Source organism: Mixophyes fleayi, chromosome 4 (genome assembly GCF_038048845.1).
Source record: "Mixophyes fleayi isolate aMixFle1 chromosome 4, aMixFle1.hap1, whole genome shotgun sequence".
NCBI lineage: Eukaryota > Metazoa > Chordata > Amphibia > Anura > Limnodynastidae > Mixophyes > Mixophyes fleayi.
This window is the reverse complement of record NC_134405.1, coordinates 39840057-39902521: the sequence shown is the minus strand read 5'-3', so window position 1 is coordinate 39902521 and position 62465 is coordinate 39840057. Positions and strand designations below refer to the sequence as shown.

At 41.8% G+C, this 62465-nt stretch overlaps 2 protein-coding genes across 12 annotated transcripts; one reads left to right on the top strand and one right to left on the bottom strand.

Moving 5' to 3' along the window:
• Positions 1–7670: 7670 nt before the first annotated feature.
• On the top strand, positions 7671–47633 carry DNASE2 (deoxyribonuclease 2, lysosomal). 8 transcript variants are annotated; one of them, XM_075206662.1, is made up of 10 exons: positions 7671–7766; positions 10908–10991; positions 14111–14174; positions 14613–14676; positions 34004–34095; positions 37689–37860; positions 41013–41085; positions 43244–43405; positions 43497–43694; positions 46352–47633. In XM_075206662.1, exons 5-10 carry the CDS (start codon positions 34004–34006, stop codon positions 46687–46689), a joined length of 1035 nt encoding a protein of 344 aa, XP_075062763.1. In that variant the 5' UTR covers positions 7671–7766; positions 10908–10991; positions 14111–14174; positions 14613–14676; the 3' UTR covers positions 46690–47633. The 8 variants fall into 8 exon arrangements, with proteins under 8 accessions (XP_075062763.1, XP_075062764.1, XP_075062760.1 ...); XM_075206663.1 differs by having other exon boundaries at positions 34001–34095; XM_075206659.1 differs by lacking the exon at positions 14111–14174.
• On the bottom strand, positions 12049–29779 carry TSPAN16 (tetraspanin 16). Of its 4 annotated transcripts, none has more exons than XM_075206668.1 (8): positions 29692–29779; positions 28907–29025; positions 27020–27217; positions 21937–22011; positions 19745–19852; positions 19060–19212; positions 18325–18408; positions 12049–12464 (listed from the first exon to the last, which is right to left on the bottom strand). In XM_075206668.1, the coding sequence occupies exons 2-8, from the start codon at positions 28994–28996 to the stop codon at positions 12330–12332; spliced, it is 843 nt and encodes a 280-aa protein (XP_075062769.1). In that variant the 5' UTR covers positions 28997–29025; positions 29692–29779; the 3' UTR covers positions 12049–12329. The 4 variants fall into 4 exon arrangements, with proteins under 4 accessions (XP_075062769.1, XP_075062772.1, XP_075062770.1 ...); XM_075206671.1 differs by having other exon boundaries at positions 12049–12439; XM_075206669.1 differs by having other exon boundaries at positions 29707–29779.
• Positions 47634–62465: the final 14832 nt, after the last annotated feature.

Below are 62465 nucleotides of genomic sequence, written 5' to 3'. Positions count from 1 at the left end.
TTGCATAAAAACAAGTTACAGTAATCTGGGCCCCTTGGTGCCCACTGAGCCCTAGGCGGTAAGTATATCATAAGATATAAGGTGTAAATTAGGGAAAGCCATATGCTAGAGGAACCTTTTAGGCCAATACAAAATGTAGAAAAAATGAACTTCAAAGAACATGCCTTCATATTTCATATATTGGGATATCAGTGTGCCACTCTGTACTTAGGGGCAGAAACTGCACAAGGGTTGTGAAGTTTAGATACCAAATATACAGGAAAACCACAGTAGTTACATATCTTTCTGAATGATATTTGATATTGTTGTAATTCCATCTTGATACTTGATATGTAAATGTGGAGGAGGTTTCAGCAATGGCCTCAGCTTCAGGCCATTGCTGTGGGGACAGAGTATACTAAAATCACAGCGTTTGCAGATTATATTTTATTACACATCTCAAACCCAGATTCCTGCCTGAGTCCATTAATAGAGAAATTTGGGGAAATTGGATCAGTCTCTGGATTTGAGGTGAACTTTTAGAAATCAACGGCTATTTTTCTAGGTAGAGGCCAATCGAAAACTCCATGGGCTCAAACTCTTAGATTGGAGTGGGCTGATAATTCAATACTGTATTTGGGGGTCCGACTCCCGAGAAACATGGCCACTCTCTATAATCTCAATATTGGATGGTTGGGAAAGACTTAGGGCTAGATTTACTAAGCTGCAGGTTTGAAAAAGTGGGGATGTTGCCTATAGCAACCAATCAGATTCTAGCTTTCATTTATTTAGTACCTTTTACAAAATGACAGCTAGAATCTGATTAGTTGCTATAGGCAACATCCCCACTTTTTCAAACCCTGATTGGGCAATTTTGGGCATACTGCCACCTGATACACGGACTTCGGCAGGAGGGAGAAGGTTGCTCATGGCAATATTGGCTGTGGCTAGAAAATCGGTCCTCCCTATGTGGATTCAGAATTCCCCTTCAACATTGGACTTATTTAAGGAGAAGATGTATTTTCTCTTAAGGATGGATTGGCTGGAGTCGTCTCTCCAGAAAGGTAAATTAACTCGTAAATTCTTTGAAACCTGGGAAAATTATATTAATACCCTACCCACTCTGCTGCGAATACAGCTACATGATTGTTTCCACCAAACGCTCTGGTTTGAAACTAGAATATTTCTTCAAGACCTCCCAATCCTTGCATAGGGCAGGAGATTTGATTTGTCCTTTTCCTATGATCTCCCCGCACTTTGATGTCTCTTTAATGTTTCTTTGGTAATAGTTAATTCTGGGTTGGAGGAGTTGGGGTCTCTGGTTTGCTCTTCCCTATGGAAGATGTTTTTATTGTTATTATCACTAACATTACTCTTATGACGAATACAATAAGATTGATTAATCAAGGCTGCTTCTCTGTAACTATATCCACCGAACAAGTAACAATGTGAATATTCTTGTATGCTAAATGTACTTGTGATTGACTCTTAATGTGTACAAATATTACTGTATTTAATATATCTGGACTTCTTCAATAAAATATGTTTTAAAAAAAAAAATGTGGAGGAGGTTATGACTGGTTTATTGAAGGGGGAATTATGTCTCTGGGATATGTCTACGAAAAGATATGGAAGGTCAAAACGTTTTCGCTATTTTTGGACAAACTATAAGTGACAACCAGGGGCCATTTCCTCCCCCACAGTAGCATACACTGCCCCTCTTTATGCCCACCCAGGTAAGCTTGCTTAAAAATCCTGGGTGGGTGAGAGTAGATTGTCAGCTCTTGGGGTCTCAATCTAATTGAAGGACTATCCATTTCATTCTGCATTGCCCGTCATACTGACTACTATATGTAAGTTTAATTGTCTGTAATTTCATCCCATTTGTTTTTACAAATGTATTGCATTTGTTTTTTGCATGTCATTTATTATGTTCTTTTTTATTTCTATCCAAATTTCCATTTAAATTATGTGTGTGTTTGACTAACAAGCAGCTACGTTTGTGTAACAGAGCTTGATGCGTTAACCCTTTGAATGCCGGTGTTTGCGTTGCTAACCTGTGTGTAACAAGGAGCATAGTTTGTGCCAGTTTATTGGGGTCCTTTTGCCCTTATTCCATAGGTGATGGCAGATTATAGGTATGTACGGGTGTGAGAGCACTGTTTGTGGGCAATTCACCAAATCTATAACCTGCGTGACAGGTGGGTGAAAGATTGAGTGCTGGAGTCGTGAGTAACCCCATAGAGGAAACACTGGGAGTACACACACTCCCACATTACCTCTATTACTAGGGCAGGCGCGGGCTGGGAGGTACCAGCCAGGGGGGTGCGCAGGCGGCCGCATCGCGTGTCACGTGATGCTGCCGCCTGTTCGCTGACGCGGCCGCATCGGATGCGGCCGCCAGTAACATAAGAAAAATTATTACATCCACAGTGGGGGACGGGGGGAGGCGGCCGGCCCGAACAGCCACTAGACTGAGCGGCCCGGGTGCCCGCTGCCCCTCTGCCCCCCGATCCAGCCCGCCCCTGTACTAGGGTACACAGATTCCCACATTAGCTGTGGGGAAAGCATAATAATGTAACCCCTGTTAGGCATACACTGAGTCCTCCATTACTTCTATTACTAGGACACTCTAAATCCTCCTTTGACCTCTATTACTTGGCTATAGTCACCATTCACAATGTTATTGGGGTACACTCAGTCCTCTATTTACCTCTTCTGGTAGGGTACAATAATACCTCTGTTACTAAGGTATACGTAGTCCCCCATTTTCCTGTATTACTAGAGTAACACCGCTTCTGCACACTCACAGGGAAGGGCTGGTGATAAACATGGAACTTTAGGTGTGTGTGTGTGTGTGTGTGTGTTTGTGTGGTCTCACTAACAGTATGCAATATTACTAACTGCTGGTATGGAGGTACACTTTGCTGGTGGTAATCCGGATGACTTGTAGAGTTGACGAAATATTATCTGTGACACTTTTAGTGGTGGATGAAACTTTGAACAGTCTCAGTCTAGGAACAGATAATATCTGATAATAATTTGAACAAAGTCTGTAAGAACAGGGCATTCAAATATGGATAACATGGTACTGAGGACATGTGTATTGTCTTGTGCCAAGCAGGTGTAAAGTGAATGAAAACCAAGAGTAACTTATCTTTCGCCAACAAGATAGTTCAACCAATGGAGATGATGACAGCTTTCCTCCTTGTCATCTTGATTGATGTCCCTCTCCACTCACTGTGACTGTCAGTTGTCAATTCCTGCCATGCACATCCCTAAGTGGCTATACAATAATTTCATTTAATTTCTCTGACTTGATTCTTAGTTGACTTGATTCTTAGTTCATCCGAAGTTTAATGACTATTGTACCATATGGCTTAGTTGGTTAGAATTTCAAGAGTCAGGAAGATATGCTGCCTTATCTAAGTAGTCCTCCTCCCATTATTCCATTGAATATTATCTAGCTTTCACCTATGACTGGATCTTTGCTCTTAGGTCCCTTCCCCTCCCTCTCCCTCCTTTCCCTCTCCTTCTTTTCCTTCCACTCTGTTTTATAATCCCTTTTATTTTCTCTCAACTCTTTTATGTAATACTAATGTTTAACATACAAGGGCATTTACCCATGCAAATGTGTGACTGTGTAATTTCGATAGTTGCAATAAAACTCTACTACTGGCAATATCTAACGTGGTTTCGACTTCCATGTACTTTGGTAAGTGTCATCTCATGTGATTGCCCTTCGTCTTTACGATTGTATTCTCTGAAACTGTATTCAATAAAAAGATATTGTATAAAAAATAAATAAATTAGGCATTAGAGGTGAGGACCTGACAAAGGTATTATTGAGAAAGGAAAGGTTAACGAAACAGTATCTACTAGGGCGGCGGTTCCCAAAGTGTGCGCCGCGGCTCCCAGGGGTGCCGCGGCGCTGTCACTGGGGTGCCGCGAGCCAGACATAAAAAAAAGAGAAGACAGAAACTTACCAATCAGCGCGGCGCCGGGACCCTGCAGCCTCCTCTCTCCCGCAGCAGCTTGTCACTGACGTCTATATTCAGTGACAGCTGCGGGAGAGAGGAGGCTGCTGGGTCCCAGCGCTGCGCTGATTGGCAAGTTTCTGTCTTCTCTTTTTTTTATGTCTGGCGTGGGGCAGAGTGAAAAGGATGGTGGCACCAGAGGGGGACAATGTGGCAGCGGAGGGGGACAGTGTGGAAGTGGAGGGGGACAGTGGACAGCGGAGGGGGACAGTGTGGCAGCGGAGGGGGACAGTGGACAGCGGAGGGGGACAGGGTGACAGTGGAGGGGGACAGGGTGACAGGTGGCAGCGGAGGGGGACAGTGTGGAAGCGGAGGGGGACAGTGTGGAAGCAGAGGGGGACAGTGTGGAAGCGGAGGGGGACAGGGTGGTCGCGGAGGGGGACAGTGTGGAAGCAGAGGGGGACAGTGTGGAAGCGGAGGGGGACAGGGTGGAAGCGGAGGGGGACAGTGTGGAAGCGGAGGGGGATAGGGTGACAGCGGAGGGGGACAGTGTGGCAGCGGAGGGGGACAGTGTGGAAGCGGAGGGGGACAGGTGGCAGCAGAGGGGGACAGTGTGGCAGCGGAGGGGGCCAGTGTGGAAGCGGAGGGGGACAAGTGGCAGCGGAGGGGGACAGTGTGGAAGCGGAGGGGGACAGTGTGGAAGCGGAGGGGGACAGTGTGGCAGCGGAGGGGGACAGTGTGGCAGCGGAGGGGGACAGGGTGACAGGTGGCAGCAGAGGGGGACAGTGTGGCAGCGGAGGGGGACAGTGTGGAAGCGGAGGGGGACAGTGTGGAAGCGGAGGGGGACAGGGTGACAGCGGAGGGGGACAGTGTGGAAGCGGAGGGGGACAGGGTGACAGTGGGGGGGGACATGTGGCAGCAGAGGGGGACAGTGTGGCAGCGGAGGGGGACAGTGTGGAAGCGGAGGGGGACAGGGTGACAGCGGAGGGGGACAGGTGGCAGCGGAGGGGGACAGTGTGGCAGCGGAGGGGGACAGTGTGGAAGCGGAGGGGGACAGTGTGGAAGCGGAGGGGGACAGGGTGACAGCGGAGGGGGACAGTGTGGAAGCGGAGGGGGACAGGTGGCAGCAGAGGGGGACAGTGTGGAAGCGGAGGGGGACAGGTGGCAGCGGAGGGGGACAGGTGGCAGCGGAGGGGGACAGTGTGGCAGCAGAGGGGGACAGTGTGGCAGCAGAGGGGGACAGGTGGCAGCAGAGGGGGACAGTGTGACAGCAGAGGGGGACAGCAGGCAGCAGAGGCGGACAGTGTGACAGTGGAGAAGGACAGCGGGCAGCAGAGGGGGACAGCGAGCAGCGGAGGGGGACAGTGTGACAGCGGAGGGGGACAGTGTGACAGCGGAGGGGGACAGCAGGCAGCAGAGGGGGGCAGCGTGACAGAGGGCTGCAGATGGGGCAGCGTGACAGAGGGCTGCAGAGGGGGCAGCGTGCCTGGGGGTAGAGGAGGGGGACAGCGTGGCAGAGGGCAGAGGAGGGGACAGCGTGACAGACGGCAGAGGAGGGGACAGTGTGACAGGGCAGAGGAGGAGGACAGCGTGACAGAGGGCAGAGGGGGCAGCGTGAGAGAGGGCAGAGGAGGGGGGACAGCGTGACAGAGGGGGCAGAGTGCCTGGATGCAGAGGGGGCAGAGTGCCTGGATACAGAGGGGGCAGAGTGCCTGGATGCAGAGGGGGCAGTGTCCCTGGATGCAGAGGGGGCAGTGTCTCTGGATGCAGAGGGGCATTTTTGTATACAACTAAATAAGTATTTTTGCCGTGACCTAAATACTTATTACAATTTTTTGACCCTACTACTTCTAAAACAGGACTGCTCAGTAATTATTTTGGAGGGGTGCCTTGAAAAAATTTGGAGACTCTAAGGGTGCCGTGAACTGCAAAAGTTTGGGAACCACTGTACTAGGGGATTAAATAAAAACAATATTTATGCTGCTTTCATTGCTACACAGGATTGAAACTTTCCATGCACTAGCGTCAGGATAAACTATTACTTAGATATTTATCATTAGAATTTGTCTCCCATTTCTTAATTCACTTACACTTTTAAATTACATTTTACAATGTATATGTTATATTATTATGATACAGCATAAATATATACCATCACTACTTAATATTTTTCTTTTATATTTTACACACCCTTGTTATGATTACATTTTATTTTTTTAATGTATTATTTTTTTAATTAAATATTCAATCTAAACACTAATAACGCACCTTTTGTACATGTATCTAGTTGTCTTATACATATAATGATATACCTTTTTAATACTGTTTCTGTTTTCAAATGATTTGATTTGATTAAAATAAATTATTTCACACATCACATCACATTTATATAAAAATATTTTAGTTATTACTTTATTTCAGAAACTGACATCTAATATATCTATATGAATCCCTCTATCAAAATCCTTAAACCAATCTCTCTCCCTCAGGCTCAGCTAAGTCTGCTTTTTTAATTATAATATATAAATAAAGAAGACATTTTAGTAATTCAATATATCATAGTCCAATTACAACAAATATTAATTAAAATAATCAATATATTTTAGACAACGCTTTTTTCTTTTATGTTTTTGCATTTACTTTTTACACGGGTAGCTCAACATCAAAAAGTAATCCCAAAATATAGTGATATCAGATAGTAATGCCATGTGACACATCTCCCGATTTCAGCGGAACAGTCCTGATGTGCGGACCTGGAAAGTGTGAGGATTGTGGGTAAGAGGGAGGGGTTTCAGTGGTTTGCTTGGCATGTTTTTTTTCACCGTGGGCATGGTTTGCATGGATTGAGGGTAGGGCTATTTGTCTCGATTTTGTCTGGTCAAATGTTGGGAGATAGGAAATACGCATACTTTATGAAAGTCGTTCTAGGGTCCATAAGCAAAAGATATTTTTTTTCTTTTTAGGAAATTTTTTATTTTCCTAACCAAGGCTGTACACAGTGTTAATGCTGTACACAGCAATCAGGTGGCCGAGAACTGATAGTAATGGCTGCTGGCCACATCAGTGGAACATCAGTGGAACCTTGCTTCCAGCCACTAACAGACACTGGTATCAGAGAGAACCTGTCTTTTGTGCATCGAGTCTTAAGTGTCCCTCTTTGGCTATCAGAAATGTTGGGTGGTATATACTGGAGGGTCTGCTAAGAACTATTTGGTCAGCCGATGACATGGAGTAAGTGAGATTATGTCCATTAGCCCTGATATGTACAGAAATGCCCTGATTATCTGGGTCAGGTACAGATATCATCTTACATATACCATCTTGTGGGATGAACCAATATTCAGCCTATCAATTCACTAGGAACCTGTGACATCACAAACTTCCTCAAGCTTCAGTGATGCTACCCGTTGCTTTTGAATTGATAAGCTGAATTCTCACCTTGTGTGGGTGTCAGTCCACTTTTATTATTCTTCTATGTATGGCAAAAGAAGAGGTACACGTTGTTGAGCAGAAACTTTTTCCTCTCTCTTATGTATGTGTAGCAAAAAAAAATATTTGTAAAGATTATTATTGCAGTACCGTGTTAGCCAGTATGTGAGACAGATTCTAGTAATTTTGTGTGTCCTCTGATTTTGCTGTGAGTAAATCCTCTTGTACGCTGACTGACGTAGTGCAGTGTAAGGTGCTTTATTGTGCAGACAATTAGAGAGGAGGAGGCAGTCCCACGCCCACTGCAAACGATCCAGTCTGCTTGTGACTGTTCCAGGAAGTAGGAACTCTTTTGTCCAGCTGCTCTGAGGCGAATGCAAGGTAAATAGGCTATAGATGTTACTGTGTGTTCTTGTCCAGAAGGTAAAACCCACTTTACTAACATAACACTAACACATTCACTACCAGCATTGTGACTCTGTGACAACAAATATGGAAAAATGGAAGTGCAAATTTGTGAAACCTGTCCGGATTTGAGCATACTTGCAAACAGTTTTTAAAGGTTTTAAAGAAACGTCCCTATTTTCTAATATTGACCAACAACACAATCCTCTTGTTTTGCTTCTTAAATGCAATTATCATCATGTATTCGTATTCTCTGAAGGAGAGCATTTGAAATGCAAAAAACAAACAAATGATAATCAGAATCGGTAAGCATGACCTGATGGAGAGTGTTGTGGTTCAGCTTAGATAGTATCATGTGTGATATACTTAGATTCACCTGAATAGTAGGGATTCTCAGGCTCGGTTTCCCGAGATCCGAACATACCCGAACGTAGCAGATCCGAGTACCGAGTCGAGCCGGCTCGGTACCTTTGTGCTTTTTCGGATTTGAAAACGAGGCAAAACGTCATCATGACATCGTCGGATCTCGCGATTTTTGGATTCCTTTTTAAGATCCAACATAACGGTGGATGGGAGGGAGAGCGGACCCCCATTTTTCTTTTCTGCCACTGCTATGTGCCAATGTGTCCTAGATGTGCTAGGAACTGCCGTGTGTTTGTGTCATTGCTCTGTCGCTTACCATCCAGCCAGGGCGCAGCAGTATTTGTCCGAAAGTGTATGAAAATAATATTGTGACCTGGGAGGTGGTCAAAATTGACTGCAAATGACTTGAAATTAGTGTTATTGAGGTTAATAATAATGTAGGAACAAAAAAAATTATGTGATTTTAGCATATTTTATGTTTTTTTCTAAAAAATCCAAAACCAAAACACACGAGAGCAGTTTTTGCCAAAAACAAAACCAAAACACGGAGCTAATCCAGAACCAAAACCAGTTCACGGGGGTCAGTGAGCATCTCTACTGAATAGGGTCCCTGTACAGGGTCCCTAGTTAATGGCATTGTGGTATGTACTCTGGCTAAAGATGTGTGGCAACAAACAGGTATTTGAATTGGTGTGGCTTTATATAGTGTGTAGTGACCACGTACAGCTACAAAATAATTGCTGTCTACCCTACAACAGTATCCAGTGCAGTGGCGCACTACAACAGTATCCAGTGCAGGGGCGCACTACAACAGTATCCAGTGCAGGGGCGCACTACAACAGTATCCAGTGCAGTGGCGCACTACAACAGTATCCAGTGCAGGGGCGCACTACAACAGTATCCAGTGCAGTGGCGCACTACAACAGTATCCAGTGCAGTGGCGCACTACAACAGTATCCAGTGCAGGGGCGCACTACAACAGTATCCAGTGCAGGGGCGCACGCAGGGAGGGGGTCTGGTTCTCCAGAAACCCCTCCCCTCCACGAAGAACGAGGGCTAAACAGTGCCCCTACAAAGCGGCTCTGTACTGTACAGCAGCCGCGGGACTGTCAAAAAAGCATCCGCGGCGGTGCTGTATTTTAGTACAATACAGCACCGCCGCAGACACTTCTGTGACAGCGCCGTGGCTGCTGTACTATACAGTGCCGCCAAAATGGAATTTTTTTTCGGGGGGGAAACCCACCTTTAAAAATCCAGCGTGCGCACCTGCAGTGGTACACAGTAACAGAATACAATTAACAAGTGAAGAATCTGTCTTTTGTATTTACTGCCAAAAGGAACAGGAATTAAAAGGTTCTGAACGGTACACGTTCATAAGTTGATTACTTTTCCCACAAAAGTAGTACCCAGTAATGTACTGTCCACATGGAATGCTATGTATGGTGTGAACTTACATTTTCTGATAAACTAGCAACAGATAAAAATAAATGAGAACATACCTTTGGTTTAAACGTTTCCATATTCCGCTCTTTCTAATCGTACCGCACCGCCGGAAGCTGCACAGAGATACCAGTCACCAATGGCTGCTTTACTATTGGAGGCTGATCATACTTCTGCCATACAACACCCGCACACACACACTCTCCCCACCCTGAGCTATAATTGTTATTCTGCCACCTTATGTATTAACTGTAAGCCCATCTTTACCTTTTGTGTAATGTCATTGTATGTAACTTTTTTATATCACAATCACTGAATGTACAGTGCTGTGTAATATGTCTATGCTTTATAAATAAAGTGTAAAAATAATAATGCTATGAAATCCATAATATTATGAAGACAAGGCTCCAAAATTCTTAACCATGAGACCATAATTTATGTATACAGCCCATGCTACACTCTTCCACATTCACTTTTTCCACATTTTCTAATTTTCTTAATGAGAAAAACGAGCACTTCCTTTGTTCTTATGTATACTTTAGCTGATCAAGGGAGTTATGGGCTTCACATAGAGATTTAATTTTCAGGGGTATCTTACATATGTAGAGTAAGCAAATAAAAGGAGGTCTTCTAGCAGAACTGCGGGAATCCTATGCTGTGAGAAGCCGCCGTTTGTGAAATGCGTGATGTTCTGCACTTGATGCAAAGAAAACAAAAATGTGCACAGGGGTACGGCTTCAGTCTCTCATCTAAATAGGAAGGGCCCCTTTATCCCACACCTCCAGGAGCTAAAAGGCTCCTTAGGGGAGCAAGGCTCTTCAGATCTCCTTCGCCACAAGTTTAGGGAGGTCCATTTTGTGCCCTGGGTTCTGCCGGAGCTTCCCCCAGGGCACAAAATCTTCTGTCCCCACCACTCAGGACATCAAGGGCATTTTCTCTTGTTAACATATATATTCTTTAAATAACCCATAATACTTTCCATTTTATTAATGTGGGGCCCTCCAATCAGCAGCTGGATTTCACTTACAGCTGCTGCTTCATGCTCCCCCTGCTGGAGAGCTACCAGAAGTGCTGCAGAGATCCCAGCTGTATATAAGAATCGCTCCATTGCTCAATACAACAAACAGTGTGTGTGGGGGGGGGGGGGAGGAGGGGGGGCTCTATCAAAACAATATCATGGAGAAGGAAAGGTAGTAAAAACATCTATAAATAAAAGAGTAAAATTCCCTTTAAATAGGACTTGTCACCTTCCTATTAATGCAGTGATACATTAGAATATTTTTGTATTCATAATAAGTTTTCTTTTTTACACAGAGTTTCCAGTGATCACAGACATCTACAGAAGAACGTGCTGCTCACCATACAACAGTGCCCTGTGGTGCACATGACAATTAGCAGGTGGGAGGACTGGAGACCCTGTAACAACGTCATTTGCAATCTCTACATAACAAGCAGGATCTCTCTTCTCTCAGAGCAGGACAGTTAGGTGCCTGATCCTCTTTTTTCCATTCAGCTCTAACATATGACAGATTTCAGGGCAAACTGGGACCCTCACTTTCATATACTGTTATTAGTAACAGTGAACAACAATTATCCGAATAAATACATTTCTTAGGATGTTATTAATGTCTACTGTACATAAAATACATTTTACAGTTGCTCCTGATGGCATACTCCTGTCCTAGCATACATACAGAGCTGACATCATTAGTAAGTGGCACTTAGACTAGACCTGTAGCTGGAGCAAGAGATACGGCTGACAAACAAGTACCTGAGAGATGCCCAGAGATTGGGCTTGAGATTGTCACACCCATAATGTACATTGACTACGGCCAAACTCACCATTTACGCCATTTGATGAATGAGGTCCATTATGTACCCATGTGCATCTATACAGGATAATTGGTGCCAAAAGACTACTTACCTGGGGCTTGGCATTCAGGCTTTCCTCTAATGACTTCCATGCAGCCACTACTGCTTTTTGCTGTCAGTGTGATTTCAGTGCACAAGGTGAGCAGGGTGGTCGTAGGAAGTCATCAGTGATTTGCTGGACGGCCTGAACGCTGAACCCCAGGTAAGTAATCTTTTGGGACTGGGTGTTACTTAGGATAGTCCACCCAAAACTAATCATTCAGTTTTGAGTGAAATTATCCTTTAAGCGGCTGACATTAATATTGTTGATTTGAGAATAGTGTCATGTGCGCCCTCTGGTGTTGAAAGGATGCAGTTAAAATAAACGATGTATCAAGCATAGCAGCATAATGTGCTACAGTAGTGTAGTAAGTAAATATTCCGTCCTACATTTGCAGGGATAATTTTGTTTCTATAACAACATTGCTTCTTCCTCTCATAATAGTCAGGCGCCCATTTCATTCATATCATAATTACTGCCGCTGCAGCGACCTATTGTATTCTGTACACAGTGAAATGACATTGCCGAGAGAACAGCTCAATGTGAGAGAAGACAATATTCAAAGCTATATTTATTTTAGTCTGTCTAACACTAAAATAATAAAACAAGCCATTACATTATGCTCTCCTCCTGAATTGGGATACAGTATCATTACACATGCTGTAGCAACACAAATAGGAAACATGTCCGTGGTAACAATGCAAACAAAAAATTTAACAAAGATAATTAAAAAAATAATATATTTGAAACTTTTACTAAAACTGTTTATCAGCTGGACGGCCACAAGTAAGGGTCCTGCAGACGGTGGTACCGCCATGTACTCACTAGGACACCGCGTGCTGAATTCTGGCGTACAGGGATAATGTCTCCCAGTTGGCACTTTCCGTTATCCCAGTTTCACAAACAACACCAATGCGACAATAAGGGACGACAACTGCAAACATAAACAAGAGCTTTATCTGCCCGAAAGCAAACAATATAAGATTTCTTTGAAATATTGTATATTGATAACATTTTTTTGTGGTACTTTTTATAAAATCATCCAGTTCCAATATTCACAAAGTCACGTAGATCAGATCGACACTTCATGAACTTTATCAGCAGTAACTTTCTTTAATTGACACATATGGTGGAGTAAAAATGTATAAAATAATATTACAAAAAATGTTCTTTGTATCCAGTTTATTTGAAGTGTGTCCCCCTGAAAGTCCACTACCACTTATTCTAGAATCTCATAAATGATATGTTATTATAAAAGCTAGATTACATCTGGTAAAACAAATGTTTTAAAAGGAGTTGCTTCAGAGAACAATATGGCCTTTACACTAATATAAGCAGAACATCTCCTAAAAAGGCACCTTCATTGTGCCATACATTACTCTCACATACCAACCTGCCATAGCCTTCAATCCTTCCATTGTCCTCACCCCTCTGTTACTTCTCATCACTAGACACCCATTCACACCAGCACATCCATGCAAAATGTATCTGCAGCAGCCCTTTATATATACACACTTAGGCTGGGTACACATTACAGAATTTTCAGCCAACTATTGGGCCAATCGCACGATAAACGACTGTTCGGCCGATATTGCATTAGCGTGCACCACTGCGCGATTGAGCGATTATCATTCCAAAGCACATTGTATCGTTTCATTTGATTTTTAAACTGAACTAAAAATCTCATTTGGTAATGGAATGACGTTGTTCCAATCCTGCAGTGTGTATGCACTTACAATCGGGATTTCCATAGAGTTCACAGAGTCATGGGGGTATATTTACTAAACTGCAGGTTTGAAAAAGTGAAGATGTTGCCTATAGCAACCAATAAGATTCTAGTTGTCATTTATTTAGTACAGTCTACAAAATGACAGCTAGAATCTGATTGGTTGCTATAGGCAACATCTTCACTTTTGAAAACCCACAGATTAGTAAATATACCCCTATGATCTTTTCAGCCAATGGTTATGACAGATGAAGATATATCTGAAGGTAAAATGTGTAAAACGTGTATAGTTTGTACACATGAATTGGCATGCTGATCGGGACTTTTTATTTATCAGTCGTTGGTAAAATTGTTATAGATAACACATGATATTAATATATGTATAAACTCTTGTAAATAGCATCTGTGTAAACTGTAAATTCTGATGTCATCGCTTATTTATTATTGTTTTTTTACTACAGCGCCCCCAATATTACGCGACGCTGTAAGAGAATATTGAATCATACACATCAGTCTCTGCCACGCTGGACCTTACAGTCTAAATTACATACCTGAGAAATACACACACACACACACACACACACACAGCCAGCCAGTTGACATAGCAGTATGTATGACTGTAGCAGGAAACCCGGACAAACACAAGGAAAGCACACAAACTCCACACAGATAGGGTCCTGCATGTAATTGAACTCATAATTTGTTCAGTGTTCATTAGCAAAACATATATTATTAGGACTAATGCATCATCTATTGTAAATTATCATGGATATTAGATGTCACCTCATATTTTTGTGACCTGTAGAAAAGTTCATGCTCTATAGATTTGTGCTTTATATGATCGCACAACATGACTACTATTATCTATATCATTTACAGGAGGATTTACAGTAGGTAGTGCATTATTCCATATATAAGTCCGGAACTGAGCTTGGGTATACAGGTGTGGTTGAAACAGCTATGGGTGTCCTACCTGAAATAATCTGAATTTGGAGTAAACTGAGCTTCCGGGTATTTATACTGTAGTGAGTTATGTAAGTGGGTGGAATGAAGCTGGGGTACACTGTGGAATCCATGGACATTGTGTAATTCATATATCAGAAAACAATGAGTGAATAGTTTTTGAGCAAAAATTGGCATTGCTGTGCCTAACCTTCATTCATCAAGGAATGCTCCAATCCAGCGAGCCTCGCCCATTATAAGGCACAAAGAATTTGCACTCCATCTTGACAGTCCTCATACTTATTAGTACAAACAGATAGGGGCATGACATCACAATAGGAGAAGAATGTTTGCAGCTGTGTAAATATCTCGTGCAACTATGTACAGCAGTTGTGATTTACCTGCTTAAACTCTGTTTATTCTCTTTGCTTTCTGGTAGGATGCCATTTGGGTTACACCTTCAACACATGTGACTTTTGTGACACGCTGCACAGCAGTAAAATGTAAGTTTCTGTTCATGTATTGGTGTATCTAGCATAGCAGGAGTTTCAATGGGTTCTTTATTTGATCTACTACTGTGTACACACATGCTTACATAGACCAGCAATTGGAAAGAGAAACACAGAATTTGATGACAGGAGAGAACCGAGGTTATCTATTTAGCAATTTTTGGTCGCCATCCAATCCCTCTTTTGTACTTCATAGAGGACCAAATGGTACTCTGTCTTACGGAAACTAGTAATCCTATCCAGATACATTTTTTAGTGCTTTGACAATATCCAAAAGGAGAAAATATTATTCTAAGTTAGAAGATCAATCTAGACCTAGCTTAGGAATGGCTATCTCCAGATTTAAGTTGAATTTCTATTCTGCCATTGCTTGAAAGTAGGGCTTTGTACGTAACACATCCCTGACATTGCTGTGGCATTGTCATTTCCCTTAGAAGAGGTTGAGCATTAACAAGGGCTTTTAAGACCACTCTTGACTCCTGTAGGGACCATAGCCACTGTAGGCAGCAATGAAGGGTCAACAGCCCCCAGCCCTATAAACTGGCATCTAAAGTTACAATTGTCCAGTCCCAAATTGTGATATACTCTGATCAGGTTGTCTCTGTTGAGCCACCGACAGAGCAGCAAACGCGTCTTTGTGGACAACCTAAAGAACTGACTGGATCGGTGATGGTGTGATTTGTAGCATTTCGATAGCAGTTCTGTATGGAACTAACTTGAGTGGAAATGAGCAAACTGAACCGCCTCGAAGGTTCACACCATCTTTCCTAGGACTCTCATACCTAGAAGAACAGAAATTAGTTTGACAGCTAATAGAGACCTTATTAGTCACTGCAACCAGGGGCGGATCCAGACTTTTGCTATACCCCGGGCGATTTTAGGGGTGGCAATTCAGGCCCCGCCCCCTTTCTAATTTCTAAGGCTGCCGGCGGCTGCACAGTATGTGCAGGTCCGCTCGGCAGTGACAGTGTGCTGCCCCGCTGCTCTGATTGTGTTTAAAACACAATCAGAGCAGCCGGGCAGCACACTGTCACTGCTGAACGGACCTGCACAGTGTGCAGCCACCGGCAGCAAGCCCCTGCTAGGGGGGGCGATCGCCCCGATCGCCCCTCCCTGGATCCGCCACTGATTGCAACAGGATGATCTTGTCTTCTGGTAATAATACCCCCTGTGGTATGGTGTCAAAAACAAGTCCTAGGAAGATTGTCTGTGAGCAGTGACCAAGCTAGGGTTTTAGTAATTGATAAGCCTCTCATGAGACTTTATGATGTGGGCCAAGAGAAGTGCATATGATCCTGCCTTGTTTAGCAGGTCATCAAGGTAAGGGATGATCGACATGCCTCTGGCTCTCAAAAGAGCCGCTGTTGCCACCATAATCTTTGTAAGGACCCCTGGCGCAGTCGCTAGGCCGAAAGGAAGAGCACAAAACTGGTAATGCTGAAACTGGACTGCAAATCTGAGAAGCCACTAATGACCCTCCCAGATTGCAACATGTTGGAATGTGTCCCTGATGTCCATGGACACCAGGGGAATTTGTTTTCCTCTGTGCCACTTATAACCAATCTCAGAGACTCCGTCTTGAACCCATTGATTTGAAGATGAAGGTTCAAGTCTTTCAGGTTCTAAATTGGTCAGAAAGCACCATCTGGTTTCTGGACTAGAAAAAGGTCTATATACAATATCAATCTTTTCTGTCGACCCTGGACTGGAATGACCAACCCCCGAGGAGACTAACGATCGAATGACCTTAGATCTCCTTAGACACACGCCTCGTGGCCGCACATGGCTCTTAAACGACTCCCTGCTGCTTTTAAGACTTCTTTTTTGGGCATCAAAACTGCAGTCTCCGATTATTTTCTAGCAAACTCTTCCCCCAAGATAGCAGTCATCTGGGAAGCCCACAAAGCCACTATACAGGGCCAACTGATTAGCGCTGCTACAGCAGCCAACAAAAGGCTGCAAAGGCAATATCCTTCCTTGAACTTCAAATTTCTGTATTGCTTACAAGCACTATCCCAATCCGGCCCAGATCCCTCAAATTGATTCCCTGAAGAGCCAATTAAATATCTTGCTCTCTCGCAGGGAGGCCACACTCATGCTACAACAACAGTACTATGACAAAGCAGATAAAGCAGATTGGGTTCTGACCTGGAAATTAAGACAAAAGCAGGCCTTGGGTCATATTGATAGAATTCAGACATCCCCCTTGGGCAGCATGAGTTTCAGGAACAAGTTTTTATGGTTACATAACACAGCAAGAGTAACATGTCAATGTCATTAGAAAAGAAAACAGTTGAATGCAAAATGTAGTACCGGGTATGCATGACAGGGATTCAAGTTAGTTGGCCCAAAGGGTTTTTTGGAGGTGGTTAAGGGGAGAGGGCAAAAAGAAAGGGAAAGAGTCGGCGTAGCTAGAACTGAGAAGAAGGAAAAAAGAAGAAAGGAAGACAGAGAGGGGAGAAAACACTAATTATTAATTGAGCAAAATGAGGCTCATATGCATGAGCTTTATGTGGCAGTTATGTTATGAATATTGTTGAACTTGGATGAATTCAAATAATACATGTGTATATATGCTTATGCTTTAAGAGCAGGGGAGGGCTGACAAATTTTAGCCCGGAGGGCAAGACTTGACTAGCAGCCCAATAGGAACATTTTAAAGGAAGAAAAATGCAGGTGGCCCAGTGACACAGCCCAAGTATGGGAGCGGCCCGGGGGGCATATGCCCAGTTAATAGCCTGCAGGAGGAATAGTCTGCTGAAGCTGGTTTATAGCAAAAAGGGAGTCAAGGCACATCCCTGTACCTGACTGCACCACGTTACAAGAGAAACCAGATGTACTACGGATGCCTGCAAGGTCAAACACTGTATAGGAAGGAAGCCGAACAGGGTGTGTTACTAAAGTCTGCCCAGTAACAAGAAAGATATATAAGACCATGTCAATACATTAATTACTGTTCAGATTCTTTCAGGTTCTTGTTAGAATGCTGCACCCATGCTTGCATTGCTGAGTTGAAACTATAAAGGAGGTTATTTATGGCCAAGGTGCAGCAAAGTGCAAATCTATCCTGGCTAATGCTATGTGTGTCAATTTGCACATTTGCGCCTAGTTTTGCACCAAAGCACATAGGTTTATGGAGCAAGATTGTGGCCTTTGTGTAGGAGCAGAGATTTGTGCCAGCTGATTGGAGGAGTTGAGAAGGACAAAGGCGTTCTTTGCAAAGTACATAGCAGGTCCATCAGTGCTGACTGGGTCATCTAGGAGTTTTGCACTACGCATTGAGTGCATTTCAGAAATCACTCCTATATAATTCTGTTTCTACACTTCCAAAGAGCTTAGAATAAAAGCATCTCAGTTCACAATACTTAAATCTTTTGTGCCTGTAGACTCCTGGCAGTACATCAGGCTCAAAATATCATCACACCAAACAAAATGCTGAGTACTTTCACATGTAAAAATGACTAAACAACTATTTAAATACACAGCACATGTTAGAAATACATGGAACCTATTGAATCACGGATGACCCTGATGGTTCTGGGCTTCTCCACACTGTAATGAATGTCCAGCTATACAAACGTTTACCACAAGCACAGACTGAACGTAGAAGCAGCAGTTAATAATACCCAGTTTTATCCTCACCTCCAATGCAGTTATGGTGGCTGCTGCTATCCCTATATTCATACTGTTCCTCTTCACTGCATCCAGTATTGCCATGAAACAGCCCTGCATGTTAAAAAGATAATCAAAATGAAATTGAATTGCTAGACCTGGATTATAGCTAGCAAGGAGATTATTAGATTGTGTTATGCTTGTGACAGGCTTCTATGACTGGTACATTGGTAGAGAGGTTTTCTGTGTGTGGGGGATGCCCCCTGTACTAATTGACGGAATCTCTAAACCGCAGGTCAATGATCAGGGATTCCAATATAGCTGGAGCCACTAGTAGCAGTCACTAGAATATACTGGAAGCTCAGTGTCTGTCACACGGAGGCTTTTCAATATTTAAATGTTATGCAGCTGATGTTTCCGCTAGCAATCCATAATTGTGAAGTCTAAAGGTGTGTATAACACCTTCATATACCACTGCCTGAAGTGAGGTCAAGGGCTTGCTACAAAATGATCCAATAACATTTTACTAATATACCTAGGTCAACATATACTCTTGTGGACAGGGACACTGCTGTCATATGGGCTCATGGGGTATTTTGCAACATTTCACTGAAAAATACAGATGCCAAAAGTTGCAGAACTCTGTCACACCAGTAGTCACCCTTCTGGATTAGCAGAGTGTACATCCAAACCCACAACCAAGACATTTCGGTGAACAACTATGTCAAAAGATGTGTTTGCAAAAAGCTTCACAAAAACACTTGCCTTTGTATAGATAACGTTCTCGGATGTATCAAGGCCATCACACTCTTTTAGGCTGGCATTTTTGCAGCAGTTTTTGGGGTATTTCAAAGCCGTTTTCGCTGTGAAAGTGGAGTTGGTGAAGTCATTGTAACCAAAGAATCCACAGCATTTGAACTTATAGGACACAAAACAAGAGACATTATATTAAAACCATGTCTAAAAAAATACTTCATCACTTACATGTTAGAGCTATTAGAGTCAGTATACTTCCCAAATACAACATACAAGTTAATAATAAATATATAAAGTGCATGTTTGTTTTCATTCCCCTGTAAAATATATCTTAAAGCTGGTAACACAAGCTGCTATATGGTGATTTGGCACCGTCAAACAACTGTCTCCAATTTGGCAAGACACGTGGATGGCCAAAGGTGGAGTGAACCGAGAGCTCTTTAGGACCAATATTTTTGCTGTTTCTTGATGACCACACAAAACTTGTGTAGTTGTCAGAATTTAACACCAAAATCACATCAAATCCAACTGTATTCTGTTTGGATTAAACAATTGCTCTGATGCCACACATAACTATCCCTGGAAAGAGTGTCGGCCAGTTGTAGTGTGGCTGGGTGCCCTTTCAAGTACATAATTGTATAACAGATACAGAACATCAACGCTACACACACGCACACCAGGTAGGAAAACTCACTTTATCCATGACTGCATCCCAGGCTTCATCCACCAGCCCACTGCCACCACTTTTGTAGTAGGACTCCTTCAGAGATTTCACGCCTTTGTCCTTTAGGATACTATCAGCCTTAAAAGCAGAAAATACTAATATGATTTTGTTGTATAGTTCTGTCATGTAGTTTACAATAAACGACTTAGTCACCATTGAAATAAAGGATGTTCAGTTATTTTTTTATAATACTGTATCACTTAGCTGTCTGTGATACAGAGCAGTATAACTTGTATAACTAATCTGACCTAGTGTTAGTGTGACCTTTACACTCTGGTGTTTTTCATACATCTGTGGTAGGTTCTGTGTAATCTGCTTCCACTGCTTGCTGAACACAGCATAACTAGCATTGCCAATAGCATCACTGAATCCTATGAAAAAAGTGCCAGCACTACAAACAAGCATTCATAGTGAATGCTGCACAGACCATGGCACAAGGAATAATTGTGAGCCGCATCGATGTTCCAATCTGACATTCACTTGAGCACTCTTGTGTTCTGTGGTTGTATTTTCTGCAGGGATCAATGATTCTATTTGAAAAGTGTGTTGAATCTGCATTTACTATGTATTGGAGCCAGCCTTAAAGTGAAGTACTACAGGTGGCACTCTAACCCGATTTATTAATTAATTCTTTTATTTGCCTTATGGAAATTTTTAGAAATAAAAGTATAAAAAAATGCTTCTTATACAGGTATTATTAAGTCTCCTTGGAAGACTGAGGAAATTGTTTTATTATTATTGACGGTGAATGAGATTTGAGAGGAGGTGACTCTGAGATGGGGACAGATGATAAGCTTTTTGGACATGTTGAACTTTAGGCAGCATTGGGGCATCCATGTGGAGATAGCAGAGAGACAGTTGAGTACATGAGATAATACAGAAGGGAAGAGGTCAGGAGGGGGAGAGGAAGATTTGGGTGTTGTATGAGTATGGGTAGTGCTGGAGGACAAATGAGCAAATTAGTTTCCTCAAGAGAAGAGTTCTATAGTGAGATAGAAAACAGCTCTGAGGACCCCTGACAGATCGAGAGAGTGGACGACGTGCCAGAGGTAGACACTTAGGGAGAAGTTCAAGATGTCATTCTCATCTGTGTGTGACTCTTCACAGAATACAATAGTTTAGGGGTTTCGGCTTTATGGCAAATAGTAAGTATGACAACACCGGCAGTCGGGTATGGCATGATGTGGAGCGAGTCAAGCACCCATGGGGTTTGAAAATATTACACAAGGCAGGCAAAAAAGTGTCAGACACTTGGATGAAGATCTCACGTAAGGCTTGGATAAAGATCTTGTGTAAGGCTTGGGTAAAGGACTCATGTAAGGCTTGGATGAAGATCTCACGTAAGGCTTGGATAAAGATCTTGTGTAAGGCTTGGGTAAAGGACTCATGTAAGGCTTGGATGAAGATCTCACGTAAGGCTTGGATAAAGATCTTGTGTAAGGCTTGGGTAAAGGACTCATGTAAGGCTTGGATGAAGATCTCACGTAAGGCTTGGATGAAGATCTCACGTAAGGCTTGGATAAAGATCTTGTGTAAGGCTTGGGTAAAGAACTCATGTAAGGCTTGGATGAAGATCTCACGTAAGGCTTGGATAAAGATCTTGTGTAAGGCTTGGGTAAAGAACTCATGTAAGGCTTGGATGAAGATCTCACGTAAGGCTTGGATAAAGATCTTGTGTAAGGCTTGGGTAAAGAACTCATGTAAGGCTTGGATGAAGACCTCACAATCTCTCAAATCACAATCTCATATAAAACTTTGCTCATGGCCTTACATAAGGTTTGTCTGCTGATCTTACACAAGGACTGATTCAAGGCATTAAACATATAATTCTAGTTTAGCGTCTTAATGGGTCACCCAAAACTGTATACAACACAGAGATTTGCTGAACCCTTGATTTACTAAGGTCTCGCATAAGGATTATGTGTGTACGTGATGTTAATATTAGTGGCAATTATATGTATTAGTAAAGTGTGGTCATTTCATGGTCTTTGGAAGCACCTACGCAAAAGCATTCTGTGCCGGGTTTTGCTGGCTGGCGGATCCTTTGTAAAATGTACATGGTGGATACAGAAAAAAGTCACCTCTCAGTCCAATGATGTCATAAAGGAGCATCTGCTCTGTGGTTTTGCATTTTTCTTTAATAAATAATTACTATCACTCACCACATCAGAGAAAGCCAAAACCACAACAGCTGCTGCAATCTCGGAGACAAACAGAGCCAGCATTATCAGCAAAAACTGCATGGAAACAAAACACGTTTAGAAACTCCTAACATGTAGAAGGAAGTGACAATACAAATAACTGGCACATATGAACACCTTTCATTATTTGAATCACTTGACTGGTATATGGTGCCGTCTCTAGTAATTATTCCTTAGCAGAAATGTACTTTATTTGATTGTATTTACAAACGCTGTGACACTGCAGTCGATGTGGCCATTATCATTAGAACCAAAATTGTCTAGATCTAATTTCCACCACCTTTGTGGTGGGGTAAAAATGTGACAATTTCCACCATTGATAAAGATTTGTAAACTCCTACTAAATCTGGAACGTTTCCAAACATACAGTCTCAAGTCCTTGACGTGTGTGCAGATCGAGCCCATTATTGCAGAAATCCTGTATTCGTAATAAACAGAACAAACTTCCCATGGCATCCCAGCTACTCCCATTAGAAGGAGCATAAATGTGTTACTCATGCAAGTTAGAGGCATATTGACATTATAATCCCTGCATGTCAAGAGGAGAAGAAGTGCAATAGCGGCGTTTGATGTCATAAAGCCGGAAGAGAGTCTATAAAATCAATCATAAACAACAATTATCACATGACTGTAAATATCAGATATTTATATTAATGGAGAGTGGAAGGAAGGTTGTATGAATAATCAGAACAGACACTGACACTGTAGGAGTTTGTCAGTGAATACTGGGCAGAATGGAGTGCATGGGTAAAGTGGCAGTGTGCTTCTTTCTGCATTGCTTTAAAAAAATCAAGGGCATGTACCTCTAGGCACAACATTTAAAGCCCATAGCGGAAAGGTGACAATTGTAATTTTAGTGCATTGCAGAGATGCTTTTAATCCCTTATTGACGCCTTTTAGAGTCAGTGATTTAGAACAATTCTATAAAAGCCAGGTTTTGGAATGGCGTCCTATCCTTGGAGTAGATAAATCACAACACATGTGTTTCACTATCTATGTCCTTGATTCCGTCTAATTGGCTGCATCCAATATTACATTAGGCATGTTCCTAAACCAAGGCTATCTCCTTGAACTACTTACATTTTGTTCCAGAGTTACCCTAGAGAGCTCATACATGGGGGCATTGAAAAACAGTGCTAGTTAAAGCAACGATAAAACCTTGTACTTGTCCTGGAACAGAGTGTTAGAAGCACATACATTAACATATCTCAAGGCTTCCCTGAGTGTGCTGTGTACTATGTACTTGTAGCTCAATTCCCTCTCGACCTATATCATATGGTCCAGTGGTAACCTAGGGGGGGGGGACCGTTGTTAGGCTGCTGCTCCTCAGCTAAGCAAGGTCTTTTATGAGCCCAGAAGAAGTGTGAGGAGCACAGAGGAGCTCAGTGGACAACAGCTACAGAGCTGGATCCCTGAAATCTTACTCCCAACCTCCTGGAGCTGAATTTGGCTTCAAGATAGCACAAAACCCTGGTACTAAAGTAAGTTAGGGCACAAGATTAAAATATTAGATCTCCCAACCCAGATTAAGTGACTCCAGTGCTCAGAGGGGGCTTCATCCCCTGACTTCTGACTGCAAGTGGACAGGGGAGCGGACACTTTTGACGCTCTCTGCATTACTTAAAGTGCACCTGACTCCACACATTGATAGTTCCTGGTTCAATAGTAAAAACGTAAAAAGTAATAGTCCCAATATATCATGTCTGATATTTCTTCTAGAAATGTCTCCTCTTTTTGGCTAAAGTATACAAAGAAAACAGTGCATATAAACAGATATACACCAAGAGACCATGTTTTAGGAGTCACTGAAATAACATTTTAGAAAAAAAATAGAACATTTATGAAACCTGAAACCATCTATGATAGATGTTAAACAACATGCACAAAGGGGGGCAAATGGTAGACGGGGAGAGAAAAGGGTAGGAATGGATACCTGTGTCTAATTGCCTACCAAATGGCTAGCTAGGGATGACTGTTCACAGTGCGAGGAAAAACTAGAGGATTCAGAGAGCGGTCCTACAGGTATGCAGGGTATAGAAGTCTATTCCGGAAAAAATATAAGTAGGATTGATTTTTTATGAATAGCCATGGGCTACAGATCTTCCTCTCATGTTGGGAATATGATAATTTTCTCATGGCTGCAATGTACCAGATATATTTTTTGACTTCCTGAGAGGAAGGTGATGAGGGATTCTTCTCGTGTCTGGCTAAAACAAATTAAACAGCTGCTAAAATATGAGAAGATAACTTTTTGGAATGTTTGCGAAGGTTCTGAGGAAAGTAGCAAAGTCCATAGTTCCTTCAGGATCGGCACTTCCAGCATGAGATCCAGGAGGGTGGGGACCATTAGGAAACAATGATGACATGATACCATCTGTAATACACTTTATAAGAGGTCTCCTTTATTTTAGTTGAAATTGAGCTTTTCACAACTCACTCCCTCAGTTTCTTCATCTGGTGGAGGGCTGAAATCTCTTTCCCATTGTTGGAAGATTACGGCCTTATGTAAGAGGGAATTGTAAGATAGTGATTCAAAGGTAGTTAGAACACTCAGGGCCTAATTCATCAAGGGACGTATACAGTGATTTTGTGCATACAATCCACAAAATCACTCTGCTCATGCTCACAACCGGGCCATACGCCACAAAACGCAGCCACGTTCAATTCATCTTCGAGCGCCAAAAAGACACTTACTACAACCTACGAGTAGGGCGGGGAAGGGACGTTTACCCGTAGTACAGTAAGGGCGTGCCAATCTTGAGCGGACACAGCAGCGCCGATCAGTTCTTTCAGCATCTCTCAGGTACTTGTTTCTCAGCCGTATCTCCTGCTCTAGGTAAAGGTCTAGTCTAAGTGCTAATAGTGATGACATCTGTGTATGCATGCTACTACATGTATTTACAATCAGGAGCAACTGTAAAAATGTATTTTATGTACAGTAGACATTAATAACATCATAATAAATGTATTTCATGGAAAAAATAAGTTTGAAAGTTAATAATAATTGAATAGTTTTGAGTTTTTCTGTGCGTTCTTTTGCGATTTAATATTCTACATATGTATAGGACGTACCCTACAGTGTCTTACCTAATAGAGCAGTGCAGACCTAAACCCGTATTTATCACTGCACGTATCTTCACATCTGCTCCTTGTTGTATTCTGGTGTATGTATACCTGATTTATGTGCGTTTTAATCGCTCAGCATGGGGAAGTAGGAATCATATGATGATACTGTATATAATATAAATGTATGTTACAGACTGGTCTTTCAGTCAGATCTGGAAATAACTAATTCAGACAGAAAGAGACAGGTAGATGTGTCAGGAATACTGAGCTGCCTATCAGATATATTGTTGTAATATTGTTGTAATATACTGTTTCTTGATGAATGTGTGCAAGATATGTGCAACTTGCGATAGTACGCAAAATGCGTAACATCATCAGCATCATCTAACCGCCGAGAGGTGCAAATTATTATTATTATCGTTTATTTGTAAGGCGCCACAAGGTTTCCGCAGCGCCGTACATGGTACAAACAGTAGACTATACAGGGTAAGACAGTACAGAACAATAAACACAAAGTACCAGTACTTCAGAAACTCCAGGCAGGCAGATACAGTAGAGACGGAGCGGAAGAACAGGTATGAAGACAGGAGGGAAGATGGGCCCTGCTCATACGAGCTTACATCCTAAGGGAGGGTAAACAGAATCAGGTACATAAGGGAGCCAGTGAAGCAACGGGGAGAGAGAAAGGGGGCAGGGGAGAACCAGAAGAGGTGAGAGGTTAAGTGGATGGTAGGTAGGCCTTAAGGAACAGGTGAGTTTTAAGAGCCCGCTTGAAGGAGCACAGATTGGGTGAGAGACGAATGGAGCGCGGGAGGTTGTTCCAGTGAAGGGGGGCAGCACGGGAGAAGTCTTGGATTCTAGAGTGGGAAGAGGTGATCAGAGTGGAGGAGAGGCGGCGATCATTGGCTGAGCGCAGGGAGCGGGCGGGAGTGTGAATGGAGAGGAGGTTAGAGATATAAGGGGCAGTAGACTGGGAGAGAGCCTTGTAAGTGGTGGTGAGGAGTTTGAAAAGGATTCTGTAGGGGAAGGGGAGCCAGTGTAAGGAAAGACAGAGAGGGGAGGCAGAGGAGGAGCGGCGTGAGAGGAAGATGAGTCTCGCAGCCGCATTGAGTATAGAGCGGAGGGGGGCAAGGCGGGAGCAGGGGAGGCCAGTAAGGAGGAGGTTGCAGTAGTCGAGACGGGAGATGATGAGAGCATGGATGATAGAAATAGGAGTTACATCACGGTATAAGAGCAGACTGAGACATACGTCTTTCTACTGTGGATATATAGTTGCAAAAAGCGCTTTTTGCGTTCACACATCGGAGCACACATCACACTTTACCTACGTACGTCTCTACATAACCCCCCCCCCCCCCGTATTAATGACATGAGTTTATTCCATAATTAAATATATGTAATATAAATAAACTACAAAAGTAAAGTAAAGGAAACACACACTCTTTTATGCAGACCAAGACATAAATAAAGTACACATATTTGGTAGTCCTATACATTCTATGTTAGAAGTTGAAAAATAAATCTAGGGGTATATTTTGTGAGTTGAATTAATTATGTAAAAGTATCTAAGAGACAATTAAAGAGAGCTTTTTTACCTATTCTGTACAAATAGTTCATAGATTAAAAATATATTGACTCAACTATAGCACCAAAAGAAAGCTCTATCTCTACAGAAAACAAAGATGTAAAATTAACTTTGGGTATTAAAAAAAACAGTAAAAATGAGTCTAGGTAATATAAATGTTACATGAAAATGTGAAACACAGTAATTATATGGTGTCATTTTTAGATTTCTGATCATATTGGGCCAGCGAGCATTATTTGGTGGCCTTTTAATGCATTTAGCGTATCTTTAGGGTAATCTAAAGTGCACCATTACTATCTTGAAATGTGTAAAATATAAGTAATATGAAAATGTATAAACACTGATGAGTATTCAATAACGGCCGCTAGGAAAACCATTTCCGTTACAACTCACGATTAGCAGCAAGAAACGTTTCTCCTTGATGGCTCCGTAGCACCCCACGAATCCCAGAAAGCACATGATACATCCAGCAGCGATGCAGAAGAAGCCCACATTCAGGAAATATGCAAATTGGCTTCCTAGTATATGCACAAAGTAGTTACTTCCAAATTTAATCCACAGGCCCAGTCCTAGAAGTACGCCGCCGCATATCTGGAGGATAAGGAGAAAAGAATAGGAGTACAAAGATGTAGGGCTAGGTGAAAGCACACATATAGCCAAATGGATTAAACCCAGGCACATGGCATCTGGGCATTCTTGCCAACTTTTCTAAGTCAGGTGGTAAGTGCAGGAGGGGGTGTGGTGATGACGGTACATAGCTGGGGGCCTGATGACGCAAATCGTGTCATTAAGCCCCACCTCCACCGGCATACGAGAGGGTGCCTACTCTTCCAGCATTCCGGGTGGACTCCCTGAAATTCAGGAGCCTCCTGGAAATTCTGGGAAAGTAAGGATATATGCACTTGTACCATAGAATCGTACAGCCAGGCGCTTCCCATGTGCCCGTGCTACTTTACATTTGTGGTTAACCGGAACAGAATGTTGGCGTTCATTGAACCCTATGAATAATGCACCGGCACTACACGTGTGCGGTCAAAGTGAGCACTGGATACATATTTTCCTGTGTCAATATCCATCCAGTGTTGAAGCAGAATGATCATGTGTATCACCAGTGTCTGCTTCAAAGGAGTCAACGAACCGTATCTGCTGTGCCGATTACGCTGCGTTCACCAAGTTTAGTGCACTCAACATAGATCAAACATACCGTGGGCGCAGGGAATGAGCTGGTGTGCGATTCCTAAAGTGCACTAATCATCTGTATCCACACCACATCAACAGTGCACAAAAAAGCAGAAAAAGTATTTTCCATACTTCCAACATCATCCATTTCATCTGGGAAACCGTAGTCTGTCCTGTTTTCCCACTTGTTTTCCAATTTCAGGTCCTTGGGCCAAGCTAACGGAGTTGCTAGCCTTGGGACCCTTTCCATCAAGCAACCAGGTGTGCATCCCTTTACTGGAACCCGCATCATTGCCAAAAGCAAGCACCTAACATACACTATTCCTAAATAAGAAGAGAATGGCAGTAGGAGGACTGGAGACAACCACACAATGAAAGCGACAAGGACAAGAGGTGTAGAGTCCATGCAGCACTTGACTGACGGCCTTGCCTCCTGTGTAATAATGTGCTGTATTCACTGATGTAGGCAGATGCCAGGTGCGGCAAAGCTGGTGCACACTGCAATGCAGGGGTGTTTTCAATGAAGAGCTTTTGGGGGTGGCCTAGCAGTTCCTAGAGAACACGGTATGCCTGCAATGTGACATGCCCATGATCTCAGTGTGATATGACCTTGCTGCCTGTCCCGAAAAAGCAAAGTTCAAATGTTATCAGGTATGCATATGCAGTTAGCTCCGTTACAGTGAACAATATAACAAGGCATACTCTGTGAGGCAATGAGGGAAACAGGAGGTGCAAGCTATAACTTTATACAAAGTAATGCACTGGGATACCCCCAGCAAACACCATTAAACACTCCCCCACACGGTTAGGGTCCTGCTTAATTAGGTACACGTTGACAATGTAAACATGCTTATCATAACTTGCCATAAGTCTGCCTTATATCTGCACATCACATTCTCTTTTTTTATCTCAGTTGAACCGACGAGGATTTTTTGCTAGTGAAACTATAAAATAAGTCGGGAAAATTGGAGCAGATTATTATCTTATTAATGAAATGGGTCATGTTGGAAGTATAAGCTAAACAAGGGAGCCCCCATTTTAATAACTAAAGCCCCCTTCATCACTACAGCCTGTTTTACACTAGTATATAACTAGACTCACAAATATCACAGCATTTACGAGGAACATGGTGTATTTCAGGCAGGCGTAGATGTTATGAAGCCTGGGACTGTCACTTGGATTATCCGCCATTTTACTGAATAACTTGATAGCGGCAACACCTATAATACCAAGAACAAGTATATGCTATAAAATTGGTAATAGTATTGAGAAAATATATAAAAGAATAAGTGAAATTTACTATTTTGGCATTTAAAGAGTATTGAATATAATGTTAATGTCAGGTGATTAAGACAAATTATAAAAAAATTGTCTAAATGCAATCTGCTATTGTTGTTTTGAAGTAAAACAAATGTTTTTCTGGTCGCAAAATTGGCAGGACTAGTTAGTGCTATTTGCATTCGTATGTTGAAATTTACATAAATGGAGCATTTTACGACATGCATAAATCAAATAATGGGTTTAAACTCAAGTTTAATATATATATGTACAAACTATTATTTTTTAAAATTAAATAAATGCATTTATTTCCTATAAAATGTAACAATATGACAATGTTATGATAGTAATGCTAATAATGAATACAAATAAGCATATTTACAAAACTCATGCTGGTTGCAAATGTCCTGTGTTCTGAATAACTATTGTGTTATTAGCTTATATGACATTTACAGCATCTACCATGAGGTAAAATATGACATTATTACAACCATTTAGCAAAATACTATAAGTGTATATTTTACTAAGGACGTGGTCTGATCTCCATGTTATGGGGAAGGTTGGTCACGATACAAGTCACATTATGTATGTGCTCTTAGTGTAAGTACTTTATATAATGTTACATGGATTCAAGTGACTACGTCACAGCCGTGGGATCTGGAGGCTGTTACTCTTCTTGCGCATGCGCGAAGGCTGAAGCTGCTCTTCTTGCGCATGCGCGAAGGCTAAAGCTGTTACTCTTCTGATCTTGAGGGCACTACGAGACGCGCAGGCGCACAAAGAAGACGGGAACAGGATAACCGTGGTACTGCGCATGCGCAACTTGTTAATGTAAAGCATGGTAAACGTTGTTACATGTGAAGTGGACGCGAAGGGTAGGCTTCAGTTTTTTCAAACCAGTTTTTTTGCAATGCAATGTTTGGTGGGTTACCCGATCAGGGCCGTGGTTGCTGTCAGCACATCAGTAATGTAGCATGTATGTGAACAATCTGCAAAGAAACACATTTTATCTGTGCAGATACTTTTTTTCCCCCTTTTAGCTGGATATGTTTTAGGCTGTGATCTAACTATGGTTAAAATATCAGCATTAAAGCTCCCTATCTCTCGTTTAATGGATGTAGAAAAAGAAAAAGGATGACGGGATGATTGCCTGCAGTTCATTTTTCTGCCATTAGATGGCACTATAACTTTTCTTTCGCCCACTGCTTTCAATAGAGAAAAAGCAACTAACATTACAGTAGCTGTATTTTAAATGAAGTTTAATGTCTACAATATTTCAGATTTTAAAAAAGCACAATGAGTAAATTACACTTTAATATACATACCTGTATATAAAAAGTAACGTAATAAAATGTAATGATTACAAATAAATTTACATGCATTGATTTGTTTTAGCAAAACAGCTCCATCTTTTTTGATGCAAGTGGGATGAATGTCTTTTGAGTGTAGATATGTACACCTGACACTATTTTATGTGTTTCCAGTGGGAAGATGCCTATATATTTTTTATTTAGGTGGGATGATGGTGTTTTAGGCAAAGATATGTACACCTGCCAACTTGAATTGTCTTGTCCAGGAGGGCACAAGGGGGCGCGGTGCAGCCAATCGCAGAATTTTTCGCTTCGCCCCCTGTGACAAAATCAACAATTTGTTGCAGGGCCAAAATGACGCGTTTCACCACAAACCTCGTCATTCAGGCCCACATCTTGTCCACTTTACTAGGAAGTGGTCAGGATGCGGGAGAATGGCCTGCTCTCCCAGGAGTCTGGGAGACCTACCCATAATTCGGGAGTCTCCCGGACATTCGGGAGAGTGGGCAAGTATGCTTAAAACGTGATCATCCCATGTAATTTGTTATACAATTTACCATAAAGAACATATTACTACAGTATAATGTTACGCAGTAAGGAATGTTATATATACAGTTTCAATATACTCCTTTATTATAATATGCCTGGTCCAGACACAACAGACTCCTCACCTATATATACATATGGGATAAGGCACTTCATATTGTAAATTATATGGATATTATAAGTCACTTAGGAGTCCTACTTACAGAGTTTTTTAGTTTATTCCTATCTATATTTAAAAGCTTTATATGTTTATTGTAGTTTGTAAAATATGAAATGAAGATAAAAAGTTAAGCTACTACCATCTAGTGTTTTGGAGGTGAACTGCAGGCAATCATTCCTTTCTGTGACCATTCTTTTAGTCCATCATCATCATCATCATTTATTTATATAGCGCCACTAATTCTGCAGTGCTGTACAGAGAACTCATTCTCATCAGTCCCTGCCCCATTGGAGCTTACAGTCCAAATTCCCTAATATAGACACACTCACACAAAGACAGAGAGGGAGACAGACAGAAACTAGGGTCAATTTTTTGATAGCAATCAATTAACCTACCAGTATGTTTTTGGAGTGTGGGAGGAAACCCACGCAAACACAGGTAAGGCTATGGTCGGGAATCGAACTCATGACCCCAGTGCTGTGAGGCAGAAGTGCTAACCACTAGGCCACTGTGCTGCCCATCCCCTGTTTAACACTGATTTTCTGCTGTTAATACTAAACTACTGAAGTGATTTTGGTTGTGATTCTTAAATGCAGTCATAAAAAGTAATTGCATAGATCATATGCAAACGCAGGTGAATACAAGTGCTCAGAATCCCTCTTCACATATTATATAATACAATCTAAAATATATAGAAAAGTGTTTGGATCACCATTTTCAGCTCTGTGCTAGTATTTGTTCCAACTCCTCTATGCAAGGATTAGCACACACAAAGCTTGCTTTGGTAGATAAAGGCAGTTTAAAAGGCAAGTTATAATTGAAAAAGGGAAGTGACTGTGTTATAGCTCTGCGTGAGCAGTCACAAGCATATTTAGAGTTCTGTAAAAGTCACACTTTGCATTTCATCGAGATTGCTGTGTACCAGGCAGATGTGAGTTTTCTTTTATAATATTGTTTTTTTATTATTATTCTGGGTTCTCATGCGCTCTGACTTACACACGCTTGCAGCACAGTAGTAAGATGCTAAGGTTTGCTCAGCCTGACACAGGAAGGGACATGTGAAAAAACTACTGAATGAATCAAGTTGTTAGACCGTCAGTCGGAGCATACCTGCACACAGTGGGGGCAGTCATTTTGTGGTCTGAACCAACATTTATGCTAATGTAACCTGTCACTTCAGTAGGACCAAGTGACATCACTGAGCTATCCATATCTAGAATAATTAGAGAACTGCAGAAATATGTTCCTATCTTTTACATTGAATACCCTAAAATAATCATGGCGTGGTTCATATGGGTTGTGAATGTAATGTTACATGGGAAGGAGGCTTTTTTTGTTTTTTAGTTTTTGTATTCACTTTTTTGCCTTATATGGCAATAGCAGAACAAATATAGTGGCAGTATTTGTAACTCCACAATACTTGTTAAATATTGTTTCCCGTGCAAAGACATGGGGTAGCTATCGCTGGTGAATCTTACCGTCGGCAAGGTTACCTCTTGGTATATTGGGCGAAGAGGGAACATTTAGATTAATATACCCCTAAGTGCCCTGCTGGTTGCCCAGTAAGACAACAAGCGCTGCATTTACAGGAGAACCAGACTGAGCCCAAGGACATTGTGGGGCTGCAGAGGTCAGTAGAGTGAGTATCCCACTAGCTGAGGCTGCTGTTTGCTAATTCAGTGGGTGCGTTGTGCCCTTTGCAGGAAGAAAATTTGGCGTTTACAGCAACCAATCAGATCCTAGTTAACAATTATTTAGTACATTCTACAAAATGACAGATAGAATCTGATTGGTTGCTATGGGCAACATCTCCACTTTTTTAAACCCACAGCTTGATAAATTTACCCCCGAATTTCAATCCAACAAAAATATTGTAGTGCCATAGAATGGGTGAATGGATACATGTAAATAAATAGTATTTGCTGCGGATCTAGTGGCGCTATATAAATAAATGGTGATGATAAAGAATAATCTTTTTTGCAAATTGATGCACAGTACACTACACAGTACACTCACCAACACCTGTGTTTAATTTTCAGTAAAATATTTAAATTTATCCAATGACATACTATTTACTTGTAATGGTGTGGATCTGAAGCTGTATAATTACTAACTGAGGCACATGCCACTTGGACAGTCTATTACTGCCACTTAAATAAAGCCCAAAACAATAAATTAACATCAATAAAACACCAATGGGGGTATTTTTTTTATGGAATTTAAGCTAATTTATAACAGTTCAAGGTGATTTGTATCTGTGCTTTTACATTAGATTTATATTTAAAAATAGATTTCATGTCAATTTGCATTAGCAAAAAAACAACCCAAAACACATATAATAGGGAGAGTGGGGTACTGATAAGAGGCTAGCTAACGCCAAGGAATGGTAAGCCTGCTTATCTTCTCTAGGTGTTTACAATTAAACAGGGCCATAACTATGTGTATGCGATGGAACACTGTGCAATGAGCAGTGTGTATAGTGTATTTTATAGTAGATAGTTTTAAAGAGTATTACTTGACGTACTGTTATTGAGTTGTACTAATGTTTCATGGATGTTTGCAGCCCCAGTTAGGAGTTACCCAAAGCAAGCACCACCGTAATCTGTGACAATACAGACAACCTATAACTGCAGCATAAGGGAGGGCGAGGGAACTTCTCTGCCATGTTTAATTGAACTTGCTGCTTCATTCTCCCTGCAGAACACATCAAAACCTTTATAAATCCAAGTGATTCTAGAGTGGGGGCCATGGAAAGCTTAGGTTAATCGATAATACAGTAAACATAGCATCAGATATTTAAGTTGATCTTGTGCAATTTCAGACTAAATGATATGTGATGACTAAATCGCCCAATGCATTGATCTCTTCACTCTGTTTATTTTTTCGGAACCCTCCGGCCAGAAGATGGCGCTCCAGGTGTTGACGTCTCTGTTGCTGCCTTGTCTCTGCTCTGCAGCCATCTCTTGCTATGGAGACCAAGGAAAACCCGTTGACTGGTGAGTTGTCATTGGCTGCACAGTGACCTATTAATGTGTCCGGACAGGTAACTCTTTAAAGTATCCTGGCTTGGCAGTATTCCATTTTGATACTTGTTATTTAGACCATAGCAACATGTATTCATCGTGATAGATCCACTTTATCAATGAAAACCACAAAACTTAAAATGCAGGTTGATGCAACATTAAAATGCAGCTTGTAATTTTCACAAACAGTATTTATGTATAGAATCCCATGTCATGTATTTAAAATTGCTTGCACGTAGCTTGACGTGAGCCATTAGAGGCTAGGAAAGCGCTTGACGCTCAATGCAGAATGCCCTGGTTTTGCACCGGTCTGCCAAGCACAATCAATGGTGCACTGCCACACTCCACTCTCTGGAGCCATCAGCACACACTCAAGTACCACATTACACCTAGGCAGAACATTCTGAAGATGAGCATTGTGCAGATCTTGAAATGTCACAGCACGGTGGCTCAGTGGTTAGCACTTCTGCCTCACAGCCATGAGTCACAGTCATGAGTTCAATTCCCGACCATGGCCTTATCTGTGTGGAGTTTCTATGTTCTCCCTGTTTTTGCGTGGGTTTCCTCCGGGTGCTCCGGTTTCCTCCCACACTCCAAAAATATACTAGTAGGTTAATTGGATGCTGTAAAAAATTTACCCTAGTCTGTCTGTGTGTGAATTTAGACTGTGAGCTCCAATGGGGCAGGGACTGATGTGAATGAGTTCTCTGTACAGCGCTGCGGAATCAGTGGCGCTATATAATTAAATGATGATAATGATGTCACATCAAATTCCAGTCTCCAGTGCTAGTACCACCTAGTACCATCCCTTTTATTAAAATTAACTTTTTCGTTTTGCACTTAAAATACTGCTCAGTATGGCCTCACTTACGGCTCACAATAATCGGGAGAGCTGCTAGTTCGGTACACGGCTCTGTGACTTTATGAAGGATATTTCATTAGTCCTATAACAGGAGTCTGTGTCCCCACAAACCGCAGTCTGAAATAGCTCAGTGTCGGGTAAGTACTTTATTACAGAATGTGATTGCTTAACAAATCACGTGCCTTAGCTTAGTCATTAAATTATACTTTATTTTTCCTTCCTGTCTAAACAAGCAACATAATTGTGACTGGATCACTTATAAATAACTTATGGTATAAATTTATTTAAGGGAAATAGTGCAGGGCACTTATTTATATAATTACACAATGCACTTATTTTTGATATTGTGTATATTTTGATATAGGAAATCGTTATTTTTGAGACCAGGATAGAAAATTTGCTTTTTCTGTTTTGTCCTTTCTAGAGGAAATGTATTATTTCTTAAGGTATATATCTTATACAATAAGCCTTTGTGGATGGAAGTCTTTTGTGTATTGTGATGTGGGGAAATGGCTTGTTTGGGGTTTGTGACGTCCAGTGGGAATGCGTATTCTGAACATTCTGAAGAAAGGCCCCATATGTTAATTAGATCTTTTGATGTGTGAAGGTCCAACATTGAAGGCAGGAAGGTTTAATTAATACTGACTCCTAGATTTTCTGTATCTTAAAACCAGATGCAGGACATCACAGCAGATTTTAAGATATCACAGATAAGCATAAATATTGTTAGCTTTGCAATGCATGTAAATCCATGTTTGTGTAAACACATTGCATCCTGATTCTAAAAATAGCTTGTGTCCAAATCAGTATAAAAAGCACTGTCTTGTACACTGAAATGTATCATTCTGATGTTCCATCTGACCTGATCACCTGGTACCTTCAACCAGTGTGAGAGCAAATAAACATCACTCTGCTTCAAGACCCTGCTTGACAACTTCTTCAATATTGCTGTATTCCTGTGACCTGCAGATTAGACCCTAAATCTAATCCGTTCTCCGGCTGATTCTGAGGTTGGACCCAGCTTTTCCGGTGCCACCGCTCTCTGCCTGCTACCCTGCAGCCCTGGTCAGTGTGATAGGCTAGGGGGGATCCATCCACAGCAACCCTGATCCATAGTAAGAGGTCTGGAGTACCTGCCCAGGTACACCAGCAAGGGGGTACACCAGCAGTGACAGTTACCCAGAAGGAACGTGGTTCTGGGCGCCATAAAGGAGCCCAGTGGTGGCAGCAGGCTCCTCCTACTGCGGCAGGAGGGGCGTATTTGGAATTATGAAAGGGAGCGGTGGCAAAGTAAGTCCAGCCGGTTCCCAGCAACAACAGACAGGGTGACCCTCTGCTCTTCTCACTCTACACCTCCTCCCTTGGTGACCTCCCATTTGGCCTCCAGTACCACCTCTATGCTGATGACGCCCAAATCTATCTTTTCTCCCCTGCTCTTTTCTCTCCAGGCGCTCTACCTCTGCTGTCCCTCCCTGCTCGTTGCTACGTTGGCTCCCTGTGGCCTACAGAATTAAGTTTAAACTTATTCTCATCTTCAAAGATTTCATTCAATCCTCAACCTGGACGCCCCCTATGTTCTGCCGACATCTGCTCCCTCACTACCCACTTCCCCCAGATTAGCCTCTAATGTAAGCTCTCACAAGCAGGGCCCTCTTTCCTTGTGTTCTGCTCCTACTATTCCATCACCCCCTGTACCTCTAGGTCTGCTTCCCTAGCACTGTCTTCCTGAGCCCAGGCCTACATCACATTGGACATTACCACCACTCCCACTCACTGTCCTGTAAATAATCTAATCTGCATTACCAAATTATCTGTGTGTAATCTGTTTAATCAGTTTGTCTGGTCTCTGTATTCTTTTGTTAGTCATGTATTTTATTATGTGTTATGGATCGGTATTGATTGCTTATTGTACTGTACATTGATGTAAATGCCTTGTACAGCTCTGCAGACCTTTTATGGGCACTAAATAAATAACAGATATTAATAATGAGTTGATTCACCTATTGTTTGGGCTTTGTGAACCCTTTGCTGGCGCTGGTAATGTAATGTGATTTTCCACAAAAGTAATGTGCAGCCCCCTCGTGAGACTAGGCCCCTAATGAGGCCCCTGAAAAATATACAGTCTACAGCTAGGGTTAACTAGGGTTCTGAATGTAGTTATTGTTGTACTATAAAGGGTTAGTGCTGAAGTATAAGTTATTACTTTGGATTTATTGTGGTAGTGTGACACCGTGATACTTGTTGTACTGTGAGGTATTACTCTGTATGTCATCATAGTTAGTAGTGAGAGTTAAGTTGGAACTCTGTATTTTGATGTAATGTGGTTTGTTACTCTGTTGCGTGGGTTTCCTCCGGGTGCTCTGGTTTCCTCCCACACTCCAAAAACATACTGGTAGGTTAATTTGCTGCTAACAAAATTGACCCTAGTCTGTCTGTCTGTCTATATGTGTGTGTGTTAGGGAATTTAGACTGTAAGCCCCAATGGGCCAGGGACTGATGTGAATGAGTTCTCTGTACAGCGCTGCGGAATCAGTGGCGCTATATAAATAAATGATGATAATTTATGTGTCGTTGTTGTATATTAAATTGTTACTCTATGTTAGTGTTGCAGTGTGACTTTTTGTGCTCTTAGTTGAGTCATTATTCCGTCATTAAATATGCAGCGTACATTGAATTTATAGCCGGTAATGATTCTCATCACCAGGTTCATCGCCTACAAGTTGCCCCGACAGGACCACACCCCCGAGGGGGGCATGCACTACATGTACCAGGATGGTAACACCGGCGGCTGGGTGAGGGGGTCCGCGCTAATGAACAGCACGAAGAGCGCCGTGGGACACACTGTCGATCAGCTCTACAAATCTTCTAAGTCAAAGGTATATATGTGTAATGGTCATAGAAAATACATTTCTGTACAGACACATTGCCCTGAAAACCTGTCACATTCTGATTCCACAGACCTATACAGTGCATTCTGTAGATCGCGTTAATCCCTAGTGAGGGATCTTTTAAAATTATGTTGCAAGTGATCTGTACCCCCGCCCGGATTTGAAGCCCCCTCTAACCGTGTCCTCTGTCATCCGTGCAGCTCACTTGTGCTCCGCATTAAATATATATTTCTGTAAACATTTTGGATACTCTCATAGGGTTAATTGAAAGAGGAAGTCTATCTTTCCTTTTTACAGGGGAGAGATTTAATAATAGCATGGGGTTTCATTTCTGTGTGGTTTTCTATGCCAGGAACAGTGATTGTCCTATCACGCGCTCTGTTAAAAGCAAATGAAACCGTAAGCTGGAATTGTCGCTGTGTAAAGCTGGGTACACACTACAGAAATTTCAACCAATTTTTTATGCCGAGCGATTTTACATGCGCTCGATGGTCCGATCGCTCGGTCCATGGGCTGCATACACACTAGCCTTGTTTAGGACGATAAAGAGAAGAGCGGACGTCCCTTTAGCGACTTTTTACAGCCATGTTGTCGTGAGCAATGACTGTAATTTCGTACTCACTGTTGTGGATCGGTCGGAAGTTTATACACACTACACAACGGAAACGAGATTGGAACGAAAATATTAAACGGTACGACCAACCAAATGAGGCGACAATCGTCCATTTGGGCAGACTTTCGACCATCGTGTCACTGCACACACTGACCCGACTTTTGAACGAGCGGTCGTATGTCGGCTGATTTAGCCGATTATTGGATGAAAACTGTGTAGTGTGTACCCAGCTTAAGAAGCAGGCTTAGCTGTACGGGACAAAGACCATTCTGCCCTGTTTTATATTGAATCACCTAGTCCGTTCTCACTACCTGTAATGTCCATTTACCTACTGCGTACTGCTACCTTAAAAAAATTATTACACCACAAACTGCACCACTTTTCGGGGTGGTGGCTGACATAGATGTCATATTGGGCAATGTGCTCACTGTTCTGCAGAAAATGTTTTTTTAAAACATCTGTTTTCAGAATTGCATGTGGCCACAGAGTCGATTCCTGACCGCAGTGCGGTTGTACTGAGGGGGGGAGATTAGCAATCAGATGACTGAGAATAGACAGATAACTTGATTTGAATAGATATTTTATTTGAATACACAAAGTGCTAAAGACATGTAGTTCTCATGTACCAGATAGAGATAGTAAAGCAGCTTATCTGTTAGGCATATGTAAGTTCTCAGCAATGGAATCCACCAGGATCCTTAGTGCCTGTGTGGACTCGGGTATCAGTGATCACATGAACAAAAAATGTGCACAAAGAAACAATACAACAGTGTTGGCTAACCTGTGACACTCCAGGTGTTGTGAAACTACAAGTCCCAGCATACCCTTCCAGCAATAAGCTGCTATGTATTGGCAAAGCATGCTGGGACTTGTAGTTTCACAAACACTTGAAGTGTCACAGGTTAGCCAACACTGCAATACAGTGTAATAAAATAACACACCTTTAATTGCAAACATGAGCGAGAGTAATGTACATTTAAAAAGAAAAATCTGAATGGAATCCATGTAAAGCTTATATGACCCATGTAGTTCTGCACTATTAATGAGAGTGTCTTTCTGGCTCTGTTGGGTTAGTTACTGACAAGCTGAGAGGCTTCCCAGGGGACTCCGGGTGGAGCATTATGTCTATATGTTTTTTTGTTTTTTGGGGTTTTTTTTTCCCCCCAAATGGATTAAAATCTAGAACACAGAAAAAGACCACATAACATTTATAACAGATTGGAAAAAGAAGGTTCGTGGTGGATTGTTTATTGTAATAAAAGATGTTAGCACGGTGTGAGTGTTTTTATTTAACAGTATTTCTTTCCTGGTGCACTACAGGTCGCAGCAGGCCCTGGATGCCAGGTTGTGCTGGCCCTTTTAGTTCTGCAAGCACCAGCATGCTCTGGCAGCCAGGGGTATATTCCCAGTTGCAGTTCTACAAGTGCCAGCCTACCCAAGCATTATGGCTGCCAGGGCTAGCTGGCACCAGTAGTGCCACAGGGAAAATTCTGATTTCTGTATCTTAACTATTTATTTTGGGTGTTGGGAGGAGCCCTAGTGCTGTCAGCGCAGGGCTGTTTTTTTCTAGGAGGTCCTGCATTTTTTTTTTTTTTTGTGTGTGTTTACAATTTCCACAGGGGATTCAGCCCCATGCTGAACAGACTAAGGGCTGTGTGACATTATGCATGGGTTTCTCTGTCACAGTGTCACATTATTTTGTACATAATTGTGTATTTTACGGATAAAGACCGAAAAGTACGTATAACTGTACATGATCCCCTGTGCGTAGACAAGGGAGAGTAAAACAAACTGTTTACACTGTAATTATCTGATTACACTGATAAATCTATTAATAACATCAGGTGAAGATATAGACAGATTTCAGAGCACAGTGGCAAATTTATGATAAACCCCTTTACAGTGAAAACAATCCTGGAAGAGGCCAACTTATCTAAGCGCATATCCATATAGGGCCTGATTCATTAAGGATCTTAAATTAAGAAGTTTCTTATTTAAGTCTCCTGGACAAAACCATGTTACAATGCAAAGGGTGGAAATGAGTGTTCTGTTTTGCACTTAAGTTAAATACTGACTGTTTTTTCATGTAGCACAGAAATACTTTATAGCTTATTTGTACACTGAAATTGAAAGTTGATATTTGTGTGTTACATGAAAAAACAGTCAGTATTTAACTTATGTGCAAAACAGAATACTAGTTTGCACCCCTTCCATTGTAACATGGTTTTGTCCAGGAGACTTAAATAAGATACCTATTCATTTAAGATCCTTAATGAATCAGGCCCATAGTCTTTAAGTATATAGCTGCAGGACCGTACAATCAGAATGTTTGTTCATTCACGACAATCCCTGCCCTAGTAGATCTTACAATCGAATTCTTTATTGCGGGACAACGGTGCCAATTTAGGGAAAAGCCAACTAACCTATCAGTATATACAGTTAGATTGTAAGAGAAAGGCCTTGCGACTGTAATACTTGTTCATGGTTACAAAGTACACCGCATTTCAACTCAGTCTTTGTCTTGCAGGATGTTGCTTATGTGCTGTATAACGATCAACCGCCCATGAAAATGACCAACGAAGTTCGCGGCCACACGAAAGGTGTCTGATGGTTCTGTCTGTTCTTCTGTCGGCTCCTGCACGTCTAGCTATTCTTTGTCATTACACTCTGGATTAAATGTAATCATTTAGAGAAGCATTAGTGTGGGTGCTTTATATCTCACAGCCTGTAGAGGGTGTTCTGTGCTTTTCTTATAGAGCGTACGCAGCTTGTCCTGATTATAGCCTAATGAGGATAATCATGGAAATAATATCTTACAGTTGTTACAATCTATTCTAATAGCTGAATTTGCTTTAGTCAAAATGGTTTCCAGAACCTTGCGTGGAAGCAAACAAATGATTAATATATATTTTAAACAGACGTTTAGAGGTTTGCTTTTCTTTGTATAAAGTTGTAAGGACTGAAAGTAACACAAAAACGTGTCAATGTCAAATACAGGCCCCATAAAGAAACTATAGGGATGGTTTATCTCCCCAAGGAAACAATATAACATCATCCTGAATCCTACTTATATGTGCAGTTAAGTTTCATATTTATGGTATATTTTAACAACCCATTATTACAACTGTTCTTGGACAATAGGGCAATAAATTGTTTGTGAAACAGATTAGCATGTTAGCACACCTCTTTCACTGATGTCAAAGAAGGGGATTTGGTCAAGAAAGAGCAAAGTTTAGAATGTGGTGAAATGATTTGTAAAATTAGCATTTTTTTCAGGATCAGTCTACTACTGATGAATTGTCCAGACTTTATAGCCTTTTCCCAGGTGACAGATAATGAGAATGTGAGTGTAGTTCTTTGATTTCTGTGTTTTGTTTTGGCTTTACTTTAAGAAACTGGTTTGCATTATTATTACTGTATGTCAATTTATTATAACTGTTTTTTATTCAAGAAGCAGTGTGATCTTTACATATGCAAACCTATTTAATAGCGTTCTGTCTTTGTGTTGTCAAACAATTCAAGTCTCATATGCTTGCTTTTTGTAATGCTACAGTAAATCAGGTAATTGGTTAGTTTACAGTAACTCTCATTAATTAAGGTTATGATTGCTATTTTGGAAAATTCAGGGAATAACTGAAGACTTCCCAAGAGGATCAGCTTTCATATTATATCTTATTGGTGGCTGGATTTTGTGCTTGATAGAGAGTGTGAGATTTAGACTAGGTACACACTGAAGAATTTTCCGACCAACGTGTTCTCTCAAACGATTGAACCTAAGACTGAAGGTCCGATCAGTCTGACGATTCATGTATACACACTGACACGATTTACCTTCAGATCTGTGCTCTTCATCTGGTCCTCTAGTCTTCAGAAAATGACAGCCCAGTATTCATTCATTCATTCTTGTCACACTGATTAAAACGCCTTGTAATGCCTATCCACATGTCCTAACGAATTTGGTTAGCTTCTGTGACTCTGAAACAAAACATTCTGTCTCAGAACGAACAAATAAATTATTCTTTCAACACTCTCTTCATTTATTCACTGTGACATTCATCGCTAGCATCGGCTGAAAAGAGCCTGACTCTGTAAACTCTACGGAGACCGTCAGCATGAGTGCATACACACTACGTGATTGGTCGGAAAATATTAAAAAGTACGACCAACCAAATGAAACGATGATGAGCACTTTGGGACGACTTTAGATCATCGTGTCACTATACGCACTCACGCAATATCTGACCAAACGGTCGGATGTCGGCTGATTGGAGGTTTGTCGGGAAATCATCGGGCCAGTGTGTACCTAGCATTAGATAGACCAGATGGCTTTGTACTAATTAAACTCTTTTACTGGCCCTGTAGCAATTTTAATGTATGCCATCGGTATATTACATCTAAGCTGCATTCACCATTTAACTGGTGGAAATAAATAATCAGCCGTCGGTAAGCGTAAGTTTTTAAAACGAACGTTGGAGAGGACATGGAACATACCTGCCCAGCCTTTATCATGAGCTCTCGTGTGTACCTGTGTTTACACAGCGCACACCGAACATACAACGGAAAGTGCCAGTGTGTACAAGCCTGTATAATGTAGCTTACTTTGTGGACATTCAGTTAGATATATACATAGGTCTGTATTTCTTAACCAAACTTGCAAGGCATAATGAATGCAATAATCAATGTCAACAGTCCTGTACCAATTGAATAGATAATCAATATTAATAGGTCCGAGTGTAACCATCATTATCTTTTTACCAGGTGTGATTCTCTTGGATAAAGACCAGGGGTTCTGGCTTGTGCACAGTACTCCTCACTTCCCCCCTGACAGCTCTCGTCAGTATGAATGGCCCTCTAACGCGTTTCACAATGGGCAGTCCTTTATCTGCGTAACTTACCCATTTGCACAGTTCAAAGAAATTGGTAAGTAGTGCTCGAGGGGAGAGTACTACTGGAATAAGGGTGATTATTCCAGGGCAGGAATGATTAACGGTTACGTGTTTATCTCTCTTAGGCAAACAACTCCTGTATAGCACCATCACACCGTATGATTCCTCTGTTCCCGACTCCTTCTCTGACGACCTTGTTGACCTGAAGTCTGCAGCAATGAAGAAAGAAGTAACCGCACCACCGTGGAACCGGCAATTCACTCTCACATCAGCTGGTGGCAAACAGTTCACAAGCTTTGCCAAACACGCCAGATTCGGAGATGGTGAGATACTGTAATATGTCCATGTAAATAGATATTACAGAGGTGATACTGTGTTATAGAGATGGGGTTCTATTTAAGATATTACCTAAACAATTTAGCCTGGGTTATGGTTATACCATGTTATAGAGGTAATAAAAGACTCAGGATCTTCTCAGCTGGGATACAGTACTAAGATCTTACAGGGGTAATAAGACACTCAGGAGCTGGGTTACTGTAATAATATGTTACAGGGGTAATAAGACACTCAGGAGCTGGGTTACTGTAATAAGATGTTACAGGGGTAATAAGACACTCAGGAGCTGGGTTACTGTAATAAGATGTTACAGGGGTAATAAGACACTCAGGAGCTGGGTTACTATAATAAGATGTTACAGGGGTAGTAATAAGACACTCAGGAGCTGGGTTACTGTAATAAGATGTTACTGGGGTAATAAGACACTCAGGAGCTGGGTTACTGTAATAAGGTGTTACAGGGGTAATAAGACACTCAGGAGCTGGGTTACTGTAATAAGGTGTTACAGGGGTAATAAGACACTCAGGAGCTGGGTTACTGTAATAAGATGTTACAGGGGTAATAAGACACTCAGGAGCTGGGTTACTGTAATAAGATGTTACAGGGGTAATAAGACACCCAGGAGTTGGGTTACTGTAATAGGATGTTACAGGTGTAATAAGACACTCAGGAGCTGGGTTACTGTAATAAGATGTTACAGGGGTAATAAGACACTCAGGAGCTGGGTTACTGTAATAAGATGTTACAGAGGTAATAAGACACTCAGGAGCTGGGTTACTGTAATAAGATGTTACAGGGGTAATAAGACACTCAGGTGCTTGGTTACTATAATAAGATGTTACAGGGGTAATAAGACACTCAGGAGCTGGGTTACTATAATAAGATGTTACAGGGGTAATAAGACACTCAGGAGCTGGGTTACTGTAATAAGATGTTACAGGGGTAATAAGACACTCAGGAGCTGGGTTACTGTAATAAGATGTTACAGGGGTAATAAGACACTCAGGAGCTGGGTTACTATAATAAGATGTTACAGGGGTAATAAGACACTCAGGAGCTGGGTTACTGTAATAAGATGTTACAGGGGTAATAAGACTCTCAGGAGCTGGGTTACTGTAATAAGATGTTACAGGGGTAATAAGACACCCGGGAGCTGGGTTACTGTAATAAGATGTTACAGGGGTAATAAGACACTCAGGAGCTGGGTTACTGTAATAGGATGTTACAGGTGTAATAAGACACTCAGGAGCTGGGTTACTGTAATAAGATGTTACAGGGGTAATAAGACACTCAGGAGCTGGGTTACTGTAATAAGATGTTACAGGGGTAATAAGACACTCAGTAGCTGGGTTACTATAATAAGATGATACAGGGGTAATAAGACACTCAGGAGCTGGGTTACTGTAATAAGATGTTACAGGGGTAATAAGACACTCAGGAGCTGGGTTACTGTAATAAGATGTTACAGGGGTAATAAGACACTCAGGAGCTGGGTTACTGTAATAAGATGTTACAGGGGTAATAAGACACTCAGTAGCTGGGTTACTGTAATAAGATGTTACAGGGGTAATAAGACACTCAGTAGCTGGGTTACTATAATAAGATGATACAGAGGTAATAAGACACTCAGGAGCTGGGTTACTGTAATAAGATGTTACAAGGGTAATAAGACACTCAGGAGCTGGGTTACTATAATAAGATGATACAGAGGTAATAAGACACTCAGGAGCTGGGTTACTGTAATAAGATGTTACAGGGGTAATAAGACACCCAGGAGCTGGGTTACTGTAATAAGATGTTACAGAGGTAATAAGACACTCAGGAGCTGGGTTACTGTAATAAGATGTTACAGGGGTAATAAGACACTCAGGAGCTAGGTTACTGTAATAAGATGTTACAGGGGTAATAGAACACTCAGGAGCTGGGTTACTGTAATAAGATGTTACAGAGGTAATAAGACATTCAGTAGCTGGGTTACTGTAATAAGATGTTACAGGGGTAATAAGACACCCAGGAGCTGGGTTACTGTAATAAGATGTTACAGGGGTAATAGAACACTCAGGAGCTGGGTTACTGTAATAAGATGTTACAGAGGTAATAAGACATTTAGTAGCTGGGTTACTGTAATAAGATGTTACAGGGGTAATAAGACACTCAGGAGCTGGGTTACTGTAATAAGATGTTACAGGGGTAATAAGACATTCAGTAGCTGGGTTACTGTAATAAGATGTTACAGGGGTAATAAGACACTCAGGAGCTGGGTTACTGTAATAAGATGTTACAGGGGTAATAAGACACTCAGGAGCTGGGTTACTGTAATAAGATGTTACAGGGTAATAAGACACTCAGGAGCTGGGTTACTGTAATAAGATGTTACAGGGGTAATAAGACACTCAGGAGCTGGGTTACTGTAATAAGATGTTACAGGGGTAATAAGACACTCAGGAGCTGGGTTACTGTAATAAGATGTTACAGGGGTAATAGAACACTCAGGAGCTGGGTTACTGTAATAAGATGTTACAGAGGTAATAAGACATTCAGTAGCTGGGTTACTGTAATAAGATGTAACAATTATTAGCTGATATAGTGCTGTCAGAAGTTTTTGGTATTTTTTTTATTGTTGTTAATATTCATTTCCCCACAGACCTGTACTCAGGATGGGTGTCCGAGGCTCTGAAGTCAGACCTGTGTGTGCAGTTTTGGTTGAATTCCAGGGGCATCCTCCCGTCAAACTGTTCCTTGGCGTATCACACTTATGACATCCAGGAAATCTCTTTCAGCTCCACCATCAGGTTTAGCTCACACATTGACCACTCCAAGTGGTGCGTGACATTGTCTGATACCCCCGGCTGGGCATGTGTTGGTGATATGAACCGGGACAAGGAGGAGATGCAGAGAGGTGGGGGCACAGTGTGTAGCTCGGACCCCACTATCTGGAAATCTTTTAGAACCTTGGTGTCTAACTACAGCAAGTGCAAATGACATAGATGGATTAGTACACAATGCAGAGGAACAGAAGAACGTCATGTAAGTGACTGTATAAGCATAGAGGTCCGGACAGGAATACAGGGGCAATATTGAAGGTGGCACCTTGTGAGGTCAATGATTAACCCGCTGTCTGCTGCCAAGTCATTTTCATGTACTAAACTATTTCGGAGGAACTCGAATCCATGCATTATATATATTATATATGCATTGCTGATTTAATATTTTAACCATTATGGATCAATTAAAATTAATATTAAAAAATGTGAATTCATCAAAGGCTGTAAGTTCAATAATATATATGTATGCATGGAATCTTTTATCTAGAAAACTGTTATCCAATAAGTTCTAAAAATTCAGAAAGGAAAAAAGTTAATTATTGTTGTCAGTCTGTGATCATGTCGTGGCAGACAGACATTACCACCTGGTACTCCGGTCACTGTGAGGAGCACCGCTAAACAATTTAAAGAGCGGAAGAATGCCATATAACCGGTGAAGGCACGGGTTACCGTTTAAATATACTTTAGTATATTTTAAATATGCTGCTCCCAACAGAAAAAACCATATTGGGAAAAATCCTAGCATTTTGTATAAAAATCCCATTCTCGCACTATATATATATGTGTGTGTGTGTGTGTGTGTATATATATATATATATATATATATATATATATATATATATATATATATATATAATGTATATACACACACACATAATATTCAGATGTCTAGCTTTTGTGGTACTACAATGTCTGGATAACCTTTTCTGTGATTTGTGCGTGGAACATGCAATACTTGCTATCACCAATAGAGGGCAACATCCCATCATTGTTTTTGTGGTTGGTTTCTGATGCTCAGCAAGTACAATGTGTGATTCATTCCAACCATTATTAGATGAGACGAGGACGTAAATAAACTTTTAGCTTTGTTTGTAGCATCAACTGAGCCCTGACACGCACATGCCAGCCTCATTACCACTTTAATTAAATCAAATATTTGTTTATACCTCTATTAAGACGTGCGCAGTTGGGCGTATAAAATGTCTTTGTATTGAGTCTTGTAATATGACCATAATAATGTCCACTGACAACTCTCTTTCCACTCCTAGCTTTCAGGCGCCTACCTTCCTCAGGGGCAAACGCAGGATTTGTAGAGGGGGGTTTCCACACCATGCCACCAGTGGGCGTGACCAGCATGCATGGGGGCGTGGCTATAATAATAGACAGTGCTTGGCTGCTCTCTAACTCTCCCTATCCCCATAATATACATGGGCAATGCTGCGTGCACTACTGTTAGGTGCACGCAGCTCTCCCTTTTCAAGCAGAGCTGTGTGAAGCGGGAGCAGGGTCCAGCCACCTCAATCATACATTGCCCTTGACGTGGGGTTTCCAGGCACTAGCAAACCCCACTTCGGTTTGCCTATGTTCCTCTGCTAAATCTCACCAAGTAGGGGTGTTAGGGTGTCCAAAGTTGCTTGAGGGTGCCTTTGGTTTGCAATAAGTACATGTCTGCCATTTTTAAAGAGCACAGTGACCTGTCGACTGATTCATTAAGGATCTTAAATTAAGAAGTATCTTTTTTAAGTCTTCTGGACAAAACCATGTTACAATGCAAGGGGTGAAAACTAGTTTTCTGTTTTGCACATAAGTTAAACACTGCCTGTTTTTTCATGTAGCACACAAATACTTGATAGCTTATTTGTACACTGAAATTTAAAGTTGATAATTGTGTGCTACACAACCTTCGTTTTTATAATATCTACATACAGCACTTTTTTTTTTACTATACAATTATCTATACCATCACAAAACACATTAGTACATACATATTAGTACATACATATATTAATTAGTGATTGCTGTGTTTATTAATTTTTTTTTTTTTTTTTTACATGCTTTTTGTAAAAAAATATCACGTTTTTCATGTTATACATTACTGAGAAACATAATTTTTCTTTTTTGTCTTACATTATTTCAATAGTTTTCTTATGTTTTTCATTTTTTAAAACTGTCGATTTGACAGTTCACCGCGCTGTGTTAAAAAAAGAATTGAATAGCTTTTAACGTTTCCCTCTCCCTCCCTATACGTTCAATGGATCATCCACTTGTCCGTGAGGGGACCGTTTTCGCTAACTAAACGGTGCGTTAAAAATAGATTTGAATAACGGGTAAAGTTGTGATGCTCCAGAATGAGTGAAAACCATGTTAAAATCACTTACCGCGGTGTAAAAAAAAAAAAATACAGCTGAGAATTGAGTTCCCCATAGAGTGAAAGTTATGCATGATTTGAAATACATTATTTCATGTTTGATCTTAACATATTTGAAAATGATATATTGACAATACCACCCCATGTGACGTAGTCATGAAATGCGCATGTGCTTCTTCTGAACCTTACTAGAATTGACCAGTGACTTTGCAAAAGATAATATGTTCTTGCTGAGGCAATTGAGGTCACTGCAAAAGTAATTACTATACGTAAAAATATTGGATGCTAAATAGCTATTCAAAATAACAGAGGTATTTTATACTTTTCATTATATTTACTTTGATAGTGGTGCTCTTGCCAACTGTTCCTCGTTGGCTTCAGGGAGATTCTGGGGGAGGTGGGCGGGCGGGGGCTGGGCTTGACGATGCACAATATTTTTGTCATTAAGCCCTCCCCCGCCACATATCTATTGTGGGGGCGAGAACCGGGAGGTTGCCCTGCTCTCCCGGGAGCCCTCCCAGAAATGCCAGAGTCTCCCAGACATTCCAGGAGAGTAGGCAACTATGCGTTAAAGAAAAGCAGCTAATGAATCTCTAGAGACTGAAGTGTCTTTTTACATTTCTGTCTCCATTATTGAAGTCATGTTGTCGTACCTGTCAGTCTTTGATTGAATCTTGGTCTCCATGAAAATGGCCACCTCCATAGGCATCAATACATGGACATAGGACACAATTTCTGAACTGTGTCATCATGCCACAGATGGCGAAGCCAACCACGTCTTGTACTGGCTCAGCATCAGGGAGAATGCCAGACTCTTCAGGGAGTGAGGGAGATCACCCCTATTTCAGGGAGTCTCCCTGACATTCAGGGAGAGTTGGCAGTATGCACTAGCAACATCATTTTATGTTGGCAGACATGCACTATTGGCAGTGGCCTTGTGCGCTAATGATTATTATTATAAATTGTTGGGTGCCACAATACTCCGCCGCACCTTACAGTAGGGAAAACAGTGTGTACATAAAATGACACCAGTACATACACGGTAGACGAGCAGCTGGCAGAAGGTAGGAATAAGTTATCAACGATTCCAGTTGTATAAAATCCTGACCCCATTACACAGCAGGGCTGAGACCCTGAGCAAGTCCCCAGCAGGGCAAACCTCCAGCCCCACCCGCCACGCCCGACGTGTATTGAGAAGGGAACAGGGAGGAGAATGCTGGAAGCCAGGCCCCTCTGGATTGGTAAGTGTGTGTGTGTATACATACATATATATATATATATATATATATATATATATATATATATATATATATAAAAATACATTTTTTTTTTTTAATGTACTGCCCCGTTATCAGCATGGGCCCCGGGGCCATGCATCGGCTGCACCGCTGGTAAATCCGCCTTCGGCTGAGGCAGATGTAACCTTTTACATTAGAGTCACCCCATCTGAAATCCAGGGCCTGACCTTAGTTGCCCCGAGAAGGGTGAATCACCATTTAGTTAATGCCATGCTTGTGTGCCAGCTCTGTATTATGCCATCCTGCTGTACTGCTGCTCTGACCAATTATCCAGCTAACAAAGCTGATTAGTAAGTAGTTTCAGTCTGCTTGTCATCAGCTGGAGAGAATAACATACTTGCCCATTATTTGCTAAACAATTTGCCCCTCTGATATATAATAGGTCTTAAATAAAAAATAGTTTATATGTCAAATTTTGTATTAAAAAAAATGTTTATTGTTCATCTTTTATAATTTACTTGCATATACTATATTTAGTTTTATTTTACCAATTTGTTTTCTTTTTAACTAAAAGTAGAATATGTGTTGGAGTTGCTGTATGTTATTGATGTATATGTTCTTTATCGTTCCACTGTTTATAATCAGTCTCTTATCATTATTTGGGAAGCTAAAAAGGAAATTCCCAAATCTTGTATTTTTCATATCCGCCGTTGATAATGTTTTTCAAATTATTGATATGAACTTTTTTCTTTTCACCATCTGGTGGAAAAATAAGCATATCTTAAATATTTTTCTATCCTATCTACTTGTGAGTTGGATATCTCAGCTGTTATTTATTCATTCAGTTTAAAAACATAGTAGGAAAGTGATGAGTCAGCTGGAACGGCCGTGCAGCGTCGCCGGTCCTTCGGATGATGCTGTCCAATAACTATTTCCTGACAGCCAATGGGGGGCGGGCAGAGATGCCAAAAATGGACAGAGAAAATGAAAAACGCGTTGTATTTTATATTACTTTACGAAACAATAAATGTACTGAAATATTTCACTGCATAGCGTGCGTCAGAGTTCTCCCTTTAATAAATTGTCATTACAGCCTCTGTTTATGTTCCGTATACCACTTAGCTTCTCTCTGTATAGAGCGGTTTGCTGACATCCCGGTGATACCTGTGAGCAGTAGAGCCAGGATTGCAGAGTGCGCGGAGTTAAACTGTGTTAGACCCAGGGTTTGTTGCAACCAAGCTGTGCAAGTTGTGATGTCTTGGTTGTTCGTTAGCCGTGTGTGTGTTTGTGTGACTGCAGACAGCTACGTGCAGACTGTCAGTTTTACATTAACAGGCTCTGGGCCCCTGTCCAGACGGGCGTTTGAGGACAAGGAAGTACAAGGAAGTGGCACAGCTCGTCCCCTCCTATACACTCCGCTTTTACTATAGCTGCCAGTTGTTTATATCTGTCCAACTGCCTGACTATCGCTGCACATTGCATCTAATGTTTGGCTGCGTATCCTGTGTAATTGAACTGCTATGTGTCCCGGTTTTCCCAGGACACTGCAGGTTTTTTTGCTATTGGAAATGTTTAAAGGCTGTTTTTACAGGGTTGTGTTTGAATATTCTAAGTAATACCCTCTCCCAAAGGTTTACTGAAGTAGTGTACAGCGGTCAGGCCCTCCAGGGCCATCCCTGGACGTCTTGCGTGAGCTACGAGAACACGCAGCCTGTCTGAGCACAGCAATGTCTGCCTCACTCTCCTTGTTCCTCTAGGCCAAGTCTTGCAGGTGTGAGCTGAGCATTGTTAGGGGAACTGCTGGACCCCAGGTACATACACTTTTGGGGTGGATTTATTTAGAATATTCCAACCAAAACAAAGTATCCTTTAACTTGGAATATTGACATAGAACTCAATTTATAAAAGCCGTCTTTTTTACCTTCTTAGGGGTAGATTTACTAAAGATTCTAAAAGGAAAAGTGAAGGTGTTGCCCATAGCAACCAATCAGATTCTAGCTATGATTGGTCTAGTACCTTTTAGAACACAGTAGCTAGAATCGGGTTGCTAAGGGCAACACCCCTACTTCCTTTTAGAAGGTTTAGTAAATCTACTGCTTAGTCTCTTCTGCCCAATCATCACCCCTCTGTACAGTACACTCAAAGTTACAGTTATTCTCCTTCTATTTTCAGAAACCCTCTGACAGGATCACATAGCCCCACTAAGCACTATATTTCCCATTGCGATCTGCCTGGACCAATATGCAATAGAGCACATACCCTCATGTGTCAAACTCCTATTTTCCTATAGATTATGAGCTGGGCCCTCTTACCTCTTTACTTATTTGTTAATACCTAGGGGTATATTTACTAAACTGCAGGTTTGAAAAGGCGGAGATGTTGCCTATAGCAACCAATCAGATTCTAGCTGTCATTTATTTAGTACATTCTATAAAATGACAGCTAGAATCTGATTGGTTGCTATAGGCAACATCTCCACTTTTTCAAACCCGCAGTTTAGTAAATATACCCCCTAGTCTTGTTTTGTTGGTGTGTTTTTCCTCAGTTGGAAAGCACTGCGTAGTATGTTGGTGCTATATAAAAATCGTTAGTAATAAGTTTTAAAAGAAAAGTATATCCAACCACAAAGGTTCATCCTCCGGAACCAGCACTGCCACGTGCCAGCCCTTCAAGCCTGGAGCATATCCAAAGTGAGCTAGGTCGACTGTCCGCAACTTGTCCAATCAGCTGAGCCCTGATACACACCGAGGGCGGTGTCTCATCCTGCTATAAAACTGGCAGTGTTCATACTGCACAGTTACATTCCCAAAACAATGCATGCAGTGCTTAATGATTGTTATGTGGCCGGGGTGGAGCGTTTCTCCGTCACTTGGACCTGTCAGCGTGGGAGCACGTAAGTGCTACGAATACCGGTGCCAGTGCTTCCAGCTGGAAATCACTAGAGTTTAAAGCCCCCTGTGTGACACCACCTTAACACTGTTCCAAGTGTTTAGAGGATTACCTGGAGAGGGTGTAGGTGGATTACATATTATTATTATTATTATTATTATTTTTGAACACTGCAGTTACACTTTAATATGGATTCCTGAAGCACCTATTAAAGGAGTTTCCTTCTTCAGATAAGAAAATATCTCCTTATAAAAATTTTCGTAGTGATAAGGGAAGGAAAGGGTGACTGCTGTGGACTAAGAAAACCATGTAAGAGGTTTGGTGGATATGTTTGTACACTGTATACCTTAGTGTACGACTGTTCCTGAGCACAGAGCTTGCACCTGTGCGTGTGATGTAGTGCAGAACACTACAGTATCGTGTCGCCAGCCCCGCGGGTCTTTCAAACAGGCTCCACCAGACGAGTGAAGCAGGATCCATATTCATTTTTAATAACCGTCAACTGGCAGTCGTTGTCTCTTAAGTACCTAGTGATCTACGTCACTACAGAAAAGCAAATACGCCGTACGGGCTATTAGCAAGAGACTGCTGGCGAGTTGCATTATATTGTGTCCATCTCATGACGTGCAGATGACTATGAAGCTTTAAGAAGATTTAACTTTAGATGATCCTTGGTGCTTCAGACTTTAAAGTACGCCAGTGGCTTACACACTGCGGAGGGTACACCAAATTTTGCTCTGTAATTTCCTAAATACGAGTAGCTCCACTAAGGCATCAAACAGGCATATATGGGCCTAGAGTGTTACACTGAAAGTTTTAAGACCTGTCTCTTATTCTGCCACAACCACTCCTGCCTGTGTTGCCCCCTAGAGCAAACTGCAATTACTTATTTTGCCTTTAGTGTTAGAAGTACATAAGTCAGAGCTGCTTCTTGTGACTACTGATGATTAGTGTAGAATAAAGACACCTTTCCTTGGTGGCTAGTGTATAATCTGGACACGATTCTCTGGTGGCTAGTGTATAATACAGAGACTATTCCCTGGTGGCTAGTGTATAATCAACATGATTCTCTGGCGACTTTTGTACAATACAGAGATCAATCTCTGGTGGCTAGTGTATACTACAGAGACCATTCCCCGGTGGCTAGTGTATACTACAGAGACCATTCCCTGGTGGCTAGTGTATAATCGACACGATTCTCTGGCGACTTTTGTACAATACAGAGATCAATCTCTGGTGGCTAGTGTATACTACAGAGACCATTCCCTGGTGGCTAGTGTATACTACAGAGACCATTCCCTGGTGGCTAGTGTATACTACAGAGACCATTCCCTGGTGGCTAGTGTATACTACAGAGATCATTCTCTGATGGCTAGTGTATAGTACAGAGACCATTCCCTGGTGGCTAGTGTATAATACAGAGATCATTCTCTGATGGCTAGTGTATAGTACAGAGACCATTCCCTGATGGCTAGTGTATACTACAGAGGCCATTACCTGGTGACTTTTGTACAATACAGAGGCCCTCCCCTGCTTTCTAGTGTGTACTACAGAGGCCATTCCATGATGGCTTTTGTACAATAGAGATCAGTTGCTGGTGACTAGTGTTCACTACAAAAGCCATTCCCTGGTGCCCGCCCAGATATCGGTCTATGGGTAACGTCTGGAGCTGTCTTTGCAAAAAGTAGATATTTGCTCTCTAAATTGTTAGAAGTGCCAGGAATATTATTTTGCAATGGACTCTGACTGCCAGAATCCACAGTAAATTCACTCTAGTGATATTAACCCATTAGAGTGCTGGAGTAACATATTTTCAGTCCAGTACGTGAAAGTCAGATACTGGATTGTAGTGAGAATGATGTGACTACCATAAGGATAATGCAGCCTGTCCATTCACTGAGACAGCAGGCAGACATTGTCTGGGTAGACCAACATTCACGAGGAAGCCGCTATGAATTCACTACTAGAAGAATTTGATCCGTATAGGCACCTGGAACACTTTTGAAAATAGGAATCCAGGTAGATGATTGTGAATGTATAGCTTACCTTCTCTATTGTTCGAATGGGGTCAGGACGGAATTTTTCAACTCTTAGGGGAAATTGGACTATGCTTTATAGGGCTTGTGGCTTGATCACTTATAAATTTATTGTATAAATTTATTTCTATTAGTAGAGTAGTGCGCTGATGTATATCATTGCAAACCTACTGATTTTTATATTGGAAATGTATTGATTTCTGTCTGATACAGTAGCCATATGTTGGAGGAAATCATTTTTTGTAAGAAAGGAAATCCCATGCTAATTAAGGGCTAGATTTACTAAGCTGCGGGTTTGAAAAAGTGGGGAAGTTGCCTATAGCAACCAATCAGATTCTAGCTTTCTTTTATTTAGTACCTTCTACAAAATGACAGCTAGAATCTGATTGGTTGCTATAGGCAACATCCCCACTTTTTCAAACCCGCAGCTTAGTAAATCTAGCCCTAAGTCTTTTTATGTGAGTGATCAAAACATCTTTTTGGCTTGAATGTACAGGAGGGGTCATTGGCCTTTCATCCTATGTCTTAGAGAGATAATAAACCTCTATAATTTAACAGCAAGTGATTTAGGAAATCACAGATTGATGTAAAGTTTAAGTGTAAATTATGTTTATTCCAATTTCAGAAAATATATTACATCCTGATGCTAAACATTGAATGTAGTAGGTTCCAGCTAGGATCAAGGGGCTGGGTTACCCCCTGCCAACATGTGTGATAGAATCAGTGTATTAGGGCTGTATTTTATATTTCAGCTTTACTATTATACCATCTGAACTTCTGGAAGATCACTGGTACCTTTAACTAGTGTGTAAGTGTCCTTGTCAGGACCCTTGAGCAATAAACATCACTGCTTGAAGATTCTGCATGATGCCTATTGCCTGCTGTATCCTGTGACCAACAGAGCTTACACTCTAATTCGTTCCCCGGCTGTCCTGTGTTGAACCCAGCATCTCTGTGTCAACGCTCTGCGGTCAGGAGGTACCAGCCAACCCACAGCAAAGAGGCATTACAGCAGCTATACCAGCTACCCCAGAAGTAAGTGGTTCTAGGTGCCGTGAAGGAGCCTAGCGGTGACAGCAACACTCTCCTACAACTACTGCGCATTTGGCCAGTGTCTGGTGGCAAGGTGACACCGGAAGGAGTGGTCAATAACAATCGGTTACGACGATGAGAACGAAACCCAGATAAACCGTGTAAGTAGAACATCTCTTCATCTTCTTCCCCCAACAGACCGGGTGGCGTAATAAGCCCATCCGGTGACAGGAAAGGTTTAACTTGAAGGCCATATGTCTATATATAACCAAAACAATTATGTAATTATGTCCTTCATCCGGTCAGAATAAGTCCCAGACATCGCCTCCAGACAGCCCCACGTGGAAGCAGGCTTTTAAAGCCCAGATTACAAACCCAGTTTACTGTAGGATCTAATTTATAATCTGAGGTCAGGTTAATTCCATTATGGCATTGTGTCACTTGTATACTATATATAGACCTTTGTGGATAATGGATTTCCAGATGAGAGTTTACATACGTGTGTGTGTGTATGTGTAAATATATATATATATATATATATATATATATATATATATATTTATTTATTTATTTATACCAGTCAGTCACAACATTTAAACCACCTGTCTAATATTGTGCAGCTTCCCCAACAATTTTTGTTGTGTGGGAGGTACCGTTATACTGCTGAAAGGGAATACCGCTGCCATGAAGGGTGTACTTGGCCTGCAACAATATTTAGGTAGGTGGTACGTATCAAAGTAACATCCACATGAATGCCAAAACCCAAGATTTCCCAGCAGAACATTTCCCAGATCATCACACCGCCTCCGCCGGTTTGCCTTCTTACCATAGTGCATCCTGGTGCCATTTGTTCCCCAGGTCTACGACGCACACGCAGCCGACCGTCCACAGGATGTAAAAGAAAACGTGGTTCATCAGACCAGGCCACCCTCTTCCATTGTTTCATGGTCCAGTTCTGGTGCTCAATGCAGGCGCTTTTGGCAGTGGACAGTGGTCCGCATGGGCACTGTGACCGGTTTGCAGCTACGCACTGTGTGTTCTGACACCTGACTGTTCATTTTTCTGCCTAATATATCCCACCCCTTGACAAATGCCATTGTAACAAGATAATGTTATTCACTTCACTTATCAATGATTTTAATGTTCTGGCTGATCGGTGTATATATTCACTTGTATTATTAGAGAATCCTGTACACCTGGTGTACATCTTTGTAAACCAGTGTAGATATATAATGATGCCAATTAGACTTGTGCCAAAAGTGTAAAAATAGTAAGCTTAGCTGATGTATTGGTCGATAGGGTGAGTAGTTGTCCTTCTTAGCATCTTCTCATATCCCCAAAGCAGATCCAGAAATGTACTGTAACTCAGAGGAAAACCAAATGGTGTAGTACGTTCCTCACCAGAGATGCATACAATATCTCAAAATACTCATGCTGTTAATTAATTAATAATTTGATGCATAGAAAACGTTAAAAACATAAAAAGGCTCTTCGACGAAACGCGTCGGGTTTTGTGCTACTAGACTTCCTCCATATTGTAACAAGCAGTGGGACGTTCTCTATTTGGCCAGGAGTTTTGCCTACGCTTTAGAAAGATCTGTTTGATTCTTTGGAAAAGGACAGATAAGCTCATTTCTTTATGTATAATGTACTTTTAATCCTGTACACCTACTCGTTAATGATAATATCTAATCAGCCAATCATGTGGAAGCAACTCATTGCATAGAATCACGTAGACATGGTCAAGAGATTCAGTTGTTCAGACCAAACACCAAAATGAAGTAGAAATGGGCTCTAAGTGACTTTGACAGTGAATTGATTGTTGGTACCAGACGTGGCGGTTTGAGAATCTCAGAAACTGCAGGTCTCCTGGGATTTTCACGCACAACAGTCTCTAGAGTTTGCATAGAGTTGTCCGATAAACAAAAACATCCAGTGAGAGATGGTTCAGTGGGTGAAAACGCCTTGTTAGTGGGGATAATGGCCAGACTGGTTCAAGCTGAGAGGAAGGCGACTATCTGAAATAATCATGTGTTACAACAGTGGTATGTAGAAGAGCATCTCTGAACGTACAGCACTGCATACTTGTAGGTATTTGGGCTACAGCAGAAGACCACACCAGGTTCCACTTCTGGTAGGTAAGTAGATGAAACGGAGTCTACAGTGGTCACAGGATCACCAAACCTGGACAGATGAAAATTGGAAAAGACATCACCTGGTCTGACGAATCTCGATTTCTGCTGCGACGTGCAGGTGGTAGTTTCAGAATTTGGCACGCACAAATGGATCCATCCTGGCTTGTATCATCAGTGCAGGCTGCTGGTGGTGTAATGGTGTAGGGAATGTTTTCTTAGCACACATTAGGCCCCATAATACCAATTGAGCATTGTTTAAATGCCACAGCCTACCTGAGTATTATTGCTGACCATGTGCATCCCTTTATGGTCACAGTCTACCCATCTTCTAATGGCTACATCCGGCAGGATAATGCCCCCTGTCACAGAGCACACGTCATCTCAAGCTGGTTCCACAGACAGGACCATGTACTCCTATGGCCTCCGCAAACAGCAAATCTCAATCCAATAGAGCACTTTGGGATGTGGTGGAAGGGAATATTGGCAACGTAAGTGTGCAGCTGACAAATCTCCAGCAATAACATGATGCTATCATGTCGCCATACAGCAGAATCTGTAAGGAAGGTTTCCAGCACCTTGTAGAATCCTTGCCATGAAGAATTCAGCCTGTACTGGGGGCAAAGAGGGACCTTACCCAATAGTAGAAATGTGCCCTCATACCACACCATCCACCTAAAGCCCTTCCACTCGGTACAAACTGCTCTGCTCCCAAACTTACCAATTAAACTACTATTGCCGTCACCTTGACTGCGCTCATTCATTGATGAGAAGGTGCGTTTTAACCAGCCCAGGTGACTGCGATAGTAGATTAAGTGGTAGGTTCAGGAGCAGAGCAATTTGTACTGGGTAAAAAATACCAACTTTATCTACAATACACATTGGAACGAACAAATCAGATCCACCAAACAATGTGGTGAGTTTATTATTTTACCCCAAGCTTTTGCCATCTGTGGATCTTCAGCTACTGTGGGGTACATATGCCAGCAGGCCCTGCAGAAACGTGCAGATTTACAATAGATGGGAAGCCAATTGTTTCTGTGCTACCCAAAGACACAGGTAATTAGACCCTGCAAATGTGCAGTCATCTGATTCCTGTAGACGGAGGGGGGGTGAAGGCGAAGGGGGGTGTTAATCCTCATTATTATTAGATGAAAGGAGGGGAGGGGCTAGTGGAACACTGCACTCTGCCAGGACTGATTACCTGCAGGGCAGGGAGGCTGTTATATTGTACAATACTGCTTTCTGGCACTTGTGGGGTTAATCAAACTACGTTCTGCTTATTTACAGGAAGAGTTAAAAGTTGTAAAGAGCTGACTGGACAGGATTGTTAGTAGATCCATATTCTGAAGATTTCTAATAATGAAAGGTCAAAGAAACGGTTAAAGGAGCAATTAATGCTCTGCAGCTCTCTACTAGAGTAAGGCCAGACACACTGAATAAGGAAGCAATGCTCTGCAGCTCTCTGCTAGAGTAAGGCCAGACACTAGGAATAAGGAAGCAATGCTCTGCAGCTCTCTACTAGAGTAAGGCCAGAAACAAGGAATAAGGAAGTGATGCTCTGCAGCTCGCTACTAGACTAAGGCCAGACACAAGGAATAAGGAAGCAATGCTCTGCAGCTCTCTACTAAAGTAAGGCCAGACACAAGGAACAAAGAAGCAATGCTCTGCAGCTCTCTACTAGAGTAAGGCCAGACACAAGGAAGCAATGCTCTGCAGCTCTCTCCAAGACTAAGGCCAGACACAAGAATAAGGAAGCAATGCTCTGCAGCTCTCTACTAGAGTAAGGCCAGACACACGGAATAAGGAAGCAATGCTCTGCAGCTCTCTGCTAGAGTAAGGCCAGACACTAGGAATAAGGAAGCAATGCTCTGCAGCTCTCTACTAGAGTAAGGCCAGACACAAGGAATAAGGAAGTGATGCTCTGCAGCTCGCTACTAGACTAAGGCCAGACACAAGGAATAAGGAAGCAATGCTCTGCAGCTCTCTACTAGAGTAAGGCCAGACACACGGAATAAGGAAGCAATGCTCTGCAGCTCTCTACTAGAGTAAGGCCAGACACACGGAATAAGGAAGCAATGCTCTGCAGCTCTCTACTAGAGTAAGGCCAGACACAAGGAATAAGGAAGTGATGCTCTGCAGCTCTCTACTAGAGTAAGGCCAGACACAAGGAATAAGGAAGCAATGCTCTGCAGCTCTCTACTAGAGTAAGGCCAGACACACGGAATAAGGAAGCAATGCTCTGCAGCTCTCTACTAGAGTAAGGCCAGACACAAGGAATAAGGAAGTGATGCTCTGCAGCTCGCTACTAGACTAAGGCCAGACACAAGGAATAAGGAAGCAATGCTCTGCAGCTCTCTACTAGAGTAAGGCCAGACACACGGAATAAGGAAGCAATGCTCTGCAGCTCTCTACTAGAGTAAGGCCAGCACAAGGAAAAAAGGAAGCAATGCTCTGCAATTTCTGCTTAGGATGGGTTAAAGGAGCATAGATCTACGTGTGTGTGTGTGTGTATGTGTGTATTAAAGGAGCAATGGTCTGTATAGCTCTATTTTCAGAGAGATTAGTAGCAATGTAAAAGGTTTGCTGTCACCATATGCTGACTGTGTCCTTAAATACACTATGCCCCTCCCTACAGCCTTGGATGTGTTTTTCTAAGAAAAGCAGGACATTAAGGGCAGACTGTATGATAAATGAACAGGGGGGTAGGGCGGGGTTGTGTGGTGCATGTACAGAGGGAGCGAAAACAGAGATACTTATATGCCCTATTGCTTCATAAAGCCTGTCGGCATAACTCCTCCCATTGCCACAGATAACCTCTGCTGGGTCTGCTGATGGAAATTCTAATTTCTACATAGGTTGTTTATTCTCAGTCTGCATTACTCCATATAATCTCTCCTTATATCTCTTCCTATTACTCCATATAACCTCTCCCTATATCTCCTCCTATAACTCCATATAACCTCCCCCTATATCTCCTCCTATTACTCCATATAACCTCTCCCTATATCTCCTCCTATTACTCCATATAACATCTCCCTATATCTCCTCCTATTACTCCATATAACCTCTCCCTATAACTCCTCCTATTACTCCATATAACCTCTCCCTATAACTCCTCCTATTACTCCATATAACCTCTCCCTATAACTCCTCCTATTACCCCATATAACCTCTCCCTATATCTCCTTCTATTACACCATATAACAACCACTCTTTACTCCTCATATAACAATTCTTTCTACTCTTTACTCCTCATAATTTCTCCCTATTACCCCGTGTGACCTCTCCCTAAAAATCACTCTCTTTTCTGTTCCCTTTTCTCTCCTCTCTCCCCTCCCTACCCTCTCTCTCTCCAGTTCTCTCACACTAACACCGTTCCTGTCGCTGAGAAATCTATTAATAGCTTTGTCAAAGTACATTCTGTTCTCCTCCTTACACAAGTCTGTTTACTCCCCTGCAGGGATCCAAAAGAGAGGGAGGGGAGCGGACATCAGACCTCAAATCCCCTTTCACACCAGTGACCCTGTAACATATTGTTGGAGTAATTCAGTGCTTCAATGCCACATTAACATCTTATTACAACAATCCAGCTCCTCAGTGTCTGTAACATCATATTACAAAGAATGTTTTATTACTCATGTAACATCTTATTACACTAACACATCTGAGTGACTTAGTAACCCAGTAACATCATATAACAGTAACCCAGCTCCTGGGTGTCTTATTACCCGTGACACCTTATTACCCTGAGTGTATTACTACCCTTGAAACATCTTATTACAGTAACTTAGCTCCTGAGTATCTTATTACCTCTGTAACATCTTATTACAGTAACCCAGCTCCTGAATGTCTTATTACCTCTGTAACATCATATTACAGTAACCCAGCTCCTGAGTGTCTTATTACCTCTGTAACATCATATTACAGTAACCCAGCTCCTGAGTGTCTTATTACCTCTGTAACATCTTATTACAGTAACCCAGCTCCTGAGTGTCTTATTACCCCTGTAACATCTTATTACAGTAACCCAGCTCCTGAGTGTCTTATTACCTCTGTAACATCCTATTACAGTAACCCAGCTCCTGAGTGTCTTATTACCCCTGTAACATCTTATTACAGTAACCCAGCTCCTGAGTGTCTTATTACCCCTGTAACATCTTATTACAGTAACCCAGCTCCTGAGTGTCTTATTACCCCTGTAACATCTTATTACAGTAACCCAGCTCCTGAGTGTC

Coding starts and splice junctions, on each gene's coding strand:
- DNASE2 (XM_075206659.1), top strand. CDS start 34,004: ATGGCGCTCCAGGTGTTGACGTCTCTGTTGCTGCCTTGTCTCTGCTCT. Junction 34,096..37,688: donor CAAGGAAAACCCGTTGACTG/GTGAGTTGTCAT, acceptor TCTCATCACCAG/GTTCATCGCCTACAAGTTGC. Junction 43,406..43,496: donor TGCACAGTTCAAAGAAATTG/GTAAGTAGTGCT, acceptor TATCTCTCTTAG/GCAAACAACTCCTGTATAGC.
- TSPAN16 (XM_075206668.1), bottom strand. CDS start 28,996: ATGGCGGATAATCCAAGTGACAGTCCCAGGCTTCATAACATCTACGCC. Junction 22,012..27,019: donor AACGTTTCTTGCTGCTAATC/GTGAGTTGTAAC, acceptor GTTTCCATGCAG/TTTTTGCTGATAATGCTGGC. Junction 19,853..21,936: donor TTTTGGCTTTCTCTGATGTG/GTGAGTGATAGT, acceptor TCTGCTTTTAAG/GCTGATAGTATCCTAAAGGA.